Source organism: Phyllobates terribilis, unplaced genomic scaffold (genome assembly GCF_046119375.1).
Source record: "Phyllobates terribilis strain yellow unplaced genomic scaffold, ASM4611937v1 Scaffold_13__5_contigs__length_258822181, whole genome shotgun sequence".
Taxonomy (NCBI): domain Eukaryota; kingdom Metazoa; phylum Chordata; class Amphibia; order Anura; family Dendrobatidae; genus Phyllobates; species Phyllobates terribilis.
Genome location: NW_027362773.1, coordinates 227,352,498 through 227,424,048, shown reverse-complemented (window position 1 = coordinate 227,424,048; position 71,551 = coordinate 227,352,498). Strand labels below are relative to the sequence as shown.

The following is a 71,551-nucleotide window of genomic DNA, read 5'->3' as shown; positions in this document are numbered from 1 at the left end:
GCAGAGTGAGTGAAGAAGCAGAGTGAGAGGTGGAGCAGAGTGAGTGTTGGAGCAGAGTGAGAGGCGGAGCAGAGTGAGAGGCGGAGCAGAGTGAGTGGAGAAGCAGAGTGAGAGGTGGAGCAGAGTGAGTGGAGGAGCAGAGTGAGAGACGGAGCAGAGTGAGTGGAGAAGCAGAGTGAGAGGTGGAGCAGAGTGAGTGGAGAAGGAGAGTGAGAGGTGGAGCAGAGTGAGTGGAGGAGCAGAGTGAGAGGCGGAGCAGAGTGAGTGGAGGAGCAGAGTGAGAGGCAGAGCAGTGTGAGAGGCGGAGCAGAGTGAGTGGAACAGCAGAGTGAGTGGAGGAGCAGAGTGAGAGGCGGAGCAGAGTGAGTGGAGTAGTAGAGTGAGAGGTGGAGCAGAATGAGTGGAGGAGCAGAGTGAGTGGAGGAGCAGAGTGAGAGGCGGAGCAGAGTGAGAGGTGGAGCAGAGTGAGTGGAGGAGCAGAGTGAGAGGTGCACCAGAGAGAGGTGGAGCAGAGAGAGAGGTGGAGCAGAGTGAGTGGAGGAGCAGAGTGAGAGGTGGTGCAGAGTGAGTGGAGGAGCAGAGTGAGAGGTGGAGCAGATTGAGTGGAGAAGCAGAGTGAGAGGTGGAGCAGAGTGAGTGAAGGAGCAGAGTGAGAGGTGGAGCAGAGTAAGTGGAGAAGCAGAGTGAGAGGTGGAGCAGAGTGAGTGGAGGAGCAGAGTGAGAGGTGGAGCAGAGTGAGAGGTGGAGCAGAGTGAGTGGAGGAGCAGAGTGAGAGGTGGAGCAGAGTGAGTGGAGGAGCAGAGTGAGTGGAAGAGCAGAGTGAGTGGCGGAGCAGTTTGAGTGGCAGAGTAGAATGAGTGGAAAATCAGAGTGAGTGGAAGAGCAGAATGAGTGGAGGAGCAGAGTGAGTGGAGAAGCAGAGTGAGTGGCGGAGCAGAGTGAGAGGCGGAACAGAGTTAGTGGAGGAGCAGAGTGAGAGGCGGAGCAGAGTGAGTGGAAAAGCAGAGTGAGAGGCGGAGCAGAGTGAGAGGAGAAGCAGAGTGAGTGGCAGAGCAGAGTGAGTGGAGGAGCAGAGTGAGTGGCGGAGCAGAGTGAGAGGTGGAGCAGAGTGAGAGGTGGAGCAGAGTGAGTGGAAAAGCAGAGTGAGTGGAAAAGTAGAATGAGTGGAGAAGCAGAGTGAGTGGCGGAGCAGAGTGAGTGGCGGAGCAGAGTGAGAGGCGGAGCAGAGTGAGTGGTGGAGCAGAGCCCCATCTGAGTAGAGAAGTCCGCAAGATTTACCAGATGCCCGGACCCCTCAGCTCTCTGGCAGCGTTTTGGCTCGTGCTGACTAAATTCAGCCCCTTCTCTCCATTCGCCGGCACAGGACCCGGAACTACAGAAAATACACATACATGGTATTGCTGCGTCCATAAAAGTCTGATCTATCAAATTATAAAATGAATGAACCCGATCGGTAAAAACTAAAAAAAGAAAGAGAATCACAAAAGAAAAGCAACAAGAAGAGATCGAAACATTTGCCCCAACATGGTATCAATAAGAACATCCGATCAGGGCATAAAGCAACAAGCGTCACCCAGCCGCATCCCGGAGATGAGAAGGTTACAGCTCTGGCATAATGACTAGTGTTGAGCGAGCATGCTCGACACTGCTCGTTACTCGCCTGAGCATCTCACTACTCGGGATGTTCGGCGAGCACCGAGCATTTCTGGGTTACTCGGGCGGGAGCTCGGGTCTCCGCCCTGCACGTTTGGCGCTCTTTACAGAGCCAATGAACATGCAGGGATTGCCAGCCAGTCACTGTAATGCCGCAGCCATGTTGTTTGTGGGCATTACAGTGATTGGCTGGCCGCACAGCGTCATCTCGAGTATTTAAAACCGGGCGCCGCCATCTTGGACACAGTCGCTCCAGCCAGTGTAGGGTCAGAGCTGCTAAGCTAGGGAGAGAATTATACTCTGAAATAGTTAGTGTAGGGTCTCTGCCAAATCAAACAAACAGTCCCTCTCAGGACTAATATCCATCCCAGATATCAGGCAGGCAGGCTGTATAGGAGACGCAGTGATTATACCAGCAAACACAGCATTACAGTCCTGTGTGCTCCTGTTGGTCAAATTGCTAGACTTATCCCCCGGTCTCAGGGGCCAGGAAAAATCCTTTTTTTTCATCGAAATCCTTTCTTTTTCCTCAGTCAGACTGTACAAATACGCATCTTATTAACCTTTTGGTATCCCCCCCCCCCCCCAAAAAAAAAAAAATTGAGTGTGTCTGTGACTGTTCAGACACCAATATATCTGTTTAAAAGATTCTGGTGTACGCCACATAACTGTAACTGTGGTTTTGTAGTTCCACGGGTCAAATCTCTGTATTATCCTGCTTTTGGCATTTTTTGCCGTAAAAAAAACAGTAATAGTGTCTCCCTGACTGGTCAGACACCAATATATCTGTTTAAAAGATTCTGGTGTACTCCACATAACTATAACTGTGGTTTTGTAGTTCCACGGGTCAAATCTCTGTATTATGCTGCTTTTGGCATTTTTTGCCGTAAAAAAAACAGTAATAGTGTCTCCCTGACTGGTCAGACACCAATATATCTGTTTAAAAGATTCTGGTGTACGCCACATAACTATAACTGTGGTTTTGTAGTTCCACGGGTCAAATCTCTGTATTATCCTGCTTTTGGCATTTTTTGCCGTAAAAAAAACAGTAATAGTGTCTCCCTGACTGGTCAGACACCAATATATCTGTTTAAAAGATTCTGGTGTACTCCACATAACTATAACTGTGGTTTTGTAGTTCCACGGGTCAAATCTCTGTATTATGCTGCTTTTGGCATTTTTTGCCGTAAAAAAAACAGTAATAGTGTCTCCCTGACTGGTCAGACACCAATATATCTGTTTAAAAGATTCTGGTGTACGCCACATAACTATAACTGTGGTTTTGTAGTTCCACGGGTCAATTCTCTGTATTATCCTGCTTTTGGCATTTTTTGCCGTAAAAAAAAACAGTAATAGTGTCTCCCTGACTGGTCAGACACCAATATATCTGTTTAAAAGATTCTGGTGTACACCACATAACTCTAACTGTGGTTTTGCAGTTCCACGGGTCAAATCTCTGTATTATCCTGCTTTTGGCATTTTTTGCCGTAAAAAAAAACTGTAATAGTGTCTCCCTGACTGGTCAGACACTAATATATCTGTTTAAAAGAGTCTAGTGTAGTCCAGAGAAATAGAACTGTGGTTTTGCAGTTCCACGGGTCAAATCTCTGTATTATCCTGCTTTTGGCCTGTTTTGCGTAAAAAAAAACAGTAATAGTGTCTCCCTGTCTGTTCAGTCACAAATATATCTGTTTAAAAGATTCTGGTGTAGGCCAGACAAATAGAACTGTGGTTTTCCTTTTCCACGGTTCTAATATCCTTTTTATTACCCTTTTTCCATTGATAGTGCGAGTGTAAGCTATTTTACTTAATTTACAATGGGCAAGGCGCGTGGCAAGGGACGTGGAACTGGACGTTCTGTGATGGTGCGTGTAGAGGACTGGGCCGTGGCCAAGGTAAAAATGTGCCACAACCAACAGCCACATCTTCTCGCTCCCATTTCTTGACCGAATTACTAGGGAAGCACACTACAACACCAGTTTTGCGAACTGATCAGTGTGAACAGATTATTAACTGGATAGCAGATAATACTTCCAGTTACCTGGGCACCACCACCTCCGGTCTGTCTTCCACACGGTCAAGTTTTAGTGCCGTGAGTCTCGACCGCATACTCCTCCTCATCCTGATACTCCTTCTTCCCACCATGCCGAGTGTCATCAGACAGCAACTGATCCCACACTTGGACACTCTGAAAAGCTGTTCACTGGTCCATTTCCATATTTGGGCCCCTCGCCTGCTCCGCTTGAAGTGGTGGAAGAGGAGATCCCATGTAGCGATGCACAAATATTTGAACAGCCACGGCCAGAGGAAGTTGACGCTGGCAATTTGTCACAAGAGGTGGACGATGACGAGACACAATTGCCACGAAGTGAGAAGGAGGATCGTGGTGCGCAAGTGGAAGAGGATGAGGTGGTGGATGATCTAGTAACTGACCCAACGTGGCAGGAGGACACGCAGAGCGAGGCCAGCAGCACACAGGGGGAGGGAGGCAGAGTACCCCAACAGGCAGGAAGAAGCAGTGTGGTGGCCGCACACAGAAGGCGGGCAATAGTTCCCCGTAACACCAACACGAGGGACATTGCCAGTACAACCGGTAGGTCTTCCAGAGTCTGGAATTTTATTAAAGACTCTGCTGATAACCCCAAAAAGGCCATTTGTACCACCTGCCATGCCAGCATCAGCAGGGGTGACAAAACTACCAGCCTGACCACCACCAGAATGATCAGGCACATGGCAGCAAAGCACCTCACTTTGTGGGGTGAACCCCAGGGTCCACGTCCAGTGTCAGCGGGTGTCACCACTGCTTCTTCCGCTGTTGTGCGTGTAATAGAACCCCCTGTTGGGCATGCAAGGCAATCCCCTGTCCATACTGCATGCAAAGATGCCCCCTCCTCTCAGTCTTCACTTGTTATGGCAGTTTCTCAAGAAACAGCATCAACGTCCACGTCCATGTCCCACCGCAGAATTCAATTGTCCATATCCCAGAGCTTTGAACGAAAACGCAAATTCGCAGCCAACGCCCCACAGGCCACAGTCCTAAATTCGCACATTTCACGACTGCTTGCGTTGGAAATGCTGCCTTTTAGGCTGGTGGAGACGGAATCCTTCCGCAACCTTATGGCGGTGGCCGTCCCTCGGTACTCGGTCCCCAGCCGACACTATTTTTCCCGGTGTGCCATCCCCGCACTACACAAGCACGTTTCCCAAAACATCTGCCGTGCCCTCAACAATGCAGTTACTGGGAGAGTCCACCTGACAACGGACATGTGGACAAGTGCTTGTGGCCAGGGATGGTACATCTCCCTGACGGCACACTGGGTAAACATAGTGGAAGCCGGGACCGAGTCGGACCTTGGGACGGATCACATCCTCTCCACACGGAGGATTGCGGGCCCTATGTCAGTCAGAGTTGCCCCCACAGTGTACAGCTCCTGCGCATCATCATCCTCCTCCTCCTCATGTTCAGCCTCCATCTCAGATATCACCACATCAGTTACAAGCTGGAAGCACTGCAGTACTGCCTCAGCCAAGCGGCAACAGGCTGTGCTGAAACTCATAAGCTTAGGTGATAAACTTCACACTGCTTGTGAGTTGTGGACAGCTGTGAAAGAGCAGGCAGATCTGTGGCTGAGACCGCTGAACCTACATCCAGGAATGGTCATGTGTGACAATGGCCGTAACCTGGTGGAGGCTCTGAGGCGAGGCGAGATCACACACGTACCATGCCTGGCTCATGTGCTTAACCTCGTGGTTCAGCGGTTTCTTAAATCGTACCCCGAGTTGCCAGATCTGCTCCTCAAAGTACGCCGCCTATCAGCTCATTTTCGCAAGTCAGCTACAGCTTCCGCCGCCCTTGCTGTGTTGCAGCAGCGTTTGCAGCTTCCGGCACACCGACTGGTGTGTGATGTCCCCACACGTTGGAACTCTACCCTCCACATGTTGCAAAGGATTTGTGAGCAGAAGAGAGCAGTTGTGGAGAACCAGCTGCAAGAAGGCCGTCGATTATCAGGTCAGACTCCACACATAAGACCTCAGGAGTGGACCTGGATGTCTGACATATGTACCATCCTGACAAACTTTGAGGAGTCCACCAAAGTGGTGAGTGGTGATGACGCCATCATTAGCGTCAGCATCCCACTTGTCTGTCTTTTGCAACGCTCTCTGCAGAGAATTAAAGAGGAAGCATTGCAGCCAGAGTACGATGAGATGGATCAATAACCCGTAATGGGCGATTACACACAGCCCAGCCTCATCTCATCCCAACGTGCATTGGGGGACAATGAGGGAGAGGAGGAGGAGGAGGTGGAGGAGGAAGAACAGGAGCTGGTATCATGCGCTGTAGACGGTAGTACCTGTACAACTGTCATACAGTCGGTTCAGCGTGGGTGGCCTGAGGACAGGGGGGAGGAGGAGGAGGAGGAAGAGAGCATGGTCAGTCGTCATCTTGGTGAGGACAGGGAAGTCTTGCCCGTTACCAGTCTGGCACGCATGGCTGACTTTATGTTACGCTGCCTCAACCGTGACCCTCGCATTGTCAAAATGTTGGGTGACAGCCATTACTGGTTGGTGACACTTTTAGACCCCCGCTACAAGGTGAACTTTCACTCTCTTATTCCTGAGGTGGAGAGGTCTACAAAAATGGGGCAGTACCAGAAGGTCCTTGCTGCAGAACTGTTAAAAAAATTCCCATCTGAACACGCTAGCGGCAGAGGTCACAGTTCGTTGACCAACCAAGGCGTACAGGTAAGAGAGACGCAACTCCAATCCAGCAGAGGCAGGGGAACACTGTCAAAATTCTGGGACAGTTTTCTGAGACCCGCCCAGCTTACAGGCCCTGAGGCACGGGGTACTCTCACAAGGAGTGGAAAGTTTCAAAAGATGGTGAGGGAGTACCTTGCCGACTGTACCAGCGTCCTCCGTGATTCCTCTGTACCTTTTAATTATTGGGTATCCAAGCTGGCCACTTGGAATGAACTCGCTCTGTACGCCTTGGAGGTCCTGGCCTGCCCTGCTGCTAGCGTGTTATCGGAGCTTGTTTTTAGTGCCGCTGGGGGAATTATAACTGATAAGCGCACTCGCCTGTCAGCTGACAATGCTGACAAGCTGACCCTTATCAAAATGAACAAGGGCTGGATTGGGCCAGACTTCTCATCACCACCAAATGACAGCAGAGTAACATAAAGTCAAATCCACTGTGTTATTTCGGGAGGTGTATTCACGTGCACTGCTTCACACCCACACATGGGTATACGCTTCCTCATTTCAGCTGTATTTCGCTCTTCTCATTATCCTCAGCCTCCACCACCACTATACCACCAGGGTGACCGTGGTCCGTGTTGCCAGCATTGCAAGTTCCTCTGCCCTACTTTTTGGCAGCTTTTGCTTGGAAGGCATAGGCAAAGACTATGGGAGACCCACTCCCCAATAATGGGACTTATGTTTGTAATATGCTGTACTGCATGGCTCTTGTAAGGGGCATTAAAATCGTCTTGTTAAGCTACTGTGACCTCCACTTCTCTTCCAAAGTTCATTGATATTGTCTTTTTATTCCACTGCAACCTCCACGTCTCTTCCAAGGGGCATTGATATTGTCTTTTTATTCCACTGGGACCTCTACCACTCTTCTAAGGGGCATTAAAACAGTCTTGTTAAACCACTCTGAACTTCACAGCTCTTCCAAGGGGCATTAAAACCGTCTTGTTAAGCTACTGTGACCTCCACGTCTCTTCCAAGGGGCATTAAAACCGTCTTGTTAAGCTACTGTGACCTCCACCACTCTTCCAAGGGGCATTGATATTGTCTTTTTATTCCACTGCGACCTCCACCACTCTTCCAAGGGGCATTAAAACCGTCTTGTTAAACCACTCTGAACTCCACGTCTCTTCCAAGTGGCATTAAAACCGTCTTGTTAAGCTACTGTGACCTCCACGTCTCTTCCAAGGGGCATTAAAACCGTCTTGTTAAGCTACTGTGACCTCCACGTCTCTTCCAAGGGGCATTGATATTGTCTTTTTATTCCATTGCGACCTCCACCACTCTTCCAAGGGGCATTAAAACCGTCTTGTTAAACCACTCTGAACTCCACGTCTCTTCCAAGGGGCATTAAAACCGTCTTGTTAAGCTACTGTGACCTCCACGTCTCTTCCAAGGGGTATTAAAACCATCTTGTTAAGCTACTGCGACCTCCACGTCTCTTCCAAGGGGCTTTTAAACCGTCTTGTTAAGCTACTGCGACCTCCACGTCTCTTCCAAGGGGCATTAAAACCGTCTTGTTAAGCTACTGCGACCTCCACGTCTCTTCCAAGGGGCATTAAAACCGTCTTGTTAAGCTACTACAACCTCCACCACTTTTCCAAGGGGCATTGATATTGTCTTTTTATTCCACGGCGACCTCCACGTCTCTTACAAGGGGCATTAAAACCGTCTTGTTAAGCTACTGCAACCTCCACCATTCTTCCAAGGGGCATTAAAACCGTCTTGTTAAGCTACTGCGACCTCCACCACTCTTCCAAGGGGCATTAAAACTGCCTTGGTAAGTTACTGCGACCTCCACCACTTTTTCAAGGGCATTGATATTGTCTTTTTATTCCACTGCGTCCTCCACCATTCTTCCAAGGGGCATTAAAACCATCTTGTTAAGCTACTGCGACCTCCACCACTTTTCCAAGGAGCATTGATATTGTCTTTTTATTCCACTGCGACCTCCACCATTCTTCCAATGGACATTGCATTTCCTCCTAATTTTAGTCAGCTTTTGCTTTTCAATGCATAGGCGAACACTAAGGGAGACCCACTCCCCAGTAATGGGTAGAAGGTTTTTAGTATGCAGTAATCCACGTCGGTTTCAAGGGTTATTGCAGTTCCTCATAATTTTTGGAAAGCCTTCCATTCACTGCTTAGGCCAACAGTGCACAGGAGACCCAGTTGCTATAAATGGAAAAAACGGTTTAGTTAAGGCCCTCTGACCTTCATGGCACTTCCAAGAGGCATTGGAGTGCCTCAAAATTTTTGGTAGGCATTGCACTCACTGTATGCCCTATAACTGTGTAGCCGAACCGCTCCTTTTGGTACAGAAACATATCCTACAAGACATATGTGGTTGACTGGCCTGATATTGATGTGAATGGTCCCTGTTCCTCCTGCTCTTTATCCTTTGCCACCACCTCATCCATCATTCATCATCTGAATCTTTGTTTTAACGGGAGTCATAGAACTGGGATAGTAGCAGGAAAACATCCAGCAATCCTCGGAGGAGGTAGGATATGCGCCAAAACGCTGACCACCTCAGGCCTTGTCCAATGCTGCCCTAAAGCAGGCCGGGCTAAGAAAAGTGTGGGGGAACTTCCAAGGAAAAATAGGGGTGGCTGGGGACCGTTTATGGACACCCGGCAGCATCCACGCGGCGGCTGGGGACCGTGTGTGGACACCCGGCCGCGGGGCGGCTGGGGACCGAATATGGACACCCGGCCGCCCCCTGGCGGCTGGGGACCGAGCGTGGACTGAGTATGGATACCTCGCTGCCAAAGCAGCCATGAGGTAGTGGCCAGCTTCGGCCTACTCCAAACTAAAAGGCCCCATTTCAAGTGCAAGCTAGCAGTATGGTATTGCAGCCTGGGGGTGGGTGGGTGGCAGGTTGCACACTTACGCTTGCATTCCAAGCAAACAAAGCAGATGCTAACTTCTATCATCATCATCATGCTCTTCACCTTGGCACTCTCAACTCCCCTGATGGAGAAGCCAGGGCCCACCGGAGGAGTCGGGTTCTCTGGTGGGCTCGTCCAATGCTGCCCTAAAGCAGGCCAGGCTAAGAAAACTGTGGGGGAACTTCCAAGAAGAAATAGGGGCAGCTGGGGACCGTTTATGGACACCCGACCGCCCCCAGGTGGCTGGGGACTGTGTGTGGACACCCGGCCGCGGGGCGGCTGGGGACCGAGGGTGGACACCCGGCCGCCGGGCGGCAGGGGACTGAGTATGGATACCTCGCTGCCAAAGCAGCCATGAGGTAGTGGCCAGCTTCGGCCTCCTCCAAACTAAAAGGCCCCATTTCAAGTGCAAGCTAGCAGTATGGTATTGCAGCCTGGGGGTGGGTGGGTGGCAGGTTGCACACTTACGCTTGCATTCCAAGAAAACAAAGCAGATGCTAACTTCTATCATCATCATCATGCTCCTCACCTTGGCACTCTCAACTCCCCTGATGGAGAAGCCAGGGCCCACCGGAGGAGCAGTGGCGTACCGCCAATGGCGGCAGATCACGCCACTGCTATGGGGCCCGTGGCCGGAGGGGGCCCGTGAGGGCCCCAAGCAGCATGGGAACTAGGAGGATAGGTGAGTAGGAGGTTGCGGCGGTGGAGGAGCGGGGCACATGTGTGACACCCCAGGGGTCTGGTTGCCACAGTGATAGAGATATTACGTCTGAGAGCAGGTGGGAGGTCTCTTGGTCAGGGATCCTATGCATGCCACACCTCCTGCCCAGTCCTGGGAGGGGAAGAACTTCCCCTATATAAACCTAGGGCTGAGGCAGGGTTAGTGAGTAGAGAAGAAGTAGAGACAGAGAAGCAGATATAGGAAAAGAACATCAGGAGCTCTGTGGGAACAGTGCTACAAGGAATCAGGGGCTGGCAGCTGCAGAGCTCGCCCTGACTGAGAAGTATCACCGGACCCGGAGTCCGAGGCTGTGGGGACTAATCTCTACCCAGCAGCAGAAACCGACCGGCAGGGGATTGCAGGTCCTCTGGCCCAGAAACCCGAAGGCACGGTCACACGCGTGGGACCAGCACCGCCATCGTGGAGCGGAAGCCATTAGAAGGCCCCGAGTCACCGGCCATACGGGTGAGCACCACACGGTACACTCAGGGACGTGGGCTACTTTTACCCGCCTCTAGCAAGGTAGCCAGAAGAGTACAGTTAGTTGGGAAGGCCTACAACTCCGCCTGGCCAGGGGAGATCCCATCTGCTCAAGGACTGACCAGGCCCCGATTGCTAGCAAGTACTCCGGGAGGGTCTATCTTTGTCACCAGTAAAGACCCTGAACTACACCGCATCGTCTCTGAGTGGTTCCTGCTACCCCCATCATCCACGTCGGCTGCCCTGAGGCCATACCCCTCCCGTTGGGGGTTATACCATCCACGCTGCACCATCCTTCCACCGGCCTCAGCGGTCTGCCCTGCAGCGGCAGCTCCATAGCTGCATTCAACGGGTGGCGTAGTCATCCACCATCCACTGCTAATAGACTGCCACTTAGTCTGACTCCCTGGGCACGGACCGGGTCACCGCCACGAGACTACTACCCCCCCATCTGATCCGGCTCCGGGTAGGCTCCCGCGTGCGCAACGCTGCGCGACTCAGGCCCAGGGGCACGTCAACTTTTGGCGTAGTCGGCAGGATTTCGTGCCCGCAACCACCGGGTACTGCGTGCCTGAAAAAGAGACTTTTAAAACTTACCATCCGTGAAGTTTTCCCGCCATCCGGCGCCATCTTCAGCCTTCTTCCCGCCATCCGTGAAGATTCCCGCCATCCGGCGCCATCTTCAGCCTTCTTCCCGCCATCCGTGAGGTTTTCCCGCCATCCGGCGCCATCTTCAGCCTTCTTCCCGCCATCCGTGGAGTTTTCCCGCCGTTGGCCGCCATCTTGAAGACGCCGCGCGGGAAGAAGAGGGGCGTGGACTCCGGAAGCGCGCGAGAACTGAAGCCCCGCCTCATGTCCGGACGTTGCGTAAGGTCCTGGAAGGAGCCCAGCAGACGCCGACGTCACAGGAGCGCGACGGAAGGTCCTCAACCCTGACGATCCACTGCGGAGCCGCGGCCTACGGAAGAGGATCATCGCAAGGTAGGCCACGGTCCACTAGGGGGGAGAAGGATGTCGGATACGGAGGAGAGCTTCACCGCTTCAACCCCCGCCAGCGCCACCGCTGTTGCGGTCATGCCTTTCACCATGCCCTATATCCCGGGGGCAGCCTGGCTACCCCAGTACTCAGGGGAGTCCCATACCCTGCATGACTTTAGAGAAAAGCTGGATAGCCTCTTCCAGGTGTACCCCCTCACAGAGGAGCAAAAAGTGAGCATCCTGGTGGCCCAACTAACCGGGGCAGCCCAAAGGGAGGTAAAGTCCTGGCCACCTGGGGGGAGGACTGTCGCGGGGATACTAACCCGGCTGAGGGACACCTTTGATACCCGCACCTCAGCCGAGATCAAGCTTAGATTCTACGGGTGCAAACAGCGGGCACATGAGAGTATAAGGGACTATGCCCTGAACCTACAAGAGGCCCTGAGAGCCATTAAGCAGACCGACCCTGACGGCGTGGGAGACGAGGACAGGCTGTTGACTGAACAATTTATAGAGGGTTTATATTGCAATGCCCACCGAACCCAGTTGCGGGCAATGGCCTTACAGGACCCTCATCTGGGATTTGCACAGTTCAAGGACAGAGCCATCCGGGTGCTTCGAGAACCGGCACCCGGTGGCGTTGTGACCCACAGACGCCCCACTACCACTTACCACCAGGAGGCGGCGCCCTTGTCGGCAGGGCCTGTGGGAGCTGATGCGCAGGCTTTGAACAATGACCCGGCTCCAGACCTGCACCATCAGGTCCAAGAGCTAGCTAAAAGCGTTGCTGCGCTAACCCGAACTGTGCAGTCTTTACAGGTTTCCACTCCAGGGAAGATCCAGCTGGCATCCGGACCGGAGGACATCCCGTGGCGTCGACCAAGGAGGACCCCACCGGCCAGAGGAAGACCCAGCGACCGATACAACGAGGACGGACGACCCATCTGCCGCCGCTGCAATCAACCCGGACATATGGCAAGGTACTGTCCTTTAAACTGGCACAACCTGGGGTAGAGGGCCAACCCCCAGGAAAAAGATCACCAGGCCCATCGAACTGGCGCGACAAATATGTGGGAGGACGTCCAGTCTTACCCGTGGTACTGGATGGCATTCCTATGAGTGCCCTGCTGGACACCGGGTCACAGGTCACCACCATCCCGTACGTGCTCTTCAAGCAGTACTGGAATGACTCGGATATCACCCGCTACCCTGACGACGACTTGAGTATCATCGCCAGCAATGGTCAGCCCGTGCCACAGATTGGATTTAAAGAGGTGACCATTAAAATCGGTAGAGTCGAATTGGCGGCACAGGGACTGATCATTGTAGACATTGACAAACACGAGAGTCACCCAAAGATAACTCTAGGAACTAATGTAATTGAAAATTGTCTTGCAGAGGTGATTTTCCTTTTACAGCAGGTTGCCAAGAACGCCAGCTCCGGCCAGCAGCGAGTGCTCCAGAAAGAGATCCGGGCACTGATGCGACGGCAACAGCTAGAACTCTCCGGTGGTGAGATTGGTAGCGTGCGAATGTGTGACCCTTTCCCTATTGCCATGCCCCCAAAAAGTGAAATGATGATTTGGTGCCGGGCAGCTATTGGTCTGAGAGGTAGAGATTACCAGGCAATGGTAGAACCAGTTTACTCAGACAGTAGGCCCACCATTTTGACAGCACGGGGGGTGGTCAATGTACGCCATGGGAGGGTGCCCGTTCGCATAATAAATATCGGGAAGAGGGAAGTGTACCTGCCCCGGTATGCCACGCTAGCCAAATTGTATACCATCAATCAAGATTCCATACAGTCCGTAGAACCCTTGCCTCCATCTTCCCCGGAGGAAGGTAACGGCTCTAAGAAAACGATGGAGGACTGGTGCCAGCAACTACATTTGGGTACTGACTCCACTCCCTCACACCAGAAACAGGGAGTCTATCGGGTGGTTCAAGAGTACGAGAGAGTGTTTAGTAAACACCCGTTAGACTTCGGGCGAGTCAAGGGGGTAGAACACCACATCCCCACGGGAGACCATCCTCCCATAAAAGAGAGGTATCGACCCGTACCCCCTGCACACTACCAACACGCCAAGGGGATGCTTAGAGACATGAAGGAGGCTGGGGTGATCAGGGATAGCTGTAGCCCCTGGGCAGCTCCACTAGTCTTAGTCAAAAAGAAAGACAACACCATGAGGATGTGTGTAGATTACCGGAAAATCAACCGTATCACACACAAGGATGCGTACCCCTTACCAAGGATAGAGGAGTCTTTGGCTGCTTTAAGATCTGCTAACTTCTTCTCTACCTTGGATCTCACTAGTGGGTACTGGCAGGTTCCTGTAGCAGAGGCGGACCGGGAGAAGACCGCATTCACCACCCCGATGGGACTTAGCGAGTTTACCTGCATGCCGTTCGGACTCTGCAACGCACCAGGAACCTTCCAACGATTAATGGAGTGCTGTCTGGGCCACAGAAACTTCGAGACGGTCTTGTTGTACCTGGACGATGTCATCGTATATTCCAAGACGTATGAGGACCACCTGAAACACCTGGCGGAAGTGTTCGAAGCTCTGGCAAGCTACGGCCTAAAGGTGAAACCCTCCAAGTGTCACCTCCTGAAACCAAAGGTGCAGTACCTGGGACACGTGGTGAGCGCTGACGGAGTGGCTCCCGACCCTGATAAGATCACCGCAATTAAGGAATGGCCAAGTCCCTCCAGTGTAAAAGAAGTGCGGCAGTTCCTCGGGTTGGTAGGCTATTACCGCAGATTCATCCCCGGTTTCACCAAAAAGGCAGCTCCTATGCAGGACCTCCTGATAGGCCAGTCCCGGAAGGCCAAGAACCAGAAGCCACCCTTCAGATGGGAGAAGTTAGAAGAAGAGTCCTTCGCCAGCTGAAGATGGCCCTCACGGGGGATGAAATCCTGGCGTACCCTGATTACAGCCAGCCCTTTATCCTCTACACCGACGCAAGTAACATCGGGCTAGGAGCCGTGCTGTCCCAGATCCAGCAGGGGAAAGAACGAGTAATCGCTTACGCCAGCCGAAAACTGCGACCCACCGAGAGAAGCCCTGAGAATTACAGCTCATTTAAGCTAGAGTTCCTGGCAGTGGTGTGGGCAGTCACCGAACGCTTTAAGCACTACCTCGCTTCTTCCCGGTTCATCGTGTACACGGATAACAACCCGTTGACACACCTGGACACGGCAAGACTCGGTGCCCTAGAGCAGAGATGGATGGCCCGTCTGTCCAACTACGAGTTCACAATCAAATACCGGGCAGGACGCTCCAATACCAACGCGGACGCCCTGTCCAGGATGCCAAACCTACCGGACGTAGGAGAAGATCCAGAGGGACTGGAAGAAGTTGAACTCCCCGCATTCCACCGTCATGGGACTATCCAGTATTCCCATCGGGTAAAGAGTAAGCAAGCCGCTACGTTTAACCCCTTGCCTCACTACAACTGGGAGGAAACGCAAGACAGTGACCCTGCCGTCCGACTGGTGAAGGAGATGCTGACTCGGCCAGAGGCTCGCCTTGACCCAGACGCTCCGGAGGAAGCCAAGCAACTATGGGCTGAGAAGAGTCGACTGTTCCTTTACAAGGGGAAGTTGTGCCGCAGAATGGTTAACTCCCGGACGCATGAACTAATCTGGCAAGTAGTGGTGCCACGAAGAGACGCAGCCATGGTGATGGAGGCATACCATGACGGGGCTGGACACTTCGGATGGAAGAAGCTGGAGTTCCTGCTGCGCGAGCGGTTTCACTGGGTAGGCATGAGGGGAACCATCGAGAGGTGGTGCAGAGACTGTGGCCCGTGCAACCTAAGAAGGAAGGACCGTGCCAGCCAGAAGACTCCCCTGCAGTCCATCGTCACCCAGCAGCCGTTGGAACTGGTAGCCTTGGATCATGTAAAACTGACCCCAAGCAGAAGTGGCTACGTCTACGCACTAACCATCGTGGATCACTACTCCCGGTTCTTGGTTGTCGTCCCCGTCAAGGACTTAACAGCTCGAACAGCAGCTAGAGCCTTCCAGCAGCATTTCTGCCGTCCACACGGGTACCCGGACCAAGTGTTGACAGACCAGGGACCTGCCTTTGAAGCGGAGGTCTTCCAAGAATTCTGCACTCTGTATGGCTGCCGGAAGATAAGGACAACACCCTATCATCCGCAAACTAATGGACTTTGTGAGAAAATGAACCAGGTGGTAATGGATCTTCTGAAAACGTTGCCCCTGGAAGAACGCAGTCTGTGGCCTGAGAAGCTGCCCGATCTGGTGGACCTATACAACCACATCCCGGTAGGTTCCACCAACTGTACCCCGGCTTACCTAATGAGGGCGAGACCTGGTAAGTTACCTGTTGACCTGGAAATGGGAGTCCTGACACCCGAGGACACTTCACCAGAAGCAGACTGGGACACAGAGAGGCAGCAGCAGTACCGGAGAGTACAGGAGAGTGTGGAGCGAAGTCTCTGTCAGGCTAGGGAAAGACAAGAGAAAACTTACAACCAGTATGCTCCCGCTGTTCCCCTGGTACCCGGAGAGCAGGTCTTGAAGAGAAAAAGACGGCTCCACAAGTTGGACGACCAGTGGGAGAAGGACCCGTACACCGTACTGCCCTCAAGCCACGACAACCCAAAGGTCTGTACCATCAGTAAAGACGGAGGGGAAACCACGACCATTGTATCCCGGGATCACCTGAAGAAGTGTCCCGAACAGCTACGGAACCCTGAAGAGGAACAAGAAGACCCTCGACCCGTAGAGGAAAGGGAAGACATGGTTAGTACTGTGCTCGGAGACTTCCCTCGGTCTTGGACTCAAGTCAATGGCGCAGTTGTGGTACCCGTACTCACCTTCCTCCAACCAGCATCCCAAGCACCTACGGAGCGACAGGTAGAGCTGGAAGAGCAGCCGGTCCAGGAGGCAGAAGACTCCACACAAGCAGAACAGGAGGATCAACCCTCTGCTTATAGTGAGCCTGCCGTACCCCTAGTGAGCCAAGGAGCCGGTAGACAGCTGCCCAGTTTACCCTTGACAGCTCCTACACCCTGTAGTTCAGGGCTAGACAGTCAGCTCCGTAGGTCCACTAGGGCCACTAGAGGCCAGTTACCCGCACGTTGGAGGATTTGAAATGTATAAATTGTTTTATTTGTGGTTACCTGTTTTTCTTGTTGCTTGTGTATAATTATGTGTTTCTAGTTGTTTATAGGAGTCTTTGGTGGATTTACCGGGAATCCTGTGTACATAGTTGGAGCGTAACCCAGGACGGACTAAAGACTGTTAAGGACTCGGGGCAGGACAGACCCCTACCTGGTTACGTCTCCCTGTTTTGGTGAAATGGACACCTTGCTTTCTTCAAAGACTGCACCCGGTTACGGACATGCCGTGACCACCTTTATGTGTTTCTTTATTGTATTGTTATTGTTATACCTTGTTATGTTTTTCCAAAAATATGTTTAGTCCCGGAGTACTAAATTTCACTAGGGGGGAATGTGACACCCCAGGGGTCTGGTTGCCACAGTGATAGAGATATTACGTCTGAGAGCAGGTGGGAGGTCTCTTGGTCAGGGATCCTATGCATGCCACACCTCCTGCCCAGTCCTGGGAGGGGAAGAACTTCCCCTATATAAACCTAGGGCTGAGGCAGGGTTAGTGAGTAGAGAAGAAGTAGAGACAGAGAAGCAGATATAGGAAAAGAACATCAGGAGCTCTGTGGGAACAGTGCTACAAGGAATCAGGGGCTGGCAGCTGCAGAGCTCGCCCTGACTGAGAAGTATCACCGGACCCGGAGTCCGAGGCTGTGGGGACTAATCTCTACCCAGCAGCAGAAACCGACCGGCAGGGGATTGCAGGTCCTCTGGCCCAGAAACCCGAAGGCACGGTCACACGCGTGGGACCAGCACCGCCATCGTGGAGCGGAAGCCATTAGAAGGCCCCGAGTCACCGGCCATACGGATGAGCACCACACGGTACACTCAGGGACGTGGGCTACTTTTACCCGCCTCTAGCAAGGTAGCCAGAAGAGTACAGTTAGTTGGGAAGACCTACAACTCCGCCTGGCCAGGGGAGATCCCATCTGCTCAAGGACTGACCAGGCCCCGATTGCTAGCAAGTACACCGGGAGGGTCTATCTTTGTCACCAGTAAAGACCCTGAACTACACCGCATCGTCTCTGAGTGGTTCCTGCTACCCCCATCATCCACGTCGGCTGCCCTGAGGCCATACCCCTCCCGTTGGGGGTTATACCATCCACGCTGCACCATCCTTCCACCGGCCTCAGCGGTCTGTCCTGCAGCGGCAGCTCCATAGCTGCATTCAACGGGTGGCGTAGTCATCCACCATCCACTGCTAATAGACTGCCACTTAGTCTGACTCCCTGGGCACGGACCGGGTCACCGCCACGAGACTACTACCCCCCCATCTGATCCGGCTCCGGGTAGGCTCCCGAGCGCGACGCTGCGCGACTCAGGCCCAGGGGCGCGTCACATGCTGTAGCCGCTGCTGCAGCTACCACGTGTGCCCGCTGCTAAAGGGACATGAATATTCCCTCTTCTCCACTCCCATGGGCGTGGAGAAGACGGAATATTCATTCTCTTTAGTAGCGGGCACGGAGGAGCGCTGAGCCCCGGCTCCTGCTGTCAGTGCCCGCCGCTAAAGAGAAAGCATGTTCACGCTTCTCCACGCCCATAGTCCCGGCGTGGAGAGGAGTGAATGTGCCAGCAGCAGCTCACCTCGGCTTCTGAGAGCACGCGCAGTTCAGATGCCGACATGAGCTGCTGCAGACAGGACTCAGCGCTGGAGCAGAGGTGAGGAGGGAAGGTGAGTATAAGTGTTTATTGTTTTATGTGTGCAGTGATTGGGGGGATGAGGAAGCCACACATACCAGGATACTTGGATTGAGGAGGCCACAAATACCAGGATACTTGGATTGAGGAGGCCACACATACCAGGAATGGGGGATTGAGGAGGCCACACATACCAGGAGGGGGATTGAGGAGGCCACACTTACCAGGATTTGGGTATTGAGGAGGCCACACATACCAGGGATTAGGGGATTGAGGAGGCCACACATACCAGGATACTTGGATTGAGGAGGCCACACATACCAGGAATGGGGGATTGAGGAGGCCACACATATCAGGAATGGGGGATTGAGGAGGCCACACATACCAGGAATGGGGGATTGAGGAGGCCACACATACCAGGAATGGGGGATTGAGGAGGCCACACATACCAGGATTTGGGGATTGAGGAGGCCACACATACCAGGAATTGGGGATTGAGGAGGCCACACATACCAGGAATGGTGGATTGAGGAGGCCACACATACCAGGAATGGGGGATTGAGGAGGCCACACATACCAGGATTGGGGGGTTGAGGAGGCCACACATACCAGGAATGGGGGATTGAGGAGGCCACACATACCAGGATTGGGGGGTTGAGGAGGCCACACATACCAGGATTTGGGGATTGAAAAGGCCACACATACCAGGATTTGGGGATTGAAAAGGCCACACATACCAGGATTGGGGGGTTGAGGAGGCCACACATACCAGGATTGGGGGATTGAGGAGGCCACACATACCAGGATTGAGGGGTTGAGGCCACACATACCAGGATTGGGGGATTGAGGAGGCCACATACCAGGATTGAGGGGTTGAGGAGGCCACACATACCAGGATTGGGGGATTGAGGAGGCCACACATACCAGGATTTGGGGATTGAGGAGGCCACACATACCAGGATTTGGGGATTGAAAAGGCCACACATACCAGGATTGGGTGGTTGAGGAGGCCACACATACCAGGATTGAGGAGGCCACACATACCAGGATTGGGGGATTGAGGAGGCCACACACACCAGGATTGAGGGGTTGAGGAGGCCACACACACCAGGATTGAGGGGTTGAGGAGGCCACACATACCAGGATTGGGGGATTGAGGAGGCCACACATACCAGGATTGGGGGATTGAGGAGGCCACACATACCAGGATTTGGGGATTGAGGAGGCCACACATACCAGGATTTGGGGATTGAGGAGGCCACACATACCAGGATTGAGGGGTTGAGGAGGCCACACATACCAGGATTGGGGGATTGAGGAGGCCACACAAACCAGGATTGGGGGATTGAGGAGGCCACACATACCAGGATTGGGGGATTGAGGAGGCCACACATACCAGGATTGGGGAATTGAGGAGGCCACACATACCAGGATTGGGGGATTGAGGAGGCCACACATACCAGGATTGGGGGATTGAGGAAGCCACACATACCAGAATTGGGGGATTGAGGAGGCCACACATACCAGGATTTGGGGATTGAGGAGGCCACACTTACCTGGATTGGGGGATTTAGGAGGCCACACATACCAGGACTGGGGGATTGAAGGGGCCACACATACCAGGGATTGTGGTATTGAGGAGGCCACACATACCAGGGATTGTGGGATTGAGGGGGCCACACATACCAGGGATTGTGGGATTGAGGGGGCCACACATACCAGGGATTGGGGGATTGAGGAGGCTACACATACCAGGGATTGTGGGGGCCACACATATCAGGGATTGTGGGATTGAGGGGGCCACACATACGAGGATGGGGAAATTTACCAGTAGCTGCTGCATTTCCCACCCTAGGCTTATACTCAAGTCAATAGGTTTTCCCATTTTTATGTGGTAAAATTAGGGGCCTCGGCTTATATTCGTGTCGGCTTATTTAAAATATACGGTATTTTAAAATCAGTGAGTACGTGGTGCCCATAATACTGCAGGACTGTGGCGTGCATTATACTATATGGAGGCTGCATTTTACCCTATGGGGTGTGTAATAAACTGTATGGAGGACTATGGGGAGTGCATTATATTCTATGGAGGACCATGGGAAGTTCATTATACTATATGGAGGATTATGGGGGGCGCATTATACTATATGGAGGTTTATGGGGGGAGCATTATACTATATGGAGGATTATGGGGGGCGCATTATACTATATGGAGGTTTATGGGGGGAGCATTATACTATATGGAGGATTATGGGGGGCGCATTATACTAAATGGAGGTTTATGGGGGGAGCATTATACTATATGGAGGATTATGGGGGCGCATTACACTATATGGAAGATTATTGGTGGTGCATTATACTATATGGAAGGCTATGTGGGGCCATTATAATATTTTGAGGGCTATGTGGGGGGCCATTATACTGTATGAAAGCAATTATACAGTGTGAATGTTTGTGTGGGGTCATTATACTGTTTGGAGGGCTGTGTGGGGGCCATTATACTGTTTGGAGGGCTGTGTGGGGACATGAGAGTGTATGGAGGGCTCTGTGGGGTTCACAGTTGGGGGATTATACTGTGTTAGGGTCACCATACTTTGCCGTGGGAGTTTAAGTGGGGAACAATAGGGTCATTATACTGTGCATGTGGAGGAATGCACCATAGGGGTATCATACTGTTTGGGGGGCACTTTTGTTGGCATCATACTTTATGGGGGCAATGAAGGAGGAATCTATGACTTCAGAAGGAGGTAAATTACTATGTAAAGGCTGGAAAGTTATGAGATCTGCTCTTCTGTGACACAGACTAATATTTATTTTTTGTAAGGGGGGGGGCCCAATTAGAGCTTCTGCTATGGGGCCCCATGACTTCTATGTACGCCCCTGCGAAAGAGTCTGGTTCTCTGGTGGGCTCGTCCAATGCTGCCCTAAAGCAGGTCGGGCTAATTAGTGTGGGGGAACTTCCAAGGAGAAATAGGGGCGGCTGGGGACCGTTTATGGACACCCGGCCGCCCCCAGGCGGCTTGGGACCGAGCGTGGACACCCGGCCGCCGGGGACTGAGTATGGATACCTCGCTGCGAAAGCAGCCATGAGGTAGTGGCCAGCTTCGGCCTCCTCCAAACTAAAATGCCCCATTTCAAGTGCAAACTAGCAGTATGGTATTGCAGCCTGGGGGTGAGTGGGTGGCAGGCTGCATACTTGTGCTTGCATTGCAAGGAATGGGGGAGGTACAATTGAACACTGCCCTGGGACAAGGACTTGCACGGGGATAGTTGCAAGTCTGCATCTTCTGATGCGGAAAGGATCACTTATGATGGGCACACTTTTAGTCAGTGACCTGGATGTCAGAGATGCTTCCAGGGGTCTTCCCCATGCTGTTCCCATGTCTTTTCAGCACTGTATGCATGTGTCACACAGCACATGGCCAGATAAGGTTGTAAAATGTTAAAATGACATTTCCCGGTGAATGCATTTGTCACGGTTGAAAGCAATACAAAAGTGCAAAAACGCATAAAAAATGCTACTTGTGAACATAGCCCAAGGTGTGGAGGAGTATTTTTGTTTTTGGTTATTTATTTTACCTTATACACAAGTCTTTACCCTGGAAAGGATGTTCCTTAACATATTTCACAGGAAAGGAGTTTCAGTTTTGTTTTTGAACGTTTTATTGTGAGCCCGTAAAAGTGGCTTAATACCTCTGACCATGTTGTTGACAGCAGTGACCTGGGGGTCAGAAATGCTTCCTGGGGCGATCCCCATGCTGCCCCCATGTCTTTTGAGCACTGTCACTATCGTTTTGGGCACTTTTTAGGCTTTCTACAGACTGCCGGGGGTGGCGCCGGAAAAATGCTCGGGTCTCCCATAGACTAACATTGGGCCCGTTGCTCGGATCGAGCACCCGAGCATTTTAGTGCTCGCTCAACACTAAGTTTGACCACACAAGAAACATCTGGTTACAAGTTGCTGTTTTTTACCTTCACTTATAGAAAAAAACAGAACGCTCCATGTTTGGTGTCTGCGCTCGTCCGCAGCCGGGTCATCTGTGCAGCACATTACAGGCTCTGAGGACAAAACCACAGGAAATAATGGGGACATTGGGGGGTTTTTGTAATTTCTCTGCACTTAGAATTTTCGCCCTTTTCCTGTACATCACAAGGTAAAATGAATGGTGTCGGTGAAAAGTACAACTCGTCCTGCAAAAAAGCCCAGGTACGGCTATAAAGGGCGGAAAAAAAAAAAAAGTTCTGGTTCAAGGGAAGGAAAAAAAAACCAAAGTGCGGAGACAGAAAATAGTGTGGCACCTGCCCTGCAGGCCTCACAGTGCAATAACTCATCTAACTGGAATTGCATTTATTGGGAATTACTAGTTATGCAATTGCCTACAGTACAACTTCCACCAACGGGTTAATGTGTCACATGGTTTTGTTATTGTGTGACGTCATCCACGGGCAGGTCCTGTCCGGTGTGTACTCTACATAATAGAGACATAATGCTTTTACAGCAGATGCTACTATTGCTCACGTGATATCATCTTTCTCATGCATAGCTTACTAATAGAATGTGGACTCTCCGGGCAGTGTGACCAGTATAATAAAACGTCAGCTAATTACTGAGCTGCCAGGACCTGCAGCTATGGAGACACACCCCACGTGACGCGCATCAGCCTATCAGTGTAGCCTCTCCTTTCCTGTCTTTTGTATCATGTGACTGGGGAGGATCTGGGACGGAGTGCAGAGGCGGCTATAAGAAGAGCAGGTCAGCGCATCCTCGCTCAGTGCAGTCACGTGTCTGTGTGGTCCGGGGCATGTGGGGCATGGCGGTCCTCAGAGGGAGGCAGGGGTTGGCCTCTTCAGCTGGAAAGAAGAGCTCCGGCTGTAGTGGTTGCTATGGGCAACGCCACTTTTATTTTACTCCTTAAAATAACCAGAGTGTCGTGCAGTGATGTTACAACCGGGCAAGAGAAAAAGAAAGAAGGTTCCCATAGTAACCAGTCCCGGCTGTGCTGTTATTGTCTATTTAGCATCAGGACATCGGTCACTAGAGGTTATTATCACTGCCGACGGGGAGAGCTCAGTCACTGCTGCAGATGGGGAGAGCTCGGTCAGGGCCGCAGATGGGGAGAGCTCGGTCACTGCAGCAGACGGGGAGAGCTCAGTCACTGCTGCAGACGGGGAGAGCTCAGTCACTGCAGCAGACGGGGAGAGCTCAGTCACTGCTGCAGATGGGGAGAGCTCAGTCACTGCAGCAGACGGGGAGAGCTCAGTCACTGCTGCAGATGGGGAGAGCTCAGTCACTGCAGCAGACGGGGAGAGCTCAGTCACTGCTGCAGATGGGGAGAGCTCAGTCACTGCAGCAGATGGGGAGAGCTCGGTCACTGCTGCAAATGGGGAGAGCTCAGTCACTGCTGCAGATGGGGAGAGCTCAGTCACTGCTGCAGATGGGGAGAGCTCAGTCACTGCAGCAGACGGGGAGAGCTCAGTCACTGCAGCAGACGGGGAGAGCTCAGTCACTGCTGCAGATGGGGAGAGCTCAGTCACTGCAGCAGATGGGGAGAGCTCGGTCACTGCTGCAGATGGGGAGAGCTCAGTCACTGCTGCAGACGGGGAGAGCTCGGTCACTGTGTGGCACCCCAGGGGTCTGGTTTTCCACAGTAATGTAATGTTATGTCTGAGAGCAGGTGGGAGGTCCTTTGGTCAGGGATCCTGTGCATGCCACACCTCCTGCCCAGTCTTGGGAGGGGAAGAACTTCCCCTGTATAAACCCTGGGCTGAGGCAGGGTTAGTCAGTCAAGGAGAGTAGAGACAAGAAACAGCAGAAGCAATACTACTACAAGTCAGGGGCTGGCAGCTGCAGAGCTCGCCCTGACTGAGAAGCTTTCTTACCGGACCCGGCGTCCGAGGCTGTGGGGACTAACTCTTACCCAGCAGCAGAAGCCGACCGGCAGGGGATTGCAGGTCCTCAGGCCCAGAAACCCGAAGGCACGGTCACACGCGTGGGACCAGCACCGCCATCGTGGAGCGGAAGCCATTAGAAGGCCCCGAGTCACCGGCCATACGGGTGAGCACCACACGGTACACTCAGGGACGTGGGCTACTTATATCCGCTTCTAGCAAGGTAGCCAGAAGAGTACAGTCAGTTTGGGAGGCCTACAACTCTGCCTGGCCAGGGGAGATCCCATCTGCTCAAGGACTGACCAGGCCCCGTTCACTAGCAAGTACTCCGGGAGGGTCTATCGTTGTTACCAGTAAAGACCCTGAATTACACCGCACCGTCTCTGAGTGGTTCCTGCTACCCCCATCATCCACATCTGCTGCCCTGAGGCCATACCCTCCCGTTGGGGGTTATACCATCTACGCTGCACCATCCATCCACCGGCCTCAGCGGACTGTCCTGCAGCGGCAGCTCCATAGCTGCATTCAACGGGTGGCGTAGTCGTCCTACATCTACCGCTGTTACATCGCCGCTCAGTTTCACTCCCTGGGCACGGACCGGGTCACCGCCACGAGACTACAACCCTCAAGAGATCCGGCTCCGGGTAAGCTCCCGCGTGCGCAACGCAGCGCGACACAGGCCCAGGGGCGCGTCAACTTTGGCATAGTCGGCAGGATTTCGTGCCCGCAACCACCGGGTACTGCGTGCCTGAAAGAGACTTTTCAAACTTACCTGTGGTGAAGATTCCCGCCATCCGGCGCCATCTTCAGCCTTCTTCCCGCCATCGGTGAAGTTTCCCGCCATCCGGCGCCATCTTCTGCCTTCTTCCCGCCATCCGTGGAGTTTTCCCGCCATTGGACGCCATCTTGAGGACGCCGCGCGGGAAGAAGAGGGGCGTGGACTCCGAAAGCGCGCGAGAACTGAAGCCCCGCCTCACGTCCGGACGTTGCGTAAGGTCCTGGAAGGAGCCCAGCAGACGCCGACGTCACAGGAGCGCGACGGAAGGTCCTCAACCCTGACGATCCACTGCGGAGCCGCGGCCTACGGAACAGGATCATCGCAAGGTAGGCCACGGTCCACTAGGGGGGAGGAAGATGTCGGATACGGAGGAGAGCTTCACTGCCTCAACCCCCGCCAGCGCTACCGCTGCTGCAGTTATGCCCTTCACCATGCCCTATATCCCGGGAGCAGCTTGGCTACCCCAGTACTCAGGGGAGTCACATACCCTGCATGACTTTAGAGAAAAGCTGGATAGCCTCTTCCAGGTGTACCCCCTCACAGAAGAGCAAAAAGTGAGCATCCTGGTGGCCCAACTAACCGGGGCAGCCAAAAGGGAAGTAAAATCCTGGCCACCTGGGAGGAAGACTGTCGCAGGGATACTAACCCGGCTGAAGGACACCTTTGATACCCGCACCTCAGCCGAGATTAAGCTTAGATTCTACGGGTGCAAGCAGCGAGCGCATGAGAGTATAAGGGACTATGCACTAAACCTACAAGAGGCCCTGAGGGCCATTAAGCAGACCGACCCTGATGGAGTGGGAAACGAGGACAGGCTGTTGACCGAACAGTTTATAGAGGGACTGTATTGTAATACCCACCGAACCCAGTTGCGGGCAATGGCCTTACAGGATCCCCATCTGGGCTTTGCACAGTTCAAGGACAGAGCCATCCGGGTGCTCCGAGAACCGGCACCGGGTGGCGTTGTGACCCACAAGCGCCCTGCTATCACTTACCACCAGGAGGCGGCGCCCTTGTCGGCAGGGCCTGTGGGAGCTGATGCGCAGGCTTTGGACAATGACCCGGCTCCAGACCTACACCATCAGGTCCAAGAGCTAGCTAAGAGCGTTGCTGCGCTAACCCGAACTGTGCAGTCTTTACAGGCTTCCACCCCAGGGAAGATCCAGCTGGCATCCGGACCGGAGGACATCCCGTGGCGTCGACCAAGGAGGACCCCACCGGCCAGAGGAAGACCCAGTGACCGATACAGCGAGGACGGACGACCCATCTGCCGCCGCTGCAATCAACCTGGACATATGGCAAGGTACTGTTCTTTAAACGGGCACAACCTGGGGTAGAGGGCCAACCCCCAGGAAAAAGATCACCAGGCCCATCGAACTGGCGCGACAGATATGTGGGAGGACGTCCAGTCTTGCCTGTGGTACTGGATGGCATTCCCATGAGTGCCCTACTGGACACCGGGTCACAGGTCACCACCATCCCGTACGTGCTCTTTAAGCAGTACTGGAATGACTCGGATATTACCCGCTACCCTGACGACGACTTGAGTATCATCGCCAGCAATGGCCAGCCCGTGCCACAGATCGGATTTAAAGAGGTGACCATCAAAATCGGTAGAGTCGAACTGGCAGCACAGGGACTGATCATTGTAGATATTGACAAACATGAGAGTCACCCAAAAATAACTCTAGGAACTAATGTAATTGAAAATTGTCTTGCAGAGGTGATTTTCCTTTTACAGCAGGTTGCCAAGAACGCCAGCTCCGGCGAGCAGCGGGTGCTCCAGAAAGAGATCCGGGCACTGATGCGACGGCAACAGGTGGAACTCTCCGGCGGTGAGATTGGTAGCGTAAGAATGTGTGACCCTTTTCCTATTGCCATGCCCCCAAAAAGTGAAATGATGATTTGGTGCCGGGCAGCTATTGGTCTGAGAGGTAGAGATTACCAGGCAATGGTAGAACCAGTTTACTCGGACAGTCGGCCCACCATTTTGACAGCACGGGGGGTGGTTGATGTACGCCATGGGAGGGTGCCCGTTCGCATAATAAATATCGGGGAGAGGGAAGTGTACCTGCCCCGGTATGCCACGCTAGCCAAATTATATACCATTAACCAAAATTCTATACAATCTGTGGAACCCTTGCCTCCATCTCACCCGGAGGAAGGTAACGGCTCTAAGAAAAACATGGAGGACTGGTGTCAGCAACTACATCTGGGTACTGACTCCACTCCCGCACACCAGAAACAAGGAGTCTATCGGGTGGTTCAGGAGTACGAGAGAGTGTTCAGTAAACACCCGTTAGACTTCGGGCGAGTCAAGGGGGTAGAACACCACATCCCCACGGGAGACCATCCTCCTATAAAAGAGAGGTATCGACCCGTACCCCCTGCCCACTACCAACACGCCAAGGGGATGCTTAGAGACATGAAGGAGGCTGGGGTGATCAGGGATAGCTGTAGCCCCTGGGCAGCTCCACTAGTCTTAGTCCGAAAGAAAGACAACACCATGAGGATGTGTGTAGATTACCGGAAAATCAATCGTATCACACACAAGGATGCGTACCCCTTACCAAGGATAGAGGAGTCATTGGCTGCTTTAAGATCTGCTAACTTCTTCTCTACCTTGGATCTCACTAGCGGGTACTGGCAGGTTCCTGTAGCAGAGGCGGACCGGGAGAAGACCGCATTCACCACCCCGATGGGACTTAGCGAGTTCACCTGCATGCCGTTCGGACTCTGCAACGCACCGGGAACCTTCCAACGACTAATGGAGTGTTGTCTGGGCCACAGAAACTTCGAGACGGTCCTGTTGTACCTGGACGATGTCATCGTATATTCCAAGACGTATGAGGACCACCTGAAACACCTGGCGGAAGTGTTCGAAGCTCTGGCAAGTTACGGCCTAAAGGTGAAACCCTCCAAGTGTCACCTCCTGAAACCAAAGGTGCAGTACCTGGGACACGTGGTGAGCGCTGACGGAGTGGCTCCCGACCCTGATAAGATCACCGCAATTAAGGAATGGCCAAGCCCCTCCAGCGTAAAAGAAGTGCGGCAGTTCCTCGGGTTGGTAGGCTACTACCGAAGGTTTATTCCCGGTTTCACCAAAAAGGCAGCACCTATGCAGGACCTCCTGATAGGCCAGTCCCGGAAGGCCAAGAAACAGAAGCCGCCCTTCAAATGGGAGAAGCTGGAAGAAGAGTCCTTCCGCCAGCTGAAGATGGCCCTCACGGGGGACGAAATCCTGGCGTACCCGGATTATAGCCAGCCCTTTATCCTCTACACCGACGCCAGTAACATCGGGCTAGGAGCCGTACTGTCCCAGATCCAGCAGGGGAAGGAACGAGTAATTGCCTACGCCAGCCGAAAACTGCGACCCACCGAAAGGAACCCCGAGAATTACAGCTCATTTAAGTTAGAGTTCCTGGCCGTAGTATGGGCAGTCACCGAGCGCTTTAAGCATTACCTCGCTTCTTCCCGGTTCACCGTGTACACGGATAACAACCCGTTGGCACACCTGGACACGGCAAGACTCGGTGCCCTGGAGCAGAGGTGGATGGCCCGTCTGTCCAACTACGAGTTCACAATCAAATACCGGGCAGGACGCTCCAATACCAACGCGGACGCCCTGTCCAGGATGCCCAACCTGCCGGACGGAGGAGAAGATCCGGAGGGACTGGAAGAAGTTGAACTCCCTGCATTCCACCGTCATGGGACTATCCAGTATTCCCACCGGGTAAGGAGTAAGCAGGCTGCTACGTTGAACCCCTTACCCCACTACAACTGGGCGGAAACGCAAGACAGCGACCTTGCCGTCCAACTGGTGAAGGAGATGCTGACTCGGCCGGAGGCTCGCCTTGAACCAGACGCTCCGGAGGAAGCCAAACAACTATGGGCAGAGAAGAGTCGACTGTTCCTTTACAAAGGGAAGTTGTGCCGCAGAATGGTTAACTCCCGGACGCATGAATTACTCTGGCAAGTAGTGGTGCCACGAAGAGACGCAGCCATGGTGATGGAGGCATACCACGACGGAGCTGGACACTTCGGGTGGAAGAAGCTGGAGTTCCTGCTGCGCGAGCGGTTCCACTGGGTAGGCATGAGGGGAACCATCGAGAAGTGGTGCAGAGACTGTGGCCCGTGCAACCTGAGAAGGAAGGACCGTGCCAGCCAGAAGACTCCCCTGCAGTCCATCGTCACCCGGCAACCGTTGGAACTGGTAGCCTTGGATCATGTAAAACTGACCCCAAGCAGAAGTGGCTACGTCTACGCGTTAACCATCGTGGATCATTACTCCCGGTTTCTGGTTGTCGTCCCCGTCAAGGACTTAACGGCTCAAACAGCAGCTAGAGCCTTCCAGCAGCACTTTCGCCGTCCACACGGGTACCCGGACCAAGTGCTGACGGACCAGGGACCTGCCTTTGAAGCGGAGGTCTTCCAGGAATTCTGCAATCTGTATGGCTGTCGGAAGATAAGGACGACACCCTACCATCCGCAAACTAATGGACTTTGTGAGAAAATGAACCAGGTGGTAATGGATCTTCTAAAAACGTTGCCCCTGGAAGAACGCAGTCTGTGGCCTGAGAAGTTGCCCGATCTGGTGGACCTATACAACCACATCCCGGTAGGTTCCACCAACTGTACCCCGGCTTACCTAATGAGGGCAAGACCTGGTAAGTTACCTGTTGACCTGGAAATGGGAGTCCTGACACCCGAGGACACTTCACCAGAAACAGACTGGGACACAGAGAGGCAGCAGCAGTACCGGAGAGTACAGGAGAGCGTGGAGCGAAGTCTCTGTCAGGCTAGGGATAGACAAGAGAAAACTTACAACCAGTATGCTCCCGCTGTTCCCCTGGTACCCGGAGAGCAGGTCTTGAAGAGGAAGAGACGGCTCCACAAGTTGGACGACCAGTGGGAGAAGGACCCGTACACCGTACTGCCCTCAAGCCACGAGAACCCGAAGGTTTGTACCATCAGTAAAGACGGAGGGGAAACTACAGCCATTGTATCCCGGGACCACCTGAAGAAGTGTCCCGAACAACTGAGGAACCCTGAAGAGGAACAAGAAGACCATCGACCCGTAGAGGAAATGGAAGATATGGTTAGTACTGTGCTCGGGGACTTCCCTCGGTCTTGGACTCAAGTCAATGGTGCAGTTGTGGTACCCGTACTCACCTTCCTCCAACCAGCATCCCAAGCACCTACGGAGCAACAGGTAGAGCTGGAAGAACAGCCGGTCCAGGAGGCAGAAGACTCCACACAAGCAGAACAGGAGGATCAACCCTCTGCTTATAGTGAGCCTGCCGTACCCCTAGTGAGCCAAGGAGCCGGTAGACAGCTGCCCAGTTTACCCTTGACAGCTCCTACACCCTGTAGTTCAGGGCCAGACAGTCAGCTCCGTAGGTCCACTAGGGCCACTAGAGGCCAGTTACCCGCACGCTGGAGGATTTGAAGTGTATAAATTGTTTTATTTATGTTTATCTGTGTATTGTTGCTTGTGTATAATTTTGTGTTTCCAGTTATTTTTAGGAATCCTTGGTGGATTTACCGGGAATCCTTGTACATAGTTGGAGCGTAACCCAGGATGGACTAGAGACTGTTAAGGACTCGGGGTAGGACAGACCCCTACCTGGTTACGTCTCCCTGTTTTGGTGAAATGGACACCTTGCTTTCTTCAAAGACTACACCCGGTTACGGACATGCCGTGACCACCTTTATGTGTTTCTTCTTATTGTACTATTATTGTTGTTATATCTTGTTATGTTTTTTCTAAAATATGTTTAGTCCCGGAGTACTAAATTTCACTAGGGGGGAATGTGGCACCCCAGGGGTCTGGTTTTCCACAGTAATGTAATGTTATGTCTGAGAGCAGGTGGGAGGTCCTTTGGTCAGGGATCCTGTGCATGCCACACCTCCTGCCCAGTCTTGGGAGGGGAAGAACTTCCCCTGTATAAACCCTGGGCTGAGGCAGGGTTAGTCAGTCAAGGAGAGTAGAGACAAGAAACAGCAGAAGCAATACTACTACAAGTCAGGGGCTGGCAGCTGCAGAGCTCGCCCTGACTGAGAAGCTTTCTTACCGGACCCGGCGTCCGAGGCTGTGGGGACTAACTCTTACCCAGCAGCAGAAGCCGACCGGCAGGGGATTGCAGGTCCTCAGGCCCAGAAACCCGAAGGCACGGTCACATGCGTGGGACCAGCACCGCCATCGTGGAGCGGAAGCCATTAGAAGGCCCCGAGTCACCGGCCATACGGGTGAGCACCACACGGTACACTCAGGGACGTGGGCTACTTATATCCGCTTCTAGCAAGGTAGCCAGAAGAGTACAGTCAGTTTGGGAGGCCTACAACTCTGCCTGGCCAGGGGAGATCCCATCTGCTCAAGGACTGACCAGGCCCCGTTCACTAGCAAGTACTCCGGGAGGGTCTATCGTTGTTACCAGTAAAGACCCTGAATTACACCGCACCGTCTCTGAGTGGTTCCTGCTACCCCCATCATCCACATCTGCTGCCCTGAGGCCATACCCCTCCCGTTGGGGGTTATACCATCTACGCTGCACCATCCATCCACCGGCCTCAGCGGACTGTCCTGCAGCGGCAGCTCCATAGTTGCATTCAACGGGTGGCGTAGTCGTCCTACATCTACCGCTGTTACATCGCCGCTCAGTTTCACTCCCTGGGCACGGACCGGGTCACCGCCACGAGACTACAACCCTCAAGAGATCCGGCTCCGGGTAAGCTCCCGCGTGCGCAACGCAGCGCGACACAGGCCCAGGGGCGCGTCAACTGCAGCAGACGGGGAGAGCTCAGTCACTGCAGCAGACGGGGAGAGCTCAGTCACTGCAGCAGACGGGGAGAGCTCAGTCACTGCTGCAGATGGGGAGAGCTCAGTCACTGCAGCAGATGGGGAGAGCTCGGTCACTGCTGCAGACGGGGAGAGCTCAGTCACTGCTGCAGACGGGGAGAGCTCGGTCACTGCAGCAGACGGGGAGAGCTCAGTCACTGCAGCAGACGGGGAGAGCTCAGTCACTGCAGCAGACGGGGAGAGCTCAGTCACTGCAGCAGACGGGGAGAGCTCAGTCACTGCCGCAGACGTGGAGAGCTCAGTCACTGCCGCAGACGGGGAGAGCTCAGTCACTGCCGCAGACGGGGAGAGCTCAGTCACTGCAGCAGACGGGGAGAGCTCAGTCACTGCCGCAGACGGGGAGAGCTCAGTCACTGCCGCAGACGGGGAGAGCTCAGTCACTGCAGCAGACGGGGAGAGCTCAGTCACTCCCGCAGACGGGGAGAGCTCAGTCACTCCCGCAGACGGGGAGAGCTCAGTCACTGCTGCAGATGGGGAGAGCTCAGTCACTGCAGCAGACGGGGAGAGCTCAGTCACTGCAGCAGACGGGGAGAGCTCAGTCACTGCTGCAGACGGGGAGAGCTCAGTCACTGCCGCAGACGGGGAGAGCTCAGTCACTGCAGCAGACGGGGAGAGCTCAGTCACTGCCGCAGACGGGGAGAGCTCAGTCACTGCCGCAGATGGGGAGAGCTCAGTCACTGCCGCAGATGGGGAGAGCTCAGTCACTGCTGCAGATGGGGAGAGCTCAGTCACTGCCGCAGACGGGGAGAGCTCAGTCACTGCCGCAGACGGGGAGAGCTCAGTCACTGCAGCAGACGGGGAGAGCTCAGTCACTGCAGCAGACGGGGAGAGCTCAGTCACTGCCACAGACGGGGAGAGCTCAGTCACTGCTGTGACCACTGGGGCAGGAGTCTCCAAAAGCCGCTGTGCAACATGTATTTCCATAACCCCATAGAGATGAATAGGAGCTATGGAAACAGCGCAGCACAGGGGCAGCAGGGCACATATGCTTCAAGGGAATCTGTCACCACATGTGACATAAACTATTAAAGGGAATCTGTCAACCCCCTGGGCGATATCAGACCTCTACTATGGCCCTACAGGATATAGAAAATTAACTCTATACTTACCTGTATTGCCTATTGCAGAGAAATCTGGTTTTATAAAGTCTGTTTTCCAGAGGCTTGGTGTCCAGGGGACGCCCAGCAAGCCTCTTCTATCTGCTTTCTATTCCCCTAAATCGCTGCCTCTGTGCTAAATTACCATATTCCCCCCTCCTCTGCATGTCACAGGGCCCTGTGACGTACCTTGCCCTGCCTCCCCTCCCGCACATGCGCAGAGTGCCGCTCCCATGGAGCGCACTTTGTTTCCCTCTGGCCCCGTTTGGTTGCATACTGCCAGCGAAGCGGAAGTCTCAGTGACTCACCGTCGCTTGCGCAATACAAGGCTGCGGCGTAGTACGCAGCCAAACGGGGTCGGAGGGAAACAAATCGCGCTCCATGGAGGGGAGGCAGAGCAGGGCCCTGTGACGTGAAGAAGAGGGGGGACTATGGTAATTTAGCACAGAGGCGGGGATTTAGGTGAATAGTAAGCAGATAGGAGGGGTTTGCTTGGCGTCCCCTGGACACCAAGCCTCTGGAAAACAGACTTTATAAAACCAGATTTCTCTGCAATCAGACCTCTACTATGGGCCATACAGGTAAGTATAGATTTACTTTTCTATACCCTGTAGACCCATAGTAGAGGTCTGATATCGCCCAGGGGGTGACAGATTCCCTTTAATATGGACATACAGGTTACTGAGGAGAGTCCTCCCTGTATGCCTCATATCAGATACCTTATTGCTGATAAACCATGTTATCACTTTATATAAATGGCGTCTTCCAGGCTCTGGGGAACAGGAGAAATTAACTTTGTCTTCTTGCAAACACATTTGTTGCTGCTCTCTGAGCTCTGCTGTATGGTAACAATATTACATCCTGTCTGCCTGTGAGCTGGAAACTGAGAGGAACCTGCAGATGTGTCAGGTATAATCACATGCAGCTCTGCAGTGAGATCAGGAGAGCAGAGAACGGCCATCACACAGCACAACTCCCCCTTATATATATAATAACCTCTGCAGGCAGAGTTATCTTCCAGGCAGTGTCCTCCCCAGAGCCTGTATTTTATGTCACTATTTGTTAGGGTGCTTTCACATTGCGTTCCAGCACCCATTTAGTGGCTCCATTGGGGCTTGCGGTTGAATCTCCCACAAAACGGGATTCAGACGTATGCGCTGACGGGGCCATAGACTATAATGTTGCCAATAGCATAAACATGCGCTCTGCTGTGCATCATTTTCAGGCGTATACACCTACTGAAGGCAGACATCACATGAGATATGCCAATTCTGGCACTTGGCCTGGCTCTTCCCGATTGCCCTGGTGCGGTGGCAATCGGGATAATAGTTTATGGGGTTGATGTCAGCTGTGTAATGTCAGCTGGCATCAACCCCTGGGGTCAGTACAACCCCTGGCAAAAATTATGGAATCACCGGGTTCGGAGGATGTCAGACATGGCACAAAACTAAAGTCATTTCAAATGGCAACTTTAGGGCTTTAAGAAACACTAAAAGAAATCAAGATAAAAAATGTGGTACTCAGTAAGGGTAATATTTTTCACACCAAGCAGAGGGAAAAAATTATGGAATCACTCAATTCTGAGGAAAAAATTATGGAATCACCCTGTAAATTTTAATTTCCAAAACTAACACTGCATCAAATTAGATCAGCTCGTTAGTCTGCATCTAAAAAGGAGTGATCACACCTTGGAGAGCTGTTGCACCAAGTGGACTGACATGAATCATGGCTCCAACACGAGAGATGTCAATTGAAACAAAGGAGAGGATTATCAAACTCTTAAAAGAAGGTAAATCATCACGCAATGTTGCAAAAGATGTTGGTTGTTCAGTCAGCTGTGTCTAAAATCTGGACCAAATACAAACAACATGGGAAGATTATTAAAGGCAAACATACTGGTAGACCAAGGAAGACATCATAGTGTCAAGACCGGAAACTTAAAGCAATGTGTCTCCAAAACAGGAAATGCACAACAAAACAAATGAGGAACGAATGGGAGGAAACTGGAGTCAATGTCTGTGACCGAACTGTAAGAAACCGCCTAAAGGAAATGGGATTTACATACAGAAAAGCTAAACATAAGCCATCATTAACATCTAAACAGAAAAAAACAAGGTTACAATGGGCTAAGGAAAAGCAATCGTGGACTGTGGATGACTGTATGAAAGTCATATTCAGTGATGAATCGCGAATCTGCATTGGGCCAGGTGATGATGCTGGAACTTTTGTTTGGTGCCGTTCCAATGAGATTTATAAAGATGACTGCATGAAGAGAACATGCAAATTTCCACAGTCATTGATGATATGGGGCTGCATGTCAGGTAAAGGCACTGGGGAGATGGCTGTCATTACATCTTCAATAAATGCCCAAGTTTACATTGATATTTTGGACAGTTTTCTTATCTCATCAATTGAAAGGATGTTTGGGGATGATAACATCATTTTTCAAGATGATAATGCATCCTGCCATAGAGCAAAAACTGTGAAAACATTCCTTGAAAGAAGACACATAAGGTCAACGTCATGGCCTGCAAATAGTCCGGATCTCAATCCAATTGAAAATCTTTGGTGGAAGTTGAAGAAAATGGTCCATGACAAGGCTCCAACCTGCAAAGCTGATCTGGCAACAGCAATAAGAGAAAGTTGGAGCCAGATTGATGAAGAGTACAGTTTGTCACTCATTATGTCCATGCCTCAGAGACTGCAAGCTGTTATTAAAGCAAGAGGTGGTGCAACAAAATACTAGTGATGTATTGGAGTGTTCTTTTGTGTGTTTGCTTTTCATGATTCCATATTTTTTTCCTCAGAATTGAGTGATTCCATAATTTTTCCCTCTGCTTGGTCTGAAAAAAAAATGACCCTTACTGAGTACCACATTTTTTTATCTTGATTTCTTTTAGTGTTTCTTAAAGCCCTAAAGTTGCCATTTGAAATGACTTTAGTTTTGTTCCATGTCTGTGATCTGCTTTTTTTCAACAACATTAAACAAGTGAATGAACATCCTCCGAGCTCGGTGATTCCATAATTTTTGCCATGGGTTGTAATAGAGAGGTGTCTATCAGACACACCCATTACTAACTCAGTATTGAATCCATGCAGGTCTGCCATAGTCCATCGATTCTGCCGTAGTCCATAAAAGGATACCTGAAAGACATAAAAAGAGAGGTAAATAAATAAAAACAAGTAACCCTCTCTCATTCACCTATTTATTAATACAAAAAAATCCTTGTAGCTCTGATGTAATCCATAGTGTTCCCACGACGTCCAGCAATTCTGTACTGCAGCCTAGGTCACTCCTGGTCATGTCTCATGAGTGATGATGTCGGTAACCTCATCGCTCGTGATACATGACCGGGAGTGACCTGTGATTGCCGTACCGAACCAAAGCTACCGACTCCTGCGGGACGCGGCAGCTCTGAACAGCGGTGACATCTGTAACTACACTCTATGGACACTGTGCAACAGGAGACAGGGTGTCCTATAATATCTCCTAGCTTATTATATTCAGTATGTGAGCCTGCCTTGTGAAATGTCATGTAATAGTACAGTGCTGACTCCTGCTGGAGATGGGATCCTCAGCCTGGGAGACAGATCAAGATATTCTCTCTACAAGAGCAAAGATTTGTGCAGCCCACAGCATGGACCATGGTACGTCCGTGCTGCTATTTAGGCTACAGCCTCAGTATTTGGTCAGTATTTTTTCTCAGGAGTGGGAGCCAAAACCTGGAGTAGGTGATAAATGCAGAATTGGCGACTTGTTTCTATTATACCTTTTCTCTGATTGTTCCTCACCCGGTTTTGGCTCCCACTCCTGAGAAAAAATACTGACCGAATACTGACCAAATACTGATAGTGGGGCCGTGGCCTTACAAATAGAATCTGCTGTGCCGGCTATGTAGAAAACTCATTACTGTGCAAATCCTGCATGGTATTATTATTATTATAGAGCCATTTATTCCATGGCGCTTTACATGTGAATAAGGGGGTATACGTGCAAAAACAATTACAAAAATCTTGAACAAAAACGCAACAGCAAACTGGTACAGGGGGAGCGAGGACCCTGCCCGCGAGGGCTCACAATCTACAATCTACAAGGGATTATGGGTGAGGATACAGTAGGTGAGGGTAGAGCTGGTCGTGGAGCGGTGGTTACTGCAGGTTGTAGGCTTGTCGGAAGAGGTGAGTCTTCAGGCTCCTTTTGAAGGTTTCCACGGTCGGCGAGAGTCTGATATGTTGGGGTAGAGAGTTCTAGAGTAGGGGGGACGCACGGCCAGAAATCTTGTATGCGATTGTGGGAAGAGGAGATAAGAGGGGAGTAGAGCAGGAGATCTTGTGAGGATCGGAGGTTGTGTGCAGGTATGTACCGGGAGACTAGGTCACAGATGTATGGAGGAGACAGGTTGTGGATGGCTTTATATGCCATGGTTAGGGTTTTGAACTGGAGTCTCTGGGTAAAGGGGAGCCAGTGAAGGTCCTGATCTGTCAGACAGTAAAAGCAACTTTGTGTGCAAATCTAGTATGTAATTATAATTGAAATGTATTATATTTAGAAACGTCATTTAACAGAATTTGTCACTGCTTTCAGATTGCAGCCTCCATGGCAGCAGTGGACAGCTTTCACCTGTTATACAGAGAGGTGGCCAGATCTTGTCACAACCAATTGGAGTTCTTGGCTGTGGTTGGCGCCCTGTACACGGCTAGGAAAGGTCTGTTCATCCTGTATGATTGTTACAGCCTGATCCAGCTCCATGTTACCCCATGTCTGCTGCGGAAGAAGGACCTTGTCCAGCAGTATGGAGAATGGGCGGTGGTGACTGGTAAGTAGTAAACTGAGCTGAGGTTGGAGAATTTCATAGGATCTGACTCATTATCACAGTGGAAGACAAAAAGTGGTTTACATGTGTTAAAAATTGATATTTATACAAGTCACTAATACACTTTCATTATCAAAGCATCACCGATGTCCCCCTGTCACAGGCCCGGATACCAGCACAGACCGGATAGCACAGACGGGTCTTCCTTTGCTCTCTGTGTTATGTGAGAGGGAGACAGAAAAGGGGCTGGCTGACTGGCTCATCTCCATAGCAGAGCCAGCCCCCTTCTCTGTCTTTAGGTACGTTACTGATGGCAGGAATAATAGGTTAAAAACTGCCCTGCCGGACAAAGGATTAAGGATGAATGGAGCCGAGGATCCAGGAGATAACATGCTTTTTATTTGTCTATGCGTTTCGAAGTAGCACGTCTTTATACATGTCACTGACACATGAAGGTGAGGAAGCGCTATTCTGTGCTGTGGTGCGATAACGGACTGGAGCGGACAACGGGACATTGAGGGAGCTTTGATAAATTATAACCACTGCGTCATCTTTGCAGTTTTGATTAGTAGCTAGTTATGGTGTCCTCACTGTAAGCATGCCCATTTTGCCTTAAGTGACATCCTGCTTGGCAGAGCAAGCACTAGTATGAAATGTCAATCAAGGCAGAGCGGGGACAGTATGACGAGTCACCATTGTAGGGCCGCCCGGATGACTATTGGACTAAAGGCTGCCCTACAAAGGCAATAGCTGAGTACTCATTTGGCCATGAGTTATCTCTCCGGGCTCCCCCATATACATGAATTTCCCACCCCCATATAGACCACACTGATATCAGCAGGTTTGGCCAATTATAGTCTAATGTGGGGGCATTAGCGAGGACCTCCCACTGATGTGGGGCTGCCCTTTTTATTTAATAAGCCCAAGACTTGTGAGGTTAGTGGTTACTAAATAAAAGTTAATGTCAAACATGCTCATAAGTGATCTTAATGCCATCCAAAAAGGTCTGACTTTCTAGCAAAAGTCAAGCCAAAACTTTTAGGTCATGGAACCAAAGTATGGAGAGCGGGATCAGACAACTCTTGGCGGCCGAGGTGTCACCCAGCACTGTCACGTACGTTACCGGATGGTAACATGACCAGAGCGGTCATCATTAGCAGCAGCTTAGTAGAGTATGCAGCAGCACTGGGTCACTGCAAAGGGCAAGATCTCACTCCATCAGTGTGAGTGGGGTCGCTGAGGGTTGTGGGACCCCACTCTGGATGCCTTTTGTTAGGAAGTCAGGCTTTTTTGAAGGGCATTAGGGTTAGTTATGACTTTAACTCCTATTAAATAAAAGGGGCAGCACCAGATTAGGGATAGGTGCACCCTAAGTTCTTTGTTTTCCTAATAATAGCAGTGAGGGTTGGACCAAGGGCATGGTTAGGACTTGGTCCACCTACGCTATACCAGCTTGCCAATAGATTAGTAATATTAGCTATAGTGATGGGCTCCCTAATGAATATGGACTCTGATGATAACAGAAAGTTTATGATAATTAGTACAAACTAACAGAGCCGCACTGTTATAAAGCTGGGTAACAGGATATACACACTGCATGATTTATTCAGTATAATATATAGTACTTTGGTGATATATTCTCTTTTAGTCAGCATTATTTTCATCATTAGAAACCTCCTAACCTCTTAGGTGATCTCCTATATCGCAGTCAGACATTTTTTTCCCTACACTACACATATTTTTGTAAGTCCTAGTCTAGCCCTGGAAAGCCAAAAAATCTGACTGTCGGAAAAGAGAAATGTAAGGAGGATGCCGCCTGGTTTTGTAAGGAGATCACCAAGGGATTTGGCTAAATTGTTTTTTTTTTTTGCATTTTCCTCCTAGGTGCCACCAATAGCATTGGCAAAGCATATGCGGAAGAGCTGGCAAAGTGCGGCATGAATATGCTACTGATCTGCAGCAATAGAGCGCAGCTACAAAGTGTTTCAGAGGCCCTCAGTGGAACTTATGGAGTTAATACCAACTTTATTGATGTCGATTTCAGCCTGGGTCGTGAGGTGTATCCTTTGATTAGGGATACATTAAGGAATTTGGATGTTGGCATTTTGGTGAATAATGCTGGAGTGTTTGACGAGTATCCAGAACGGGTTGTTGAGGTTCCAGAAGATAAAGTTTGGGAGATCCTTCATGTCAACATAGCTGCTGCTGTAATGATGGCTCACATGGTGCTGCCGGGAATGGTACAGAAGAAGCGAGGAGCCATCATCAATGTGATACCGGCGTCTGGTGGCAAAAGTGGCTCCCAGACAGCTGCCTCTAAGGTTAATATTGTCTGCACATGAGCCTCTCTACAGCGTAACAGTCGTAACTTTACAAAAACACCATTTATTTCACTGTCTTTATACAGGCAATTATCGGGATCATTTTGAGTAAAAATGAGCAGATGTAACTATAATCATTCTATGTAATGTGGATTAGATCCTAACGAGTTAGTACAGTTCCCATATAGATTGCATATTGTCGGCAGCACATCCTCTGATTTCATGGGGAGATGTGCTGCAAACAATGATGATGCTTTTAAAGACATAGAAAAAAAAGTGATCAGCCTTCATAGTACAATGTTAATCTGGCCTAAATCATACTTACAACCTTATTAATAAAAGTGCCTGAAAGGGTCTTCACGACTAATGACTCTTTTTGTGTTTTTGCCTCACTGCATTTTGGCTTCCATGACTTTATTTCACTGACTTGGCTGTGTGAGGTAATACTGGAACAATTTCTTCCTTTTCCTGACGTGTGAAAATACATCACATGTCAGATGCCAGTGTATGGAGGGGTTTCAGGAGCTGCGCCCACGCTCCTGAATAGAGATAATTTCAAATTGATGTCAGAAACTCTGCATATTCAAATTGATATATTGCTCCACAGACTATTATTAAAATGAACATAAAGAGTAATTGTATACAAGGTACTGAAATATAAATAAATAAATATATAAAGTGCTCAGTGCAAGAGTACAAAGATAATTAAACGATGAAAGGAAACCCAAGGTAAAGTTTCCAAAGCAATCATATTGTACATAGTGCACATAAACAAATTGTTTTAATACACTGTGAGCAGAATTATTAGGCAAGTTGTATTTTAGAAGATTATTTTTATTATTGATCAACAACTATGTTCTCAATCAACCGAAAAGACTCATAAATATCCAAGCTTAATATTTTTGGAAGTTGGAGTGTTTTTTTTTAGATTTGGCTATCTTAGGAGGATATCTGTTTGTGCAGGTAACTATTACTGTGCAGAATTATTAGGCAACTTAATAAAAACCAAATATAATCCCATCTCACTTGTTTATTTTCAGCAGGTAAACCAATATCAGTGCACAAAATTTAGAAATAAACATTTCAGACATGCAAAAACAAAAACCCAAAAAATTAGTGATCAATATAGCCACCTTTCTTTATGATGACACTCAACAGCCTTCCATCCATAGATTCTGTCAGTTGCTTGATCTGTTTTCGATCAACATTGCGTGCAGCAGCCACCACAGCCTCCCAGACACTGTTCCGAGCAGTGTACTGTTTTGCCTCCCTGTAGATCTCACATTTTATGATGGACCACAGGTTCTCTATGGGGTTCAGATCAGGTGAACAAGGGGGCCATGTCATTATTTTTTCTTCTTTTAGACCTTTACTGGCCAGCCACGCTGTGGAGTAGTTGGATGCATGTGATGGAGCATTGTCCTGCATGAAAATCATGTTTTTCTTGAACGATACCGACTTCTACCTGTACCACTGCTTGAAGAAGTAGTCTTCCAGAAACTGGCAGTAGGTCTGGGAGTTGAGCTTCACTCCATCCTCAACCCGAAAAGGTCCCACAAGTTCATCTTTGATGATACCAGCCCATACGAGTACCCCACCTCCGCCTTGCTGGCGTCTGAGTCGGAGTGGAGCTCTCTGACCTTTACTGATCCAGCCTCTAGCCCATCCATCTGGCCCATCAAGAGTCACGCTGATTTCATCAGTCCATAAAACCTTTGAAAAATCAGTCTTAAGATATTTCTTGACCCATTCTTAACGTTTTATCTTATGTTTCTTGTTCAAAGGTGTCATTTTTCAGCCTTCCTTACCTTGGCCATGTCCCTGAGTATCGCACACCTTGTGCTTTTTGATACTCCAGTAACGTTGTAGCTCTGAAATATGGCAAAACTGGTGGCGAATGGCATCTTGGCAGCTTCATGCTTGATTTTCCTCAATTCATGGGCAGTTATTTTGCACCTTTTTTGACCAACACGCTTCTTGCGACCCTGTTGGCTATTTGCCATGAAACGCTTGATTGTTCGGTGATCATGCTTCAAAAGTTTGGAAATTTCAAGACTGCTGCATCCCTCTGCAAGACATCTCACAATTTTGGACTTTTCAGAGCCCGTCAAATCTCTCTTCTGACCCATTTTGCCAAAGGAAAGGAAGTTGCCTAATAATTAAGCACACCTTATATAGGGTGTTGATGTCATTAGTCAACACCGCTCCTCATTACAGAGATGGACATCACCAGATTTACTTAATTGGTAGTTGGCTCTTAAGCCTATGCAGCTTGGAGTAGGACAACATGTATAAAAAGTATCAAAGTGATCAAAATACTCATTTGCCTAATAATTCTGCACACGGTGTAGTAAAGCAAAAAGTGCAGTCTGTAGAGAGAAAAAAAGATATGATCTGAGTTTGATGGCCCCAACGCGCGTTTCGCACTCAGCTTCTTCCAGGGGGGTGGGTATCGTGATGGTGATGGCGTTTTAGACATTGAATCCTCTCCTTATAAGTGTGGTGCTTTTCCCCCTCCAGGCTCATCTGGAAGCCTTCAGCCGACAGCTGGCATCTGAGGTGTCGTCCAGTGGGATATTTGTGCAGTGCTTAACTCCTTTATGTGTGGGAAGCAAATCTACATCATCTTACAGGCCCTTACCAATGTTTGCTCCATCTCCTGAAGTTTATGCTCGTCATGCTGTGAGAACATTGGGCTTCTCCACCAGGACCACCGGATATTGGGCTCATTCATTACAGGTAGTGTACGCTTACAGTTAGCTTGTATTCCAGTACCTACTTTTTTGCTTCCATTTTTGTTACAAGTGTTACTTTACTTTCCTGAAACAATTTGTTTGAAAAAGCAAAGACTGATGTAATAAAAACCCAGGCTTTATACAAGTGTGACCCTTTATGCTGGCAGGAGATTGGGTCTGATCACTGGTGTCGTGGTCCATGCTGTTGGCCACACAGTATATTGAGGGAGTACTTACCACAGTTTAGGTGAGCTCAGCTAAACTGGATTTTCATCTGTTATTTTAGGCCAAATTCACACACGTTTGAAGCTTAGAGAGTGGAAACAGTAGAATGTGTGATGCCTCTGTCCTTTACATTTGGAAATGAAATATGACTGTAGAAAGCCATATGTACGTAGACATCTTTTGCACAATTGCTGTAAAGTGCTACATCATTTAATGGCGCTTTAAAAGAAGCATATAGTCAATGTTTCTGAACTCGTAAGACTGATCCTCCCCAATAAGAAATGTATCATCACAAAATCATATTCATTTATTAAAGGGAGGGGATCTAACCCCTTAAAGTGGACCAATCACCAGGTCAAAACTGACTAGTTTTTGCTCTTATTTAACTTCCATTGATCCTCTGAGCATTGTGCTTTTTGTTTTTTTCAAAATCCGCCAATATGGTTCCAGAGATATGAGGCTTTTTATTTAGTGCTACTTTTCATGGACTTTACAAGGGGGCGGTGCTGATAAGGTAGATCAGCCTAAAGACGAATAATGTGGGAGCTACGCCCCAAAATAACAGGGGAAACACGCCCCAAAATAATGTGGGAGCCACGCCCCCAAATAATGTGTGAACCACGCCCCCAAATAATACGTGGGCCACATCCCTTAGTAAAGGCCATATAAATCTAGCTTTGAATATAAAGACCCATATCTCTGGAACCCCCCTGGGGGCAGTGGGAATGCACTGTGTGCACAGTTATTAGGCTGTTTGTAATGTTGATGGTTAATTTTATTACAGAGATGTCAGTCAAAACAATAAGAGAAAAAACCTGAATGTTTAAGAAAGTAGAAGTGTGGTTTAGTCTTTTCTAGGAGAATATCTGTGTGCAGAATTATTATGTAACTACCGTATCTTTCTGATTATAAGACACACTTCCCAACCCCACCCCACCCCACCCACCAAATTTGGGAGGTAAATGGTGGTGCGTCTTATAATCCGAAGGTAGCTTACTGTGGGAGGGCAGCTGCGGTGGAGCGGGGTCACAGGAGGGAGAGTCGCTGCTTCAGGAGGCCAGCGGTGGCAGGAGTGGGGCGATGCTGCAGGCCCCAGGCTGGGAGGAGGGGGTGTCCCTGTTCTGCGGGCCATGGACTTGCTAAGCGGAGTCCTCTTCCTATTGATTTCCCTGTGGTGGGCTTTGGGAAAATGGCCGCTGGAGGTGGTGCATGCGCAGATTGAGATCTTGGTCTCGTCTCCCAACCTCTCGTCTCCCCAGATCTCAATCTGCACATGCATCACCTCCAGCGTCCATTTTCCTGGTCTCCTGAAAAAGCGACCCTGCCTCCTGTGACCCCGCTCCACCGCAGCCCCTTCCCTTCCCCCGGTAAGCTACCGTAAAATGGGATTATAAGACGTACCACCACTTTAATTAAAAAACTCTTTTTTTTTTCTATTTTCCTCCCCAAAGTTGGGGTGCATCATATAGTCCGCAAAATACAGTAAATGAAAAATGCTAATTTTCCATCTCATTTATTTTCGCCAGTTAAAGTGAGAATAATAACCAAACTACTCAAAATGTACAAAAATACATTTCTGACATTTTAAAAAAATATCAGGGATCAATCTAGTGTCTTCTAAAAACTGCCAGGATTTGGGAGTTGATTTGAGTCCATCTCCACCAATAAAGGTCCAACTAGCTCATCTTTAATAACACCAGCCCATAGCAGTACCTCTCCTGCACCTTGCTGGCATCTGAGTGGAAGTGGAGGTCGGTGCCCATTACTGATCCAGCCGTGGCCCATCCATCTGGTCCATCAATAGTCACTCATCTCATCAGTCCTGAAATCCTTTGATCTGTCTTCAGATATGGGGAATGTTGTGTCCTATCCACATTGTCTACTTCCCCAGACTTACATCTAATCAATAAAACTAAAATCTGATACATGAGACCTTTTCATGAATCCTGTGCCCTCTTCTTGCTGTGAGTTGGTGACGCTCAGCTCATGGACCTCCACCAACGTTATCATCTGATGCATCTGTGTCAGGAAATGCTAACGAGTAAAAAGGGAAATTTCCTATTTAAGATATCTACTTTGTGTTTTACTCTACTGTATCAAACTGAGGTATCATTATTTGAGTTAATACAGTTTTTCTCTATCTCATACAGCTTTCTGCAAGCCGATGGTTTCCTGGCTGGTTATGTAGATCTATAGGAAGATTTGGCCAGCAGTGATAAATGGATGTGATGTTGTGACCAAGATGATGTATTTCACCCTTGTGTTGTTTCCACCGTGGTGCTAGCTATTGAATCGTTATGTTCTATGTTCTTGTTCTTTGGATTTGTAAGTTAATATCATCCGAAATTAAGACTTAATTAAGATATTCCCATCTTGTACATTTGCGGTGTATAAGAAGCTGATCCCACCATTGGGAATTGCATCTTTCTCTATAATCTTTTTTTTCACATGCTGCTTTCAGTGACGAGGTGGTCGGAATTCCCATACAAATTAATGGGATGTCCGACCATTTCTCTACAGACAGCGAAGCTTGGACCCCGTTTTGAGACTTTTTTTTTTTTTTTTAGAAAGTTGCTGGTTCCATTGGTAGGATCTACTATACATTTATAGCATATATTGTGGACAGACCATAAATGTACAAAATGGGAATACCCTTTAACCCCTTCCTGATAGCCACTTTATGCGTGGTGCAGTGAGCAATAGGTTCCCACAAAGTGCCATACATATATATGGTGCAGTGTTGGTTCTGCCTCTGGAGCTGAGTTGGTGGCATTAGCTGCATGTGCCAACTGTAATGGCAATGATCGGATACCGCTGTCTCCCTTATCATCCCTTGCCCACTTCCCCACCACAACCTGATTGCAGGGCAGGGTACTGATGGTTGTTATGGCTTTCCAATCTACCAGCTATGTTGGCCTGTTAGGCTTTGCCTTAAGCAGGGTCTAACTAGCCAAGTGAGTCAATGTAAGACTGACAGGTCTAACACCCTGCAATATGGTGTTCCAGTGTATTAGAAAAAAAATCTGTCAATTTAATGTTTAACTCCAGCAGTAGGTCTAAGTAAAAATGTAAAAAAACAAACAAAAAAAGAATGGTGGTCTTGGCAAAAATATAAGATTGAATTCATAAAATGCAATAATTCATTATAAATAGCAGGAGGCAGTATTAAAATAAAAAAATTATATATTGGAACTGAGAAGTTAAGTGAAAGTGCATCAATACATAAATCTTGAATGTATATTGAGGAAACCATGACGTGTGTTTTGCAGTCAGCTTCCTCAAGGGCTTGGGAGATTGAATGGCTCGGATGAAGTGTAAATAGGTTGGAGGAGGAACCCATAATGACCAAAGGCCAACAGGATCAAAGATACCCATGTGCATGTAAGAATTAACCAGAGGCAGCCCATACCGGTATGGATAAAATAGGTGACACCAGCTGTTATCAGGCGCATACCAGCCTGCCAGGAGTGCGTAATCTGGAAGTAAGAAAGTGCTCCATTATAGGCGTGGGCAGCATGCTCTCCAACAGTATTATGTAATATTAGGTAAGGGCAGTCGTGCCAATAGTGTGCATCATAAAGAAGCCACAGTCCAGAGAAAGATCACTCACACGCTAACCACATGGGCTCCACCAGTAGTCATATATTAGGTAAGGGCGATTATATCAACAGGGAAAATGGCGAAAAAATAAAGATATGGTAATAGAGCAAGGAATATCATACTAAATGGGGACAAGGAGTGACGGAGGAGAGAATGATAAAACGTACATACATATAAAATAGTAGCATAAATATGTGTGTAGATGAAAAAATGTGTATAGATGAAAATAATAAAATATAAAATGAAAAACAATGTGTTAATGCAAGTGGTTGCTTAAACAAATATAATGGGTAGTGGGTTCATACACATATTGGAAGTAAATAAAAAGTGATCAATATTGAGTGTCGTGAAAATAAAACCCAATATGCATGTAAATGTACAATGTACATGGACAAAGGCACAAAGTACATACACTCGTATGCACTTTACAGAATTGTCAGGAATGCACAGCCGGGAGGGTCGCGCAGATCCACCCACTGTCATCTTTTCGTCAAAGGAACGCAACTCCGCTGCCTCCAATCTCCAGGACAATTATGCAGTTGTCTGACGAGTGATGGACGAGACCGCGGCTGCTTCCACTACTAGGCCAGTTATTGGAGAAATAACAGTGAGCGTATACACCTCCGATTCCTGTACAGCAACTCCATTATAGCCGTCTCACTACAAAGATCACTAGATCGGAATTACTGCACAGAAGTTCATGATTTCTGAGCACACTGTACTGTCTATAAGGACATCCTCTGTACAGCAACTCCATTCTAGGTGTCTCACCACAGAGATGACTAGATCGGAGTTGCTGCACAGAGATTCATGATTTCTGGGCACACAGCACTGTCTATAAGGATGTTCTCTGTACAACTCCATTCTAGTTGTCTCACCACAGAGATGACTAGATCGGAGTTGTTGCACTGATGTTAATGACATCTCTGCACACAATACTGTCTATAAGGATGTCCTCTGTACAGCAACTCCATTCTAGCCACCTCAGTACAGAGATGACTAGATCAGAGTTGCTGCACGGAGGTTCATGATTTCTGTGCACTCTGTACCTGTAACGGATATAGTGGGGGCCTGCCCGGTAACCGTGATCTTTCTGACCACGGGGCCATCAGAGGCCAGCGCGTGGCAGCCTCTGATGGGTCCGTGGTCAGAAAGCATACCTTCCTCTTGATAGCTGCTTCCGGGCACATCTGCCCTCTGCTATGTGCTGTGCACAGATGGCGCATAGCAGTGACGTTCAAAGGCCGCCGGTCAATCAAAGTTGCGCGCACAAGGGTTCAGCTTCTAATAGGCCGGCGGACATTGAACGTCACTGCTATGCATCGGGCACTGACGTCAGTGCGCAGCGCATAGCATTGATGTGAAATGACCTCAGGCTGGTGGCTGCTGTCAGCGTGCGGCCTCTGATGGGTCAGCGTCCCTGTTGAAGACCACGCGTCCACGCTGTTATGAAGCTGCAGAGGATGCCACCAGAGGAGCACAGGAAGGTAAGAAGTTTTTTTTTTTCCTATATGAATGGGCAAGGGGGAGAAAGGAGAGAGAAGCGAGGATGATATATAGGGGCCCATGATGGGGGGGGGGAGTAGATGATACATAGGGGCCCATGATGGGGGGGGGGGAGAAGAGAGGTTTATACATAGGGGCCCAAGATGGGGGAGAGAAGAGAGGATGATACATAGGGGCCCATGATGTGGGGGGTAGAGAGGAGAGGATTATACATAGGGGCCCAAGATGGGGGAGGGGGAGAGGAGATGATACATAGGGGCCCATTATAGGGGGGGGGAGGGAGGATGATACAGGGGCCCATGATGGGGGGGGGGAAGAGAGGATGATACATAGGGGCCCATGATGGCGGGGGGAAGAAGAGAGGATGATACATAGGGGCCCATGATGGGGGGGTAGAGAAGAGAGGATTATACATAGGGGCCCATGATGGGGGGGGGGGAGAGGATGATACATAGGGGCCCATGATGGGGGGGTAGAGAAGAGAGGATTATACATAGGGGCCCATGATGGGGGGTGGAGAGAAGAGAGGATTATACGTAGGGGCTCATGATGGGGGGGTAGAGAAGAGAGGATTATACATAGGGGCCCATGATGGGGGGTAGAGAGAAGAGAGGATTATACGTAGGGGCTCATGATAGGGGGGGGGGAGAGAGGATGATACATAGGGGCTCATGATGGGGGGGTAAAGAAGAGAGGATTATACATAGGGGTTCATGATGGGGGGGAGAGAAGAGAGGATGATATATAGGGGCCCATGATGGGGGGGGAGAGAGGATGAGACACAGGGGCCCATGATGGGGGGGGGGGAGAGAGAGGATGATACATAGGGGCCCATGATGGGGGGGGGTAAAGAAGAGAGGATTATACATAGGGGCCCAAGATGGGGGGGGAGAAGAGAGGATGAGACACAGGGGCCCATGATAGGGGGGAGGATGATACATAGGGGCCCATGATGGGGGGGAGAAGAGGATGAGACACAGGGGCCCATGATTGGGGGGAGGATGATACATAGGGGCCCATGATGGGGGGGGGGGGGAGAAGAGATGATGATACATAGGGGCCCATGATGTGGGGTGGGGTGGAAGAGAAGAGAGAATGATACATAGGGGCCCATGATTGGGGGGAGAGAAGAGAGGATGAGACACAGGGGCCCAGGATGAGGAAGGAGAGAGAAGAGAGGATGATACATAGGGGCCCCTGATGGGGGGGAGAGGAAAGGATGATACATAGGGGCCCATGATGGAGGGGGGGGGAGCGAAGAGAGGATGATACATAGGGGCACATGATGGGCTGTGGGGTAAAGAAGAGAGGATTATACATAGGGGCCCAAGATGGGGGGGGGGGAGAGAGGAGACACAGGGGCCCATGATGGGGGGGAGGATGATACATAGGGGCCCATGATGGGGGGGGGAGAAGAGATGATGATACATAGGGGCCCATTATGTGGGGTGGGGTGGAAGAGAAGAGAGGATGATACATAGGGGCCCATGATTGGGGGGGGAGAAGAGAGGATGAGACACAGGGGCCCAGGATGAGCGGGGAGAGAGAAGAGAGGATGATACATAGGGGCCCATGATTGGGGGGAGAGAAGAGAGGATGAGACACAGGGGCCCAGGATGAGGGGGGAGAGAGAAGAGAGGATGATACATAAGGGCCCATGATGGGGGAGGTAGAGAAGAGAGGATTATACATAGGGGCCCATGATGGAGGGGGGGAGAGAAGAGAGGATGATACATAGGGTCCCATGATGGGGGGGGGTAGAGAAGAGAGGATTATACATAGGGGCCCATGATGGGGGGGGGGAGAAGAGAGGATGATACATAGGGGCCCATGATGGGGGAGGTAGAGAAGAGAGGATTATACATAGGGGCCCATGATAGGGTGGGGAGAAGAGAGGATGATACATAGGGGCCCATGATGTGGGAGGTAGAGAAGAGAGGATGATACATAGGGGCTCATTCTGGGGGGGTAGAGAAGAGAGGATCATACATAGGGGCCCATGATGGGGGGGGAGAGAGGATGAGACACAGGGGCCCATGATGGGGGGGGGGATGATACATAGGGGCCCATGATGGGGGGGGCTAAAGAAGAGAGGATTATACATAGGGGCCCAAGATGGGGGGGGGAGAAGAGAGGATGAGACACAGGGGCCCATGATAGGGGGGAGGATGATACATAGGGGCCCATGATGGGGGGGAGAAGAGATGATGATACATAGGGGCCCATGATGTGGGGTGGGGTGGAAGAGAAGAAAGAGAGGATGATACATAGGGGCCCATGATTGGGGGGAGAGAAGAGAGGATGAGACACAGGGGCCCAGGATGAGGGGGGAGAGAGAAGAGAGGATGATACATAGGGGCCCATGATGGGGGGGAGAGGAGAGGATGATACATAGGGGCCCATGATGGAGGGGGGGGGAGAGAAGAGAGGATGATACATAGGGGCACATGATGGGATGTGGGGTGGAAGAGAAGAGAGGATTATACATAGGGGCCCAAGATGGGGGGGGGGGAAGGATGAGACACAGGGGCCCATGATAGGGGGGAGGATGATACATAGGGGCTCATGATGGAGGGGGGAGAAGAGATGATGATACATAGGGGCCCATGATGTGGGGTGGGGTGGAAGAGAAGAGAGGATGATACATAGAGGCCCATGATTGGGGGGAGAGAAGAGAGGATGAGACACAGGGGCCCAGGATGAGGGGGGAGAGAGAAGAGAGGATGATACATAGGGGCCCATGATGGGGGGGAGAGGAGAGGATGATACATAGGGGCCCATGATGGAGGGGGGGGGAGAGAAGAGAGGATGATACATAGGGGCACATGATGGGGTGTGGGGTGGAAGAGAAGAGAGGATGATACATAGGAGCCCATGATGGGGGGGGGGGAAGAGAGGATGATACATAGGGGCCCATGATGGGGGGAGGAAAGAGGATGACACATAGGGGCCCATGATGGGGGGGGGGAAGAGGATGGATGATACATAGGCGCCCATGATGATGGGGGGTGGTAGGAAAGAGGATGGATGATACATAGGGGCCCATGATGGGGGAGGGGGAAAAGAGGATGATACATAGGGGCCCATGATGGGTGGGGGTGATACATACAGGACCATGATGGGTGGATGATACATGCAGGCCCAGGATGGGTGGGGGGGATACATGGGAGCCTAGGATGGGGGATATTATTAAATAAAGGGGGCCAGGATGGGTGACAATTACAGTATGGGGGCCAGAATGAGGTATTATTAGTTTATGGTGGCAAGTGGGGACATAATTACTGTAGGGGACATTACTGCTGTAATATAATTTACTTTTGAGGATACTGTTTTCCATCGGGGAGTAACAAAAGGGAGGTCCTGTTACTGTGTAGGGCGGCACTATGTCGCTTTTTTTCTTCATCTGGTGTAGTGTAGAGATCAGGGAATAAGTGTGCAATGTGCTGTAGAAGCGATCAGCTATTGATAACTGTGTGTTATTTTCTGCAGCGACAAGTCCTGGATGGAAGTAGTGATGGCGGTCTGTGCCGGATGAAGAAAAGCGAAGATGAAGGACTTCACCTAGAGACGTCACTGGTGAGTTAGTGAATTACGTGTAAATGCACACTATACACTATATAGTATATACAGATCTCCTGTGTATAATGTCACTGGTGATCACTATAGTACCTGTACACTTACACTATATACAGAGCTCCTCTATATAATGTCACTGGTGATCACTGTATTAACCTGTACACTTATACTATATACAGAGCTCCTGTATATAATGTCACTGGTGATCCCTGTATTACCTGTACACTTATACTATACACTATATAGTATATACAGAGCTCCTGTAGATAATGTCACTGGTGATCCCTGTATTACCTGTACACTTACACTATATACAGAGCTCCTGTATATAATGTCATTGGTGATCCCTGTATTACCTGTACACTGTATACAGAGCTCCTGTATATAATGTCACTGGTGATCCCTGTATTACCTGTACACTATATACAGAGCTTCTGTGTATAATGTAACTGGTGATCCCTATATTACCTGTACACTTATACTATACACTACATAGTATATACAGAGCTCCTGTATATAATGTCACTGGTGATCACTGTATTACCTGTACACTTACACTATATACAGAGCTCCTGTATATAATGTCACTGGTGATCACTGTATTACCTGTACACTGACACTATATACAGAGCTCCTGTGTATAATGTCATCAGTGGTAATATTTGTGTTATTAGTATTGTGTTTTTTATTCATGATCCTTATTGTAATATTATTTGTTGACTATATAATGGTAACGTGTGGTCTGGTCATGGTATGGCGGTATTTGTCACTTGGGGTGAGCTGGATCGCAGAGTGAAGGCAAATGGCCAATAAGTGCTAAGCATCTCTGGGAACGCCTTCAAGATTGTTGGAAGACCATTTCCGGTGACTACCTCTTGAAGCTCATCAAGAGAATGCCAAGAGTGTGCAAAGCAGTCATCAAAGCAAAAGGTGGCTATTTTGAAGAACCTAGAATATAAGACATATTTTCAGTTGTTTCACACTTTTTTGTTAAGTATATAATTCCACATGTGTTAATTCATAGTTTTGATGCCTTCAGTGTGAATGTACAATTTTCATAGTCATGAAAATACAGAAAAAATTTTAAATGAGAAGGTGTGTCCAAACTTTTGGTCTGTACTGTATGTGGTATTATTCAGTCACTGTGGTGGTAATATGTGATCATGTCATGGTGTGGTGATATTTGTTCCTTGTATGTGGTTTTATTTGGTCACTATGTAATGCTATATGGTCTGGTCATGGTGTGGCGGTATTTGTCCCTTGTATGTGGTATTATTCGGTGACTATGTGGTGGTAATATATGGTCTGGTCGTGGTGAGCGGTATGTGTTCTTTGTATGTGGTATTATTAGGTCACTATGTGGTGGTAATATGTGTTCTGGTCATGGTGTGACGGTATTTCTCCCTTGTATGTGGTGTTATTGGTCTTGGTATAGGGGATTGTGTTGTGTATGGAGGTCACTTGTTCTCTTTGATACCAATAAGGGGAAGATTTTTTATTTCAAATAGACATTAATTGCTTTGACGTTTAACCCCTCCCTGTCCTGTGTCTATTACACAGTAGCAAATATGCACTTAGAGAGGTTCTCTGGTGAAAACAAGTAATCGCCTATCCTAAGGTCATGTTTACACGTTCAGTATTTGGTCAGTTTTTTTACCTCAGTATTTGTAAGCCAAAACCAGGAGTGGGTGATAAATACAGAAGTGGTGACGTGTTTCTATTATACTTTTCCTCTGATTGTTCCACTCCTTGTTTTGGCTTACAAATAAGTGATGTAAAATACTGAACGTGTGAACGTGACCTGAGGATAAGTTATTGATTACTGGGGGCCTGACTTCTGGGACCCATGCGATCGGCAGACTGTGGAGCTTTTATCCCCATTAGACTGGAGCGTTATGTGCGACTTGACCACTGATCCATTCATTTCCTCAGAGGCTGTGAGCGCTGCTCATTTTTTTCTGGAAGCCTCAAAGAGGATGAATGAAGCTGCGGTCAGACATCCCACCTGCCGCTGCATTTTAAAATGGGGAAAAAAGTGTCCTGTCAGGTATAAAAGTTCCCCATTCTTCTGATCAGTGCAGTTTCCAATGGTCAGATTACACCGATCAATAAGATATCACTTACCTAACCTGTGAATCGGTGATGACTTGTTTTAGCCAAAGAGCCCCTTTAATGCAAACTAGTGTAATTGTACATCCCAGTTATAGTGACGCACCGTAGATGTGCAGGAGCCTCTTGTGATTTACAGTCGATGCTCCACTAGGTGGGCCCCTAGAGTCCATTCGTCCTGTGGGCCCCAGACACCCCAGTCCGAACCTGGGCCCCAGACACCCCAGTCCGAACCTGGGCCCCAGACACCCCAGTCCGACCCTGAATATATATATCTATATATACTGCTCAAAAAAATGAAAAAATAAAGGGAACACTTAAACACCACAATGTAAGTCCAAGTCAGTCACACTTCGGTGAAATCAATCTGTTATGAAGCAACACTGATTGTGAATCAATTTCTCCTGCTGTTGTGCAAATGGAACAGACAACCGGTACAAATGATAGGCAATTAGCAACATACCCCCAATAAAGGAGTGGTTCTGCAGGTGGTGACCACAGACCATTTCTCTGTTCTCATCCTTTTTGGCTGTTGTTTTGGTCACTTTTGCATTTGGTCATTGCTCTCACCCCTAGAGGTACAGTAGCATGAGGCGGTGTCTACAGTACAACCCACAGAAGTTGCTCAGGTAGTGCAGCTCATCTATGATGGCACATCAATGCAAGCTATGGCAAGAAGGGTAGCTGTGTCTGTCAGCACAGTGTCCAGAGCATGGAGCAGATACCAGGAAACAGGCTAGTACACCAGGAGACGTGGAGGGGGCTGTAGGAGGGCAACAACCCAGCAGCAGGACTGCTACCTCCTCCTTTGTGCAAGGAAGAACAGGAGCAGTGACAGAGCCCTGCAAAATTATCTCCAGCAGGCCACTAACATCCATGTGTCTGCTCAAGCTGTCAGAAACAGATTCAATGAGGGTGGTATGAGGGCCCGACATCCACAAGTAGGTGTTGGCTTACAGCCCAACACCGTGCAGGGCGATTGCCATTTGCCAGAGAACACCAAGATTGACAGTTTCAACATTGGCTCCCTCTGCTCTTCACGGATGAAAGCAGGTTCACACTGAGCACATGAGATAGAAGGGAGAGTATGAAGATGCCGTGGAGAATGTTCTACTGCCTGCAACATCCTCCAGCATGACCTGTTTGGCAGTGGATCATTAATGGTGTGGGGAGGCATGTCTTTGGAGGGTTGCACAGCCCTCCATGTGCTAGCCAGACGTACCGGAATGAGATCCTCAGACCCATTGTGAGACCATGTGCAGGTGCAGTAGGCCCTGGGTTCCTTCTGATGCAGGACTATGCTGGGCCTCGTGGCTGAAGTGCCTCAGCAGTTCCTGCATGATGAAGGCATTGATGCTTTGGATTTGCCTGCCCGTTCCCCAGACCTGAATCCTATTGAGCACATCTGGGACATCATGTCTCGTTCCATCTACCAACGCCACATTGCATCACAGACTGTCCAGGAGTTGGCGGATGCTTTAATCCAGATCTGGGAGGAAATCCCTCAGGAGAACATCCACCACCTCATCAGGAGAATGCCCAGGAATTGTAGGGAGGTCATACAGGCATGTGGAGGCCACACACAATACTAAGCAGCATTTCCTTGTCTTGAGGCATTTCCACTGAAGTTGGATCAGCCTGGAATTTGATATTAAGTATCATTCCAAATCCAGACCTCCATGGGATATTAATTTTGATTTACATTGATCCTTTTTATGTTTTATTGTTCTCAACACATTCCACTATGTAATGAATAAAGATTTGAAACAGGAATATTTCATTCAGTGATATATAGGATGTGGTATTTTAGTGTTCCCTTTATTTTTTTGATCCGTGTATATTCAATGTATACAGGAGCTGGGGAGCAAAAAAGCGCAATAGGGTCTTACCGGGAATAAAAATCAATGATTAATGATATGTTTTGCTAACTTGGTAGAGTAAAAGAGTATGAAAATCCAACTGCTGCAGATCCACAGGTCATCCGACCGGTACATGGGATATAAGAGAAAAAATGTTGATTCTCCGTGCTGTTGACAAGTGGAAATGAGGATCCAAAGCCAGGAGCTGTATTAATGCAGTTTTTATTTGACGCGTTTCAAAGTACACACACTTTTTCCTCAGGATATAACCACAACTGCGTTAACCCCTTTTTACCCCCGAAGGTGATCAATTTAATGAAGCACTCTTCCCATCAAAGCTTTTATTCTCTTAACCATTTCGCGCCAGAGCCTGTTTTCGCCTTCTGACCAGGCCATTTTTTTCAATTCTGACCACTGTCACTTTATGAAGTAATTACTCTGGAACGCTTCAACGGATCCCCCTGATTCTGTGATTGTTTTTTCGTGACATCTTGTACTTCATGATTGTGGTAAAATTTCTTCACTATCACTTGCGTTTATTTCTGAAAAAATCGGAAATTTGGCAAAAATTTTGCAATTTTCAAACTTTGAATTTTCACGCCCTTAAATCAGAGAGATATGTCACTCAAAATAGTTAGTAACATTTGCCACATATCTACTTTACATCAGCACAATTTTGGAACCAAATTTTTTTTTGTTAGGAAGCTAAGGGTTAAAAGTTGACGAGCAATTTCTAATTTTTCCAACAAAATTTACAAAACCATTTATTTAGGGACCACATCACAATTGAAGTGACTTTGAGGGGCCTTTGAAAGAAAATACCCAAAAGTGACACCATTCTAAAAACTGCACCCCTCAAAGTGCTCAAAACCACATTCAAGAAGTTTATTAACCCTTCAGGTGCTTCACAGGAATTTTTGGAATGTGGAAGAAAAATATGAACATTTAACTTTTTTCACAAAAATGTTACTTTAGACCCCAATTTTTTTATTTTCGCAGAGGTAACAGGAAAAAATGGGCCCCAAAATTTGTTGTGCAATTTCTCCCGAGCACGCCAATACCCGATATGTGGTGGAAAACACTGTTTGGGCGCACAGCAGGGTTCGGAAGGGAAGGAGCGCCATTTGACTTTTTGAATGTAAAATTTGCTTGAATAATTAGCGGACGCCATGTTGCGTTTGGGGAGCCCCTGATGTGCCTAAACAGTGGAACCCCCCCACAAGTGACACCATCTTGGAAACTAGACCCCTCAGGGAACTTATCTAGATGTTTGGTGAGCACCTTGAACCCCCAGGTGCTTCACAGAATTTTATAACATTGAGCCATGAAAATAAAAAAAATCCCTTTTTTCTACAAAAAATATCTTTTAGCCCCAATTTTTTTATTTTCACAAGGGTAAGAGGAGAAAATGGACCCCTAAAACTGTTGTGCAATTTCTCCTGAGTATGCCGAGTTTTTGAATTCAAAACTGGCTGGAATCGAGAGCGGACGTCATGTTGCGTTTGGAGAGCCCCTGATGTGCCTAAATAGTGGACCCCCCCCCCCCACAAGTGACCCCATTTTGGAAACTAGACCGTTCAAGGATTTTATCAAGGGGTATAGTGAACATTTTGATTCCAGAGGTACGACACAGAATTTGATAACATTAGGTCATCATATTGAATAAGTTGTCAGCATGGTGGCTCAGTGGTTAGCACTCCAGCCTTGCTGCACTGGGGTCCTGGGTTCAAATCCCACCAAGGAAACATCTACAAGGAGTTTGTATGTTCTCCCCATGTTTGCGTGCGTTTCCTCCAGGTTCTGCGGTTTCCTCCCACATTCCAAAGACGTACTGATAAAGCGCCATGGAATAAATGGCGCTTTAATAATAAATACTTATATGGAATGTAGATTGTGAGTCCCAATGGGGACAGAGCCCATAATGTCTGTAAAGCGCTGTGGAATTAATGGCGCTATATAAGTGAGTAAAATAAATAAATTAGTCTTGAGCGCAAGTGCTCGCTACTTGAGTTTGCATCGGGTACTCGGGTATGCACCATGTATCGCGGGTTGCACGAGTCCCCACCCGCATGTTTCACGGTTGTTAGAAACCCAAAAAAACACGCGGGATCGCTTGTGCATGGCAGGCAATCCATGCAAGGTTTTTGGGCTGCGACGCATATGGGGTGGAGACTCGAGCAGGTCACTTGAGCATCCGCGATACTCTGTGCATACCCAATCACCTGATGCAAACTCAAGTAGCGAGCACTTGCGCTCAACACTAGTCGCCATATCGTCATGTTTTTTTCTTTACTTTTGAAAAAATCCCAACCCCAACACAACCCTAGCCCTGACACAACCCTAATACAACCCCAACACAACACTAGCCCTGACACAACCCTAGCATAACCCCAACCCTAAAGTTTAATTTTTACGCCGTTCCTCGTGCGGTATAAGTGATTAGATTACTTTAATCTTCGGGTCGGTGTTATTGCAGCGATACCAGATTCATACCGGGTTTTTATGTTTGGCAGCTGTCACCAACTAAAAGACGCTTTTTTTTTTTTTGCAATCATTTTTCCATATTTTGGCCGACAGTCATGTATGGGCTTATTTTTTGTGGGACATGTTGACGTTTTATTGGTACCATTTTTGGGCACGTGACATTTTTTGATCGCTTCCTATTCCGACTTTTGGGAGGCAGAATAAACAAAAAACAACAATTCAGGAATTGTTTTTTGGGGATTTTTTTTATGCCGTTCCACGTGTGGTAAAATTGATAAGGCAGCGTTATTCTTCAGGTCAGTACGTTTACAGCGATACCACATTTATATTCTTTTTTTTATATTTTGGTGCTTTTACATAATAAAAACTTTTATAGAAAAAATAATTTTTTTTGCATCGCTTTATTCTGAGAGCGATAACTTTTTTATTTTTCGGCTGATGGAGCTGTATGGCGGCTTGTTTTTTGCAGGACAAGATGACGTTTTCAGCGATACCATTATTTACATTTGTCTTTTTGATCGCGTTTTATTCCATTTTTTTGTTTGGCGGTATGATGATAAAGCACTGTTTTTTGCTTTGTTTATTTTTTTTTTTATCGTGTCTGTTTTTTCTATTATATACTTAGACAGGAGAGATAGCTGTCGGTCCTACAGCCATTTATCTGACAGCTATCTAAGGTTTGAGGGCCTTATAGGGACTGTTTTTTTTACTCAGCAGCTATTAATCATTTACAGGACTATTTACAGTTTTCCATCTTACAGAATTGCAATATATCCATAAAAATCTGATGCCATACTGATGGTCCATAAGGCATCTGATTTCAGTAAAATCTCAGCATGCTGCAGTTTTTTCTCATGCGGCATTCAGCTGAGAAAGAAAATGCAGATCTGCTCTGCCTCGTTGAATAACATTGGTCCGAGTGCAATCCAATTTTTTATTGAATTGCACTCATCTGAGTTATATGCCATTGTGAGTGAGCATTCAGAGATAAAAGTGCCCCATTATGATGATCAGTGCAGGTCCCAGCTGTTCTGGGGAATGGTTTTCCCGAGGGGCCACATGAGAGACTGTGACTGTTGTAGAGGTCCGAACCAATAGGCTGACATTAATTCTGCTCAATATTAATATAATTATTATTTGTATAATTTAATATGGAGCAGAATTAATTCCGCTGACTCACTGCTACATGTTACGATAGGGCTTAGTGTAGCTTGTATTCTTACCTGTAGCACTTTTTATAAAGTTTATAAATCATTTGCTCCCGTTATTCAGCCCTTGATAAACAGCTCTCCACATACACAGTATGATGTCCCCACAGCCCTCCTACACACAGTAAGATCTCCCCACAGTACGTTCCCCCATACACAGTATGATGTACCCAAAGCCCTCCCACACACGATGCCCCCATACACAGTACAATGCCACCACACCCCTCCCACACAGCTTCCCAACATAATTTGATGGTCCCAGAGTATGATGGATCTCACAGCCTCCCAGAGTCGTTGTCCCCAGACAGTAATGATGGTCCTCACAAACAGTAGGAAGGTCATTACAGTCAGCCACACATGGTATGACTGTCCCCACAATTTTATAATGGTTCTCACAGGCCCCTATACACAGTATGATCCCCCACAACCCTCCCTATATAGTATGAGCCCCCACATAGCCCTCCTATATAGAGAATGAGCTCCCACACCAGGGTTGTGGTGTCAAGTCGGTATAAAAAGTTTCTTCAGCTTAAAAAAAAAAATCACGGACACCTTACATTTTTTTTTACAGACAGGACTGTCCTGGAATTTGTGGATGGTTGGCAACTTTTGCCACCGGGTTGGGGAGGGCAGTAGTATGGTGCAGCCCGTGGGCCAGTTTTCAGCCCTTTGGCTGCCTCAGTAAACAAGCCAGACAGGAACAGTCAGAGGGCCAGAAGGGGCCTACGTGCTGCACTTTGCCTATAGATTTGAGTGCAGTGGAGGCACCAGCAGTCAGACCTCAGCAAATGATGGTCCTTTAATAAAAACCTGTAAAAAAAAATGTTTCCTCCCATTTGACTTCTATAACAGATCAGGCTGTGTGGGCCACAGAGGATGGTTAGTGGCCACAGAAGGACAGGAAACACAGAGAAACACTGCTGGGAACTAATAAATTGGTTACATAAGAAATTATCATGTTTTTATTTACTTTTATTTAAAAGCTAATGCAGACAGGAAATTGTCAGCGAGATCTGGACGATTTAGTGCGGGTCGACATGTGAGGACTTTGCTGCAGATCGTTTCCCCAACAAATTGCAATGTGTGAACACACCCAAGCTTTAGAAATATAGAAATGAAAATTCAACCCACAATTCTCTAACAGTTCTATTAAAACACATAAATAAGTCTCCGCGCAGCCCCTCGTCACCCCCCCCTCTTCTCCGCGCAGCCCCTCGTCACCCCCTCTTCTCCGCGCAGCCCCTTGCCACCCCCCCTCTTCTCCGCGCAGCCCCTCGCCACCCCCCCTTCTCCGCGCAGCCCCTCGTCACACCCCCCTCTTCTCCGCGCAGCCCCTCGTCACCCCCCTCTTCTCCGCGCAGCCCCTCGTCACACCCCCTCTTCTCCGCGCAGCCCCTCGCCACCCCCCCTTCTCCGCGCAGCCCCTCGTCACACCGCCCTCTTCTCCGCGCAGCCCCTCGTCACCCCCCTCTTCTCCGCGCAGCCCCTCGTCACACCCCCTCTTCTCCGCGCAGCCCCTCGTCACCCCCCCCTTCTCCGCGCAGTACCTCGTCACACCCCCTCTTCTCCGCGCAGCCCCTCGTCACCCCCCCTCTCCGCCCCTCGTCACCCCCCCTTCTCCGCGCAGTACCTCATCACACCCCCCTTCTCCGCGCAGCCCCTCATCACACCCCCTCGTCACACCCCCCTCTTCTCCGCGCAGTACCTCGTCACACCCCCCTTCTCCGCGCAGTACCTCGTCACACCCCCTCGTCACACCCCCCTTCTCCGCGCAGCCCCTCATCACACCCCCCTCTTCTCCGCGCAGTACCTCGTCACACCCCCCTTCTCCGTGCAGTACCTCGTCACACCCCCCCTTCTCCGCGCAGTACCTCGTCACCCCCCTCTTCTCCGCGCAGCCCCTCGTCACCCCCTTCTTCTCCGCGCAGCCCCTCGTCACCCCCCCTCTTCTCCGCGCAGCCCCTCGTCACCCCCCCTCTTCTCCGCGCAGCCCCTCGTCACCCCCCCTCTTCTCCGCGCAGCCCCTCATCACCCCCCCTCTCCGCCCCTCGTCACCCCCCTCTTCTCCGCGCAGCCCCTCGTCACCCCCCTCTTCTCCGCGCAGCCCCTCGTCACCCCCCCTCTTCTCCGCGCAGCCCCTCGTCACCCCCCCTCTTCTCCGCGCAGCCCCTCGTCACCCCCCCTCTTCTCCACGCAGCCCCTCGTCACCCCCCCTCTTCTCCGCGCAGCCCCTCGTCACCCCCCTCTTCTCCGCGCAGCCCCTCGTCACCCCCCTCTTCTCCGCGCAGCCCCTCGTCACCCCCCCTTCTCCGCGCAGTACCTCGTCACCCCCCCTCTTCTCCGCGCAGCCCCTCGTCACCCCCCCTCTTCTCCGCGCAGCCACTCGTCACCCCCCCTCTTCTCCGCGCAGCCCCTCGTCACCCCCCCTCTTCTCCGCGCAGTACCTCATCACCCCCCCTCTCCGCCCCTCGTCACCCCCCTCTTCTCCGCGCAGCCCCTCGTCACCCCCCCTTCTCCGCGCAGCCCCTCGTCACCCCCCCTCTTCTCCGCGCAGCCCCTCATCACCCCCCCTTCTCCGCGCAGTACCTCGTCACACCCCCTCGTCACCCCCCCTTCTCCGCGCAGTACCTCGTCACACCCCCCTTCTCCGCGCAGTACCTCGTCACCCCACCTCTTCTCCGCGCAGTACCTCGTCACCCCCCCTTCTCCGCGCAGTACCTCATCACACCCCCCTTCTCCGCGCAGCCCCTCGCCACCCCCCCTCTTCTCCGCGCAGCCCCTCATCACCCCCCCTCTCCGCCCCTCGTCACCCCCCCTCTTCTCCGCGCAGTACCTCGTACCCCCCTCTTCGCGCAGCCCCTCGTCACCCCCCTCTTCGCGCAGCCCCTCGTCATACCCCCTCTTCTCCGCGCAGCCCCTCGTCACCCCCCCTCTACTCCGCGCAGCCCCTCGTCACCCCCCTTCTCCGCGCAGTACCTCGTCACCCCCCCTCTTCTCCGCGCAGCCCCTCGTCACCCCCCCTCTTCTCCGCGCAGCCCCTCGTCACCCCCCCTCTTCTCCGCGCAGCCCCTCATCACCCCCCCTCTCCGCCCCTCGTCACCCCCCTCTTCTCCGCGCAGCCCCTCGTCACCCCCCCTCTTCTCCGCGCAGCCCCTCGTCACCCCCCCTCTTCTCTGCGCAGCCCCTCGTCACCCCCCCTCTTCTCCGCGCAGCCCCTCGTCACCCCCCCTTCTCCGCGCAGTACCTAGTCACCCCCCCTCTTCTCCGCGCAGCCCCTCGTCACCCCCCCTCTTCTCCGCGCAGCCCCTCGTCACCCCCCCTCTTCTCCGCGCAGTACCTCGTCACCCCCCCTCTTCTCCGCGCAGCCCCTCATCACCCCCCCTCTCCGCCCCTCGTCACCCCCTCTTCTCCGCGCAGCCCCTCGTCACCCCCCCTTCTCCGCGCAGCCCCTCGTCACCCCCCCTCTTCTCCGCGCAGCCCCTCGTCACCCCCCCTCGTCACCCCCCCCTTCTCCGCGCAGTACCTCGTCACACCCCCTCGTCACCCCCCCTTCTCCGCACAGTACCTCGTCACACCCCCCTTCTCCGCGCAGTACCTCGTCACCCCCCCTTCTTCGCGCAGTACCTCATCACACCCCCCTTCTCCGCGCAGCCCTCATCACACCCCCTCGTCACACCCCCCTCTTCTCCGCGCAGTACCTCGTCACACCCTTCTCCGCGCAGTACCTCGTCACACCCCCTCGTCACACCCCCCTTCTCCGCGCAGCCCCTCATCACACCCCCCTCTTCTCCGCGCAGTACCTCGTCACACCCCCCTTCTCCGTGCAGTACCTCGTCACACCCCCTCGTCACACCCCCCTTCTCCGCGCAGTACCTCGTCACACCCTTCTCCGCGCAGTACCTCGTCACACCCCCTCGTCACACCCCCCTTCTCCGCGCAGTACCTTGTCACCCCCCCTCTTCTCCGCGCAGTACCTCGTCACACCCCCCTTCTCCGCGCAGCCCCTCATCACCCCCCCTTCTCCGCGCAGTACCTCGTCACACCCCCTCGTCACCCCCCCCTTCTCCGCGCAGTACCTCGTCACACCCCCCTTCTCCGCGCAGTACCTCGTCACCCCCCCTCTTCTCCGCGCAGTACCTCGTCACCCCCCCTTCTCCGCGCAGTACCTCGTCACACCCCCCTTCTCCGCGCAGCCCCTCATCACACCCCCTCGTCACACCCCCCTCTTCTCCGCGCAGTACCTCGTCACACCCCCCTTCTCCGCGCAGTACCTCGTCACACCCCCCTTCTCCGCGCAGCCCCTCGTCACCCCCCCTCTTCTCCGCGCAGTACCTCGTCACACCCCCCTTCTCCGTGCAGTACCTAGTCACCCCCCTCTTCTCCGCGCAGCCCCTCGTCACCCCCCTCTTCTCCGCGCAGCCCCTCATCACCCCCCCTCTTCTCCGCGCAGCTCCTCGTCACCCCCCTCTTCTCCACGCAGCCCCTCGTCACCCCCCTCTTCTCCGCGCAGCCCCTCGTCACCCCCCCTCTTCTCTGCGCAGCTCCTCGTCACCCCCCCTCTTCTCCGCGCAGCTCCTCGTCACCCCCCCTCTTCTCCGTGCAGCCCCTCGTCACACCCTCTTCTCCGCGCAGCCCCTCGTCACCCCCCCTCTTCTCCGCGCAGCCCCTCGTCACCCCCCCTCTTCTCCGCGCAGCCCCTCGTCACCCCCCCTCTTCTCCGCGCAGCCCCTCGTCACCCCCCCTTCTCCGCGCAGTACCTAGTCACCCCCCCCTCTTCTCCGCGCAGCCCCTCGTCACCCCCCCTCTTCTCCGCGCAGCCCCTCGTCACCCCCCCTCTTCTCCGCGCAGCCCCTCGTCACCCCCCCTCTTCTCCGCGCAGCCCCTCGTCACCCCCCCTCTTCTCCAAGCAGCCCCTCGTCACCCCCCTCTTCTCCGCGCACTACCTCGTCACCCCCCCTTCTCCGCGCAGCCCCTCATCACCCCCCCTCTCCGCCCCTCGTCACCCCCTCTTCTCTGCGCAGCCCCTCGTCACCCCCCCCTTCTCCGCGCAGCCCCTCGTCACCCCCCCCTCTTCTCCGCGCAGCCCCTCATCACCCCCCCTCTCTGCCCCTCGTCACCCCCCCTTCTCCGCGCAGTACCTCGTCACACCCCCTCGTCACCCCCCCCTTCTCCGCGCAGTACCTCGTCACCCCCCCTCTTCTCCGCGCAGTACCTCGTCACACCCGCCTTCTCCGCGCAGTACCTCGTCACACCCCCCTTCTCCGCGCAGCCCCTCATCACACCCCCCTCTTCTCCGCGCAGTACCTCGTCACACCCCCCTTCTCCGTGCAGTACCTCGTCACACCCCCCTTCTCCGTGCAGTACCTCGTCACACCCCCTCGTCACACCCCCCTTCTCCGCGCAGTACCTCGTCACACCCCCCTTCTCCGCGCAGTACCTAGTCACCCCCCTCTCCGCCCCTCATCACCCCCCCTTCTCCGCGCAGTACCTCGTCACACCCCCTCGTCACCCCCCCCTTCTCCGCGCAGTACCTCGTCACACCCCCCTCTCCGCGCAGTACCTCGTCACCCCCCCTCTTCTCCGCGCAGTACCTCGTCACCCCCCCTTCTCCGCGCAGCCCCTCATCACACCCCCTCGTCACACCCCCCTCTTCTCCGCGCAGTACCTCGTCACACCCCCCTTCTCCGCACAGTACCTCGTCACACCCCATCGTCACACCTCCCTTCTCCGCGCAGCCCCTCATCACACCCCCTCGTCACAGCCCCCTCTTCTCCGCGCAGCCCCTCGTCACCCCCCCTCTTCTCCGCGCAGTACCTCGTCACACCCCCCTTCTCCGCGCAGTACCTAGTCACCCCCCTCTTCTCCGCGCAGCCCCTCGTCACCCCCCTCTTCTCCGCGCAGCCCCTCGTCACCCCCCCTCTTCTCCGCGCAGCTCCTCGTCACCCCCTCTTCTCCGCGCAGCCCCTCGTCACCCCCCTCTTCTCCGCGCAGCCCCTCGTCATCCCCCCTCTTCTCCGCGCAGCTCCTCGTCACCCCCCCTCTTCTCCGCGCAGCTCCTCGTCACCCCCATCTTCTCCGCGCAGCTCCTCGTCACCCCCCCTCTTCTCCGCGCAGCTCCTCGTCACCCCCCCCTCTTCTCCGCGCAGCTCCTCGTCACCCCCCTCTTCTCCGCGCAGCCCCTCGTCACCCCCCTCTTCTCCGCGCAGTACCTCGTCATACCCCCCTTCTCCGCGCAGTACCTCGTCACCCCCCTCTTCTCCGCGCAGCCCCTCGTCACCCCCCCTCTTCTCCGCGCAGTACCTCGTCACACCCCCCTTCTCCGCGCAGCACCTCGTCACCCCCCTCTTCTCCGCGCAGCTCCTCGTCACCCCCCTCTTCTCCGCGCAGCCCCTCGTCACCCCCCCTCTTCTCCGCGCAGCTCCTCGTCACCCCCCCTCTTCTCCGCGCAGCTCCTCGTCACCCCCCTCTTCTCCGCGCAGCCCCTCGTCACCCCCCTCTTCTCCGCGCAGCCCCTCGTCACCCCCTCTTCTCCGCGCAGCCCCTCGTCACCCCCCCTCTTCTCCGCGCAGCTCGTCACCCCCCTCTTCTCCGCGCAGCTCCTCGTCACCCCCCTCTTCTCCGCGCAGCTCCTCGTCACCCCCCCTCTTCTCCGCGCAGCTCCTCGTCATCCCCCCTCTTCTCCGCGCAGTACCTCGTCACCCCCCCTCTTCTCCGCGCAGTACCTAGTCACCCCCCCTCTTCTCCGCGCAGTACCTCGTCACACCCCCCTTCTCCGCGCAGTACCTCGTCACACCCCTCTTCTCCGCGCAGCCCCTCGTCACCCCCCCTCTTCTCCGCGCAGCCCCTCGTCACCCCCCCCTCTTCTCCGCGCAGCTCCTCGTCACCCCCCCTCTTCTCCGCGCAGCTCCTCGTCACCCCCCCTCTTCTCCGCGCAGCTCCTCGTCACCCCCCCTCTTCTCCGCGCAGCCCCTCGTCACCCCCCTCTTCTCCGCGCAGCACCTCGTCACCCCCCTCTTCTCCGCGCAGCCCCTCGTCACCCCCCCTCTTCTCCGCGCAGCTCCTCGTCACCCCCCTCTTCTCCGCGCAGCTCCTCGTCACCCCCCCTCTTCTCCGCGCAGCCCCTCGTCACCCCCCTCTTCTCCGCGCAGCTCCTCGTCACCCCCCCCCCTCTTCTCCGCGCAGCCCCTCGTCACCCCCCTCTTCTCCGCGCAGCTCCTCGTCACCCCCCCCTCTTCTCCGCGCAGCTCCTCGTCACCCCCCCCTTCTCCGCGCAGCTCCTCGTCACCCCCCCCTCTTCTCCGCGCAGCCCCTCGTCACCCCCCCTCTTCTCCGCGCAGCCCCTCGTCACCCCCCCTCTTCTCCGCGCATCCCCTCGTCACCCCCCCCTCTTCTCCGCGCAGCCCCTCGTCACCCCCCTCTTCTCCGCGCAGCCCCTCGTCACCCCCCTCTTCTCCGCGCAGCTCCTCGTCACCCCCCTCTTCTCCGCGCAGGTCCTCGTCACCCCCCCCTCTTCTCCGCGCAGCCCCTCGTCACCCCCCCTCTTCTCCGCGCAGCTCCTCGTCACCCCCCCCTTTTCTCCGCGCAGCCCCTCGTCACCCCCTCTTCTCCGCGCAGTACCTCGTCACCCCCCCTCTTCTCCGCGCAGCTCCTCGTCACCCCCCCTCTTCTCCGCGCAGCCCCTCGTCACCCCCCCCTCTTCTCCGCGCAGCCCCTCGTCACCCCCCCTCTTCTCCGCGCAGCCCCTCGTCACCCCCCTCTTCTCCGCGCAGCTTCTCGTCACCCCCCCTCTTCTCCGCGCAGCTCCTCGTCACCCCCCCTCTTCTCCGCGCAGCCCCTCGTCACCCCCCTCTTCTCCGCGCAGCTCCTCGTCACCCCCCCTCTTCTCCGCGCAGCCCCTCGTCACCCCCCCCTCTTGTCTGCGCAGCCCCTCGTCACCCCCCCCTCTTCTCCGCGCAGCTCCTCGTCACCCCCCCCTCTTCTCCGCGCAGTACCTCGTCACCCCCCCTCTTCTCCGCGCAGCTCCTCGTCACCCCCCCTCTTCTCCGCGCAGCCCCTCGTCACCCCCCTCTTCTCCGCGCAGCTCCTCATCACCCCCCCCCTCTTCTCCGCGCAGCCCCTCGTCACCCCCCTCTTCTCCGCGCAGCTCCTCGTCACCCCCCCTTCTTCTCCGCGCAGCTCCTCGTCACCCCCCCCCTTCTCCGCGCAGCTCCTCGTCACCCCCCCTTCTCCGCGCAGCTCCTCGTCACCCCCCCCTCTTCTCCGCGCAGCCCCTCGTCACCCCCCCCCCTCTTCTCCGCGCAGCTCCTCGTCACCCCCCCCTCTTCTCCGCGCAGCCCCTCGTCACCCCCTCTTCTCCGCGCAGTACCTCGTCACCCCCCCTCTTCTCCGCGCAGCTCCTCGTCACCCCCCTCTTCTCCGCGCAGCCCCTCGTCACCCCCCTCTTCTCCGCGCAGCTCCTCGTCACCCCCCCCTCTTCTCCGCGCAGCCCCTCGTCACCCCCCTCTTCTCCGCGCAGCTCCTCGTCACCCCCCCCTCTTCTCCGCGCAGCTCCTCGTCACCCCCCCTTCTCCGCGCAGCTCCTCGTCACCCCCCCTCTTCTCCGCGCAGCCCCTCGTCACCCCCCCCTCTTCTCCGCGCAGCCCCTCGTCACCCCCCCTCTTCTCCGCGCAGCCCCTCGTCACCCCCCCTCTTCTCCGCGCAGCCCCTCGTCATCCCCCCTCTTCTCCGCGCAGCCCCTCGTCACCCCCCCTCTTCTCCGCGCAGCTCCTCGTCACCCCCCCCTCTTCTCCGCGCAGCTCCTCGTCACCCCCCCCTCTTCTCCGCGCAGCCCCTCGTCACCCCCCCTCTTCTCCGCGCAGCTCCTCGTCACCCCCCCTCTTCTCCGCGCAGCCCCTCGTCACCCCCTCTTCTCCGCGCAGTACCTCGTCACCCCCCCTCTTCTCCGCGCAGCTCCTCGTCACCCCCCCTTCTCCGCGCAGCTCCTCGCCACCCCCCCTCTTCTCCGCGCAGCCCCTCGTCACCCCCCTCTTCTCCGCGCAGCTCCTCGTCACCCCCCCCCTCTTCTCCGCGCAGCCCCTCGTCACCCCCCTCTTCTCCGCGCAGCTCCTCGTCACCCCCCTCTTCTCCGCGCAGCTCCTCGTCACCCCCCTCTTCTCCGCGCAGCCCCTCGTCACCCCCCTCTTCTCCGCGCAGCTCCTCGTCACCCCCCTCTTCTCCGCGCAGCCCCTCGTCACCCCCCCTCTTCTCCGCGCAGCCCCTCGTCACCCCCCCTCTTCTCCGCGCAGCCCCTCGTCACCCCCCCCTCTTCTCCGCGCAGCCCCTCGTCACCCCCCCCTCTTCTCCGCGCAGCTCCTCGTCACCCCCCCTCTTCTCCGCGCAGCCCCTCGTCACCCCCCCTCTTCTCCGCGCAGCCCCTCGTCACCCCCCCTCTTCTCCGCGCAGCTCCTCGTCACCCCCCCTCTTCTCCGCGCAGCCCCTCGTCACCCCCCCTCTTCTCCGCGCAGCCCCTCGTCACCCCCCCCTCTTCTCCGCGCAGCTCCTCGTCACCCCCCCTCTTCTCCGCGCAGCTCCTCTTCACCCCCCCCTCTTCTCCGCGCAGCCCCTCGTCACCCCCCCTCTTCTCCGCGCAGCTCCTCGTCACCCCCCTCTTCTCCGCGCAGCCCCTCGTCACCCCCTCTTCTCCGCGCAGCTCCTCGTCACCCCCCCCTCTTCTCCGCGCAGTACCTCGTCACCCCCCCTCTTCTCCGCGCAGCTCCTCGTCACCCCCCCTCTTCTCCGCGCAGCCCCTCGTCACCCCCCTCTTCTCCGCGCAGCTCCTCATCACCCCCCCCTCTTCTCCGCGCAGCCCCTCGTCACCCCCCTCTTCTCCGCGCAGCTCCTCGTCACCCCCCCCTTCTCCGCGCAGCTCCTCGTCACCCCCCCTCTTCTCCGCGCAGCCCCTCGTCACCCCCCCTCTTCTCCGCGCAGCCCCTCGTCACCCCCCCTCTTCTCCGCGCAGCCCCTCGTCACCCCCCCTCTTCTCCGCGCAGCTCCTCGTCACCCCCCCCTCTTCTCCGCGCAGCCCCTCGTCACCCCCCCTCTTCTCCGCGCAGCCCCTCGTCACCCCCCCCTCTTCTCCGCGCAGCCCCTCGTCACCCCCCCTCTTCTCCGCGCAGCCCCTCGTCACCCCCCCTCTTGTCCGCGCAGCTCCTCGTCACCCCCCCTCTTCTCCGCGCAGTACCTCGTCACCCCCCCTTCTCCGCGCAGCTCCTCGCCACCCCCCCTCTTCTCCGCGCAGCCCCTCGTCACCCCCCTCTTCTCCGCGCAGCTCCTCGTCACCCCCCCTCTTCTCCGCGCAGCCCCTCGTCACCCCCCTCTTCTCCGCGCAGCTCCTCGTCACCCCCCCTCTTCTCCGCGCAGCCCCTCGCCACCCCCCCTCTTCTCCGCGCAGCTCCTCGTCACCCCCCCTCTTCTCCGCGCAGCTCCTCGTCACCCCCCCTCTTCTCCGCGCAGCCCCTCGCCACCCCCCCTCTTCTCCGCGCAGCCCCTCGTCACCCCCCTCTTCTCCGCGCAGCTCCTCGTCACCCCCCCTCTTCTCCGCGCAGCCCCTCGTCACCCCCCTCTTCTCCGCGCAGCTCGTCACCCCCCCCCTCTTCTCCGCGCAGTACCTCGTCACCCCCCCTCTTCTCCGCGCAGTACCTCGTCACCCCCCCTCTTCTCCGCGCAGCTCCTCGTCACCCCCCCTCTTCTCCGCGCAGACCCTCGTCACCCCCCTCTTCTCCGCGCAGCTCCTCATCACCCCCCCCTCTTCTCCGCGCAGCCCCTCGTCACCCCCCTCTTCTCCGCGCAGCTCCTCGTCACCCCCCCTCTTCTCCGCGCAGCTCCTCGTCACCCCCCCCCTTCTCCGCGCAGCTCCTCGTCACCCCCCCCTCTTCTCCGCGCAGCCCCTCGTCACCCCCCCCCTCTTCTCCGCGCAGCCCCTCGTCACTCCCCCCTCTTCTCCGCGCAGCTCCTCGTCACCCCCCCCTCTTCTCCGCGCAGCTCCTCGTCACCCCCCCCTCTTCTCCGCGCAGCCCCTCGTCACCCCCCCCTCTTCTCCGCGCAGCCCCTCGTCACCCCCCCTCTTCTCCGCGCAGCCCCTCGTCACCCCCCCTCTTCTCCGCGCAGCCCCTCGTCACCCCCCCCTCTTGTCCGCGCAGCTCCTCGTCACCCCCCCCTCTTCTCCGCGCAGTACCTCGTCACCCCCCCCTCTTCTCCGCGCAGTACCTCGCCACCCCCCCTCTTCTCCGCGCAGCCCCTCGTCACCCCCCTCTTCTCCGCGCAGCTCCTCGTCACCCCCCCCTCTTCTCCACGCAGCCCCTCGTCACCCCCCTCTTCTCCGCGCAGCTCCTCGTCACCCCCCCTCTTCTCCGCGCAGCCCCTCGCCACCCCCCCTCTTCTCCGCGCAGCTCCTCGTCACCCCCCCTCTTCTCCGCGCAGCTCCTCGTCACCCCCCCCTCTTCTCCGCGCAGCCCCTCGCCACCCCCCCTCTTCTCCGCGCAGCCCCTCGTCACCCCCCTCTTCTCCGCGCAGCTCCTCGTCACCCCCCTCTTCTCCGCGCAGCTCCTCGTCACCCCCCCCTCTTCTCCGCGCAGCTCCTCGTCACCCCCCCTCTTCTCCGCGCAGCCCCTCGTCACCCCCCCCCCTCTTCTCCGCGCAGCTCCTCGTCACCCCCTCTTCTCCGCGCAGCTCCTCGTCACCCCCCCCTCTTCTCCGCGCAGCCCCTCGCCACCCCCCCTCTTCTCCGCGCAGCTCCTCGTCACCCCCCCTCTTCTCCGCGCAGCTCCTCGTCACCCCCCCCTCTTCTCCGCGCAGCTCCTCGTCACCCCCCTCTTCTCCGCGCAGCTCCTCGTCACCCCCCCTCTTCTCCGCGCAGCCCCTCGCCACCCCCCCTCTTCTCCGCGCAGCTCCTCGTCACCCCCCCTCTTCTCCGCGCAGCTCCTCGTCACCCCCCCTCTTCTCCGCGCAGCTCCTCGTCACCCCCCCTCTTCTCCGCGCAGCCCCTCGCCACCCCCCTCTTCTCCGCGCAGCCCCTCGTCACCCCCCTCTTCTCCGCGCAGCTCCTCGTCACCCCCCCTCTTCTCCGCGCAGCCCCTCGTCACCCCCCTCTTCTCCGCGCAGCTCCTCGTCACCCCCCCTCTTCTCCGCGCAGCCCCTCGTCACCCCCCCTCTTCTCCGCGCAGCCCCTCGTCACCCCCCCTCTTCTCCGCGCAGCCCCT

The 71,551-nt window shown here is 52.7% G+C and overlaps 1 protein-coding gene across 2 annotated transcripts; it reads left to right on the top strand.

The window, feature by feature from the left end:
• Positions 1–22,853: 22,853 nt before the first annotated feature.
• Positions 22,854–46,815, top strand: LOC141174414 (inactive hydroxysteroid dehydrogenase-like protein 1). 2 transcript variants are annotated; one of them, XM_073659329.1, is made up of 5 exons: positions 22,854–23,008; positions 37,464–37,695; positions 39,577–40,013; positions 42,534–42,752; positions 45,124–46,815. In XM_073659329.1, the coding sequence occupies exons 2-5, from the start codon at positions 37,476–37,478 to the stop codon at positions 45,187–45,189; spliced, it is 942 nt and encodes a 313-aa protein (XP_073515430.1). In that variant the 5' UTR covers positions 22,854–23,008; positions 37,464–37,475; the 3' UTR covers positions 45,190–46,815. The 2 variants fall into 2 exon arrangements, with proteins under 2 accessions (XP_073515430.1, XP_073515429.1); XM_073659328.1 differs by lacking the exon at positions 22,854–23,008 and adding an exon at positions 23,039–23,296.
• The last annotated feature ends 24,736 nt before the right edge of the window (positions 46,816–71,551 follow it).

Bases quoted from the DNA above. Each gene is read 5' to 3' on its own strand.
- LOC141174414 (XM_073659328.1), top strand. From the start codon at position 23,195: ATGTTACAACCGGGCAAGAGAAAAAGAAAGAAGGTTCCCATAGTAACC. The intron at 23,297-37,463 runs GTTATTATCACT...CACTGCTTTCAG, and splicing joins CAGGACATCGGTCACTAGAG to ATTGCAGCCTCCATGGCAGC. The intron at 40,014-42,533 runs GTTAATATTGTC...TTCCCCCTCCAG, and splicing joins CCCAGACAGCTGCCTCTAAG to GCTCATCTGGAAGCCTTCAG.